At 43.9% G+C, this 72089-nt stretch overlaps 1 protein-coding gene and 1 pseudogene across 1 annotated transcript; both read right to left on the bottom strand.

Annotated features, from left to right (window-relative positions):
• Positions 1-56614: 56614 nt before the first annotated feature.
• LOC125537101 (ethylene-response factor C3 pseudogene) lies at positions 56615-57977 on the bottom strand (annotated as a pseudogene).
• A 1561-nt stretch (positions 57978-59538) lies between these two features.
• On the bottom strand, positions 59539-68267 carry LOC125524176 (coilin). Its single transcript, XM_048689252.2, has 13 exons — positions 67978-68267; positions 67726-67790; positions 66823-67095; positions 66395-66574; positions 65664-65730; positions 64986-65054; positions 63684-63885; positions 62250-62284; positions 60977-61282; positions 60798-60869; positions 60461-60616; positions 60096-60375; positions 59539-60007 (listed from the first exon to the last, which is right to left on the bottom strand). Exons 1-13 carry the CDS (start codon positions 68182-68184, stop codon positions 59745-59747), a joined length of 2175 nt encoding a protein of 724 aa, XP_048545209.1. The 5' UTR covers positions 68185-68267; the 3' UTR covers positions 59539-59744.
• Between the last annotated feature and the right edge of the window lie 3822 nt (positions 68268-72089).

The following is a 72089-nucleotide window of genomic DNA, read 5'->3' as shown; positions in this document are numbered from 1 at the left end:
ATGAGAGAGGGAATAATATGACTTTCCCAAAATTGAGGAAAAATGAAGATTTAATAAATAGATAAATTTCCGTTTGCCGGAGTTTATTTGCATTTTATTTGGATAGGGAAAAATGCGCGTTTTCGAAAATTGCATTTTAGGTCCGGAGTAAAGTTCATTTTGTTCGGCTCATTTTTAGGAGTCGAGGAAAATTTACTTTAGATTTTTCGGAGTTCGTTTAGATCTTTTTTTTGTTTTTTTTCTGTGCGCTGAACCGTTTTCTTTTAAAAAAACAAAAAAAGGGAGCAGGCCAGCCGGGCCAAAGGCCCGGCCAGCCGGCCGGCCGCCCAGCCCCCAGCCGCACGCAGCGCCAGGCAAGGCAGGAGGCCGCCGCCTCGCCTCTTGCTTCTACCGAATCCTAGTAGGATTCTTAGCCTTTTTCCTTTATTCCGTTTTTCTTTTTCATCTAGGATTCCTATTCCTAGTCTAATTCCTTGTCCCCTATCCCAAGTAAACCCCCCCTCCCCAATATAAATACCCAAGCACCCCTCACCTCTAAACACATCAAATCAAAGCCGCAGCAAGCAGCAGCGCGCAGCCCCACCCCGCGCCCCACACGCACCGCGCCACCCCACACCCGCCGCCGCCGCACCTTGCCCACGTCGCCGCCGCCCTACGCCGCCGTCGCCGGAGCCCCTCACCGGAGACCTCGCCGGAGGTTGCCCCGCGTCTCTTTTTCTCGGATCGTTTTCTTCTAATCGTTCCGATTCTTTTCTTCTCTAAACCGTTCCGGTTTTCTAGATCGGTTTTTCGTTCAGTTTTCTTCTCCGAAACCCTAGATCGGTTTCGTTTTCTTCTCCGATTTAGTTGCCTTTGGACCGTTCGCCGGACCGTTCATCCTAATGAACATGATCACCGGATTCTTCTAGGTTAACGACGTCCGTTCGTTTAACCGTTCTTCTTTTTCTTTTCGTCGGATTTATTCCGCGTCTTTTCCGCGATCGTGATCTCAGATCCGATCTTCTTTCTAGTCTTTCTTCTCGCCCGTTTATCGGAATCAGGTGATTCAAGCGCCTGGAGTTTCGTCTTGAAACCGCCGTTCCGTCTAATCAACTTGAACAAGCTTTTGCTACAGTAAAATTTGACCTAGTTTCAACTTGCTAGAATCGAGTTGTTTTCTTTTGCCGTTTGTTTTCTTCCGTCGTTTTCTGTCATTTGTTCGGTTCGTTCTTTCTTTGCAACCGGAGTTCTTAAGTTGAACTCTCTGGTTCGTTCTCTTGTTCGAGTTTTACCTGTGCATTAGATGAGTACTTATTGTGTGCTTGTTGTTTGTATGCGTTAGATCACCCGGATTGCGCCGCTTGTTACTTCGAAACCCTAGGACTCGCGGATCATCAGCAAGGCAAGTAACACTTTGATCATACCTTTTCTACAACCCATGTTTTATTGCATTAGATCAATCCTCTCACATTGCATGATTAGGATCTAATTAAATTGTGGGATGGGAAGTAGATGAGGTAGTACCTATTACCTGTTTATTATGAAACCTTTGGGAGTTACTTCTACGTTTGCTATTTATGCCATGCTATGCTAGTAGACGTGGATTGGGTGAGTGATATCCATGACAGATGTGAGATTTATAATTTAATGGTTTATCTAAGGTGGCAACTTAAACACACATCTGGGTGGATTGAGGCACCTGATGTCTATCAGGACTTGCCTGTTTTTTTGGACCGCCACCCAGGCTCAAAGGGATCATAAGATAATTCATGCTAGAAACTTCCGTGTGCAGCCACATGCTACTATGGGCTCTGGCATAGTTGACTAAGTCATGCGAACTCTTACGGGGTGGACTAGCAGATGTAGGGGATGTAGGTGTACCGGTCTACCCCACATGTAAGGTGCTAGTGCTTCTGAAAGACTATGTCTCGGTCATCCGTTTCTCAAACACCATGTAGTGCGAGAAAACAAACGGAGGCGATCGAGTCATGTGGGGAAAAGTGCGCAAACCTCTGCAGAGTGTACAAACTAATCATGATTAGTCGTGTCCCCGGTTATGGACAACTTGAGTATCTAGTACTTGAATATCATGTGAATCTCGACATGTTACCTCTAATTAATGTTGTTGGGTTTTAATTATTTTTTTAATTGGGATTGAGAATGTTGTCAACCATTCTCGATGTTTCACAACCACCAAGATAGTTAAATAAATTTATTCCTTTGCAGTAGGGAAAAACTGGCTTTACGCAAAAACAGTAACCATAGAGCTTTCCACCAGCCATATATGCATATAGTATAGTTGTTTCATTCCATTACTCTCTATGTGTTACTTTGCCAGCATATTCCATGTGCTGACCCGTTTTCGGGCTGCAACGTTAATGTTGCAGACTTTTTAGACGACGATTGAGGTGCTTTTAGGTCGTGGTTCTATACTCAGTGATGCCGTTGGAGTTGATGGACCCATTTATCTTCCAAGTCTTCCGCTGTTATCGACACTAGATGGCCTTAAGCCATATTTATTGTAATAAGCTCTCTTTTGAGACAGCGATGTAATAAGTGTGTGATTGCCACTCTGCTATAAATCCTTCGATGTACTGTGTGGTGTCAGCATTACTGATCCAGGGATGACACCTGAGCATAGAGCGCTTGATCCATTCGGATCGGGTCGCGACAGAGATGGTATCAGAGCACACGCTGACTGTAGGACACGACCACTAAGTTAAAGCCATAGATCACCATTCTCTTCTCATTTTCTAACTCCTCATCTTTTCTACTCTTTTAGGATGACGCACGCGAAGATTAAGTACGCTCAACCGGATGAAGGCACATCATTTGGATTTCACCTGAAGGAAGTCACCAAGTACCTGAACATTGGATTACCAAGCTTCACGGGAACCTTCAACGCCACTCTGCCTGAAGAGGAGCGCTGGAAGATTCAAGCTCACGTTCCGGGAAGGACATTCGCGCCAATCACGAAGTCTATAGATAGTGTTTTCAATGCACCAACCTGGAGTCTGGGAAAGAGCATGGCCGCTCATATCACCATAGGACGCATTGGAGAAGTTTATCAAGAAGACCTCAAGGACACTATCTACCAGATTTGCGGACGCCGAGATGAACAATGGGAGTTAGTCAGCACTAAGAAGGATAGATCCATTGCATCTTTCATCCAGGAGTTAAACCAGCACATTCGATGCCACGAGAACCAGATGTGCAATGATATGATAGAGCTTAAGAATGCGAAGGCAAGGATCATCGAGCTAGAAGGAGAACTGAAGTCTACACGCAAGGACTACATGGACGAGATCGTAGCTCTAGCAAGGCACAATTGCGATCTTAAGCAGGAGATTGAAGAACTCAAGAGGAAGTTAGCATCCCAGGAGGAAGACGAGTACGTCGCATGTCCAGACAACTACATCATCATCGACGACACCGATTCAGATCCAAGTGAACCTGACTTTGAAGATGAAGCTGGAGCAGATATCATGGAGTCTTCCACCGGTTCAAATTTCTAGATGACCACCAGATAGTAGTAGTATTTCCCCATGTAAACATTATAGTCGAGCACTTTTGCGATAGTTTTAGACCGTTTGTAAGCCCTTGTTTGATTGATTGAAGTGATTTTGTGTGCATTTGCTCATGTGCATTTGGGTAGTGTTTTCCCTTTAGACCTCTCTCTATTCTTAGTTCTCGTCATTTCTAAACCCTCAGATGCCTCCGAGACGTGACAATGGATTTCCACCGGAGCTCACTCAGTTGATCCAGCAGCAAAATCAATTGATGCAGATATTAGTCCAGAACCAGCAGAACAACAACAACAACCCACCACCACCACCACCTGTTGACCACTTAGCCCGTTTTCTTAAGCTGAACCCGCCGGTGTTTTCCAGTAGCACCGAGCCAATAGTAGCAGACGATTGGCTCCGCAAGATAGGAAGGGAGTTGACCACTGCAGGATGCACGGATGGTGAGAAAGTGAAGTTTGCCGCACATCAGCTAGACGGACCCGCGGCAGCATGGTGGGAGAATTTCACAGCCACTTACCCAGTTGACACTGTCACATGGGATCAGTTTCAGCAAGCTTTCCGCACTGCCCATGTTTTAGCAGGAGCTATGGCCCTGAAGAAGCGTGAGTTTCGCAACTTACGCCAAGGCGGAAGGACTGTTGGCCAGTATGTGGAGGAGTTTAGTAAGCTAGCACGTTATGCCCCAGATGACGTTGCTACGGATGCAGCTAAGCAGGAGAAGTTTCTGGAAGGACTGAATGATGAACTAAGCATGAAGTTGATGGTAGCGAGTTTCAACAACTACCAGGAGTTGGTAGATCGTGCCATCATGATAGAAGGGAAGCAACAGCAGATTGAGAACCGTAAGAGGAAGTATGGACAGGGGAAGTATAACTCTGGAGCCCAGCAGAAGCCCCGTTTTACCCCTAAACCGGGATTTCAGTTTCAGCACACCCATGGAGGAGGTAGCTCGCACAACCATAATGGCCACAAGAATGGTAATGGGAATGGAGGAAGCAACGGCCAGAACCGGACCACCCCATCGACCCCAACCAAGAGGGACCTGAGTCAAGTCACCTGTTTCAAGTGTTCGAAGACCGGACATTATGCCAATGAATGTCCCGAAGGCCAGAATGGGAATGACAATGGAAACTCTGGGAAGAAGCCAAACCCTTTCAACAGGGGACAGGTGAACCACGTTAATGTGGAGGAGATTGAAGATCAGCCCGATGCAGTAATAGGTAAGTTTTTGGTTAAGTCATTTACTACACTCGTTCTTTTTGATACTGGTGCATCGCATTCATACATATCAAGGGGATTTGTGGAAAAGTATAGCCTGCCCACTAGGATTCTTAAAACACCTATGCTAGTAAGCTCGCCAGGAGCAGAGTACATGGCCAGACAAGGATGTTTTCAAGTGCCATTAAGTATAGGAAGGCATGTTTTCCCAACGGATTTAATTATTCTAGAATCCCAAGGGTTGGATGTGATTCTTGGTATGGATTGGCTGTCGATGTATGGAGGAAACATCGATTGCGCTAGTAAGACAATTTTGCTTACCACACAGAAGGAAGAAGGATCAAGTATGTATCCCGGCATGTGCCACACAGGACACAAGTGAATTGCCTAACAGGAGTTGTGCAGGAGGAAGTACCAGTGGTAAAGGATTTTCCTGATGTATTTCCTGAGGAATTGCCAGGCATGCCACCGGATAGGGACATTGAGTTTTTGATTGAGTTATTGCCAGGTACAGGCCCAATATCAAAGCGACCGTACCGGATGCCAGCAAAGGATTTGGTAGAAATTAAGAATCAGATTAAGGAGTTACTGGAGAAAGGTTACATTCGCCCAAGTTCTTCGCCTTGGGGATCACCTGTACTTCTAGTGGAAAAGAAGGATGGATCATTAAGGATGGTTGTAGATTATCGGGGATTGAATGAAGTAACCATCAAGAACAAGTACCCACTGCCAATGATTAATGATCTGTTTGATCGTTTGCAAGGAGCTAAAGTGTTTTCCAAGATCGATTTGCGATCAGGGTACCATCAGTTGAAGATTCGAGAGCAGGACATACCTAAGACAGCATTCACCACGAGATATGGACTGTATGAGTATACCGTTATGTCATTTGGATTGACTAACGCACCTACCTATTTTATGAACCTGATGAACAAAGTGTTTATGGAGTTTTTGGATAAGTTCGCCGTAGTGTTCATTGATGACATCCTGGTTTATTCAAAAAATGAAGAGGAGCATAAGGAACATTTGCGTTTGGTTTTGGAGAAGCTAAGGGAACATCAGTTATACGCCAAATTCAGCAAATGCGAGTTTTGGTTGAAGGAAGTTGGATTCCTCGGACACATTATATCCGGAGAAGGTATAGCAGTTGACCCTACAAAGTTTGAGACCGTAACCGAATGGGAAGCACCAACAACAGTTGGAGAGATCCGGAGTTTTCTTGGACTCGCAGGATACTACCGGAGATTCATTGAGAACTTTTCAAAGATTGCAAAGCCTATGACTGAATTGTTGAAGAAGGATACTAAGTTCAAATGGACTGAGGAGTGTGAGGCTAGTTTTCAGGAGTTGAAGAAACGTTTGGTCACCTCACCAGTATTGATTTTGCCAGATCAGACCAAGGATTATGAGGTGTATTGCGACGCTTCACGTCGAGGACTTGGAGCAGTGCTTATGCAGGAAGGAAGAGTTGTTTCATATGCTTCACGGCAACTGAAGCCTCATGAGTTGAATTATGCCACGCATGATTTGGAATTAGCAGCCATAGTGCATGCATTGAAGACGTGGAGACATTTCCTCATTGGAAATCATTGTGAGGTGTACACGGATCATAAGAGTTTGAAGTACATTTTCACGCAGAAGGAGTTGAACCTCAGACAAAGGAGATGGTTGGAGCTCATCAAGGATTATGACATGAGATTGCATTACCATCCCGGAAAAGCTAATGTAGTAGCTGACGCATTGAGCCGTAAGAGCCATGTCAATATGGTAATGACGGGAGGAGTGCCCAAGGAGTTAGCAGAAAACCTTCGTGAGCTATGTTTGGAAATAGTTCCGAGAGGCTATGTAGCAGCCTTGGAGATTCAGTCAACATTGATGGATAGAATCAGAGAAGCTCAGAAATCTGACAAGGAGATTGCTGCTATAAAAGAGAAAATGAGTAAAGGAAAAGCAAAGGGATTTCGTGAGGATGAGCACGATACCCTATGGTTTGAAGACCGTGTTTATGTGCCAAATGACCCGGAGTTCAGGAAGTTGATTTTGCAAGAGGCACATGACTCACCGTATTCGATTCACCCAGGGAATACCAAGATGTATTTGGATTTAAAGGAAACATTCTGGTGGACCGGAATGAAGAAGGATATTGCAGCATATGTAGCAGTTTGTGACATATGCCAGAGAGTAAAGGCAGAACATCAGAAGCCAGCAGGATTGTTACAACCATTGCCGATACCCAAATGGAAGTGGGATAAGATAGGCATGGATTTTATCACAGGACTACCCAGGACAAAAGCAGGCTATGACTCGATATGGGTAGTAGTTGATCGTTTGACGAAGGTAGCACATTTTATTCCAGTTAAGACCACTTACACCAGTGCTAAGTTGGCGAAGATATACATGACTAGGATTATTTGTTTGCATGGAGTTCCGAGGAGTATCGTATCAGATAGAGGAACCCAGGTTACCTCAAAGTTTTGGAATCAGTTGCATGAAACTTTAGGAACCAGACTAGAGTTCAGCATAGCTTTTCACCCGCAGACAGATGGACAGACCGAGAGAGTCAATCAGATTTTGGAAGATATGCTGAGAGCTTGTGCACTAGATTATGGATCTAGCTGGGACGATAACTTGCCGTATGCGGAGTTTTCTTATAACAACAGTTACCAAACCAGTTTGAAGATGGCACCTTTCGAAGCTTTATACGGAAGGAGGTGCAGGACACCGTTGTCATGGGATGAAGTTGGAGATCGTCAGTTCTTTGGACCAGATTTGATTAAGGAGTCTGAACGGAAGGTTAAGTTGATTCGCGATAGGCTCAAGGTAGCCCAGTCCAGGCAGAAGAGCTACGCAGATTCTAAACGCAAGGAGACAGTTTACGAAACCGGAGACAGAGTTTATCTCCGAGTATCCCCACTTCGAGGAGTTAAGCACTTTGGAGTTAAGGGAAAGTTAGCACCGCGTTTCGTTGGACCATATAAGATTTTGCAACGTATGGGAGAAGTCGCTTATAAGTTGGAATTACCAGAGGGACTGTCAGGAGTTCACGATGTATTCCATGTTTCTCAGCTGAAGAAATGTCACGCCGAGATGGTGGATATACCGCTAAGAGATACCGTGCCACTCGAAGCGATTCAGTTAAAGGATGACCTAACGTATGAAGAGAAGCCAGTCAAACTTCTCGATTATGCTAGCAGAGTTACCCGCAGCAAGGTTATCAAGTTTTGCAAAGTTCAGTGGAACCACCACTCAGAGGATGAAGCCACCTGGGAAAGAGAAGAAGATTTGCTCAACGACCACCCTCACCTATTTTCTAGCCAACCCGAATCTCGAGGGCGAGATTCATCTTAAGGGGGGTAGGTTTGTAACATCCCAAATTTTCAATTTGGAATGTTATACACTAGATCATCATGCATATCATATTTTCTTGCATCTTGCCCGATCCTAGAAATTTCACGCAACTCAAGGACCTTCGGAGAGAGTTGGAGATTTCGTTATTTTCATATTTGAGAGTTTCTCAAATTTTGAAAAGGGGATCATTTGATTTATTTATTTTATCTTCAATAAATTTTCCGGTGTCAAAATATGAGAGAGGGAATAATATGACTTTCCCAAAATTGAGGAAAAATGAAGATTTAATAAATAGATAAATTTCCGTTTGCTGGAGTTTATTTGCATTTTATTTGGATAGGGAAAATGCGCATTTTCGAAAATTGCATTTTAGGTCCGGAGTAAAGTTCATTTTGTTCGGCTCATTTTTAGGAGTCGAGGAAAATTTACTTTAGATTTTTCGGAGTTCGTTTAGATCTTTTTTTGTTTTTTTTCTGCGTGCTGAACCGTTTTCTTTTAAAAAACAAAAAAAGGGAGCAGGCCAGCCGGGCCAAAGGCCCAGCCAGCCGGCCGGCCGCCCAGCCCCCAGCCGCGCGCAGCGCCAGGCAAGGCAGGAGGCCGCCGCCTCGCCTCTTGCTTCTACCGAATCCTAGTAGGATTCTTAGCCTTTTTCCTTTATTCCGTTTTTCTTTTTCATCTAGGATTCCTATTCCTAGTCTAATTCCTTGTCCCCTATCCCAAGTAAACCCCCCCTCCCCAATATAAATACCCAAGCACCCCCCCTCTAAACACATCAAATCAAAGCCGCAGCAAGCAGCAGCGCGCAGCCCCACCCCGCGCCCCACACGCGCCGCGCCACCCCACACCCGTCGCCGCCGCACCTTGCCCACGTCGCCGCCGCCCTACGCCGCCGTCGCCGGAGCCCCTCACCGGAGACCTCGCCGGAGGTTGCCCCGCGTCTCTTTTTCTTGGATCGTTTTCTTCTAATCGTTCCAATTCTTTTCTTCTCTAAGCCGTTCCGGTTTTCTAGATCGGTTTTTCGTTCGGTTTTCTTCTCCGAAACCCTAGATCGGATTCGTTTTCTTCTCCAATTTAGTTGCCTTTGGACCGTTCGCCGGACCGTTCGTCCTAACGAACATGATCACCGGATTCTTCTAGGTTAACGACGTCCGTTCGTTTAAACGTTCTTCTTTTTCTTTTCGTCGGATTTATTCCGCGTCTTTTCCGCGATCGTGATCTCAGATCCGATCTTCTTTCTAGTCTTTCTTCTCGCCCGTTTATCGGAATTAGGTGATTCAAGCGCCTGGAGTTTCGTCTCGAAACCGCCGTTCCGTCTAATCAACTTGAACAAGCTTTTGCTATAGTAAAATTTGACCTAGTTTCAACTTGCTAGAACCGAGTTGTTTTCTTTTGCCGTTTGTTTTCTTCCGTCATTTTCTGTCATTTGTTCGGTTCGTTCTTTCTTTGCAACCGGAGTTCTTAAGTTGAACTCTCTGGTTCGTTATCTTGTTCGAGTTTTACCTGTGCATTAGATGAGTACTTATTGTGTGCTTGTTGTTTGTCTGCGTTAGATCACCCGGATTGCGCCGCTTGTTACTTCGAAACCCTAGGACTCGCGGATCATCAGCAAGGCAAGTAACACTTTGATCATACCTTTTCTACAACCCATGTTTTATTGCATTAGATCAATCCTCTCACATTGCATGATTAGGATCTAATTAAATTGTGGGATGGGAAGTAGATGAGGTAGTACCTATTACCTGTTTATTATGAAACCTTTGGGAGTTACTTCTACGTTTGCTATTTATGCCATGATATGCTAGTAGACGTGGATTGGGTGAGTGATATCCATGACAGATGTGAGATTTATAATTTAATGGTTTATCTAAGGTGGCAACTTAAACACACATCCAGGCTCAAAGGGATCATAAGATAATTCATGCTAGAAACTTCCGTGTGCAGCCACATGCTACTATGGGCTCTGGCATAGTTGACTAAGTCGTGCGAACTCTTACGGGGTGGACTAGCAGTTGTAGGGGATGTAGGTGTACCGGTCTACCCCACATGTAAGGTGCTAGTGCTTCTGAAAGACTATGTCTCGGTCATCCGTTTCTCAAACACCATGTAGTGCGAGAAAACAAACGGAGGCGATCGAGTCATGTGGGGAAAAGTGCGCAAACCTCTGCAGAGTGTACAAACTAATCATGATTAGCCGTGTCCCCGGTTATGGACAACTTGAGTATCTAGTACTTGAATATCATGTGAATCTCGACATGTTACCTCTAATTAATGTTGTTGGGTTTTAATTATTTTTTTAATTGGGATTCAGAATGCTGTCAACCATTCTCGATGTTTCACAACCACCAAGATAGTTAAATAAATGTATTCCTTTGCAGTAGGGAAAAACTGGCTTTACGCAAAAACAGTAACCATAGAGCTTTCCACCAGCCATATATGCATACAGTATAGCTGTTTCATTCCATTACTCTCTATGTGTTACTTTGCCAGCATATTCCATGTGCTGACCCGTTTTCGGGATGCAACGTTAATGTTGCAGACTTTTCAGACGATGATTGAGGTGCTTTTAGGTCTTGGTTCTATACTCAGTGATGCCATTGGAGTTGATGGACCCATTTATCTTCCAAGTCTTCCGCTGTTATCGACACTAGATGGCCTTAAGCCATATTTATTGTAATAAGCTCTCTTTTGAGACAGCGATGTAATAAGTGTGTGATTGCCACTCTGCTATAAATCCTTCGATGTACTGTGTGGTGTCAGCATTACTAATCCAGGGATGACACCTGAGCACAGAGCGCTTGATCCATTCGGATCGGGTCGCGACACATCCCCTCTTTCGTCTACTTCCATCGGTAATTTACTTGGAGCTATATTTTTATTCACCAAGATGATATGTGTTTTGCTTGGAGCGTCTTGTATTATTTGTGTCTTTGTGTCTTAGTATGCCACAATCATCCTTGCTGTACACACCTTTTGAGAGATCCATACATGAATTAAAATTTGATACAATACTCTATGTGCTTCACGTATATCTTTTGAGCTAGTTAATTTTGCTCTATGTGCTTCACTTATATCTTTTGAGCTAGTTAATTTTGCTCTATGTGCTTCACTTAGAACTTTTAGAGCAAGGTGGTGGATTTGTTTTAAAGAAACTATTGATCTCTCATGCTTCACTTAAATTATTTTGAGAGTCTCTTAATAGCATGGTAATTTTCTTAATAATAATATGCTTGGTATTCAAGATTTGTGAAACTTTCTTTTGAGTGTGTTGAATACTAAGAAAAGATTGAAGCATGATAATTGTTTTGAGATATGGAGGTGATAATATTAAAGTCATGCTAGTTGAGTAGTTGTGAATTTAAAGAATACTTGTGTTAAAGTTTGTGATTCCCGTAGCATGCATGTATGGTGAACCGTTATGTGACGAAGTCGGAGCATGATTTATTTATTGATTGTCTTCCTTATGAGTGGCGGTCGGGGACGAGCGATGGTCTTTGCCTACCAATCTATCCCCCTAGGAGCATGCGCGTAATACTTTGCTTTGATAACTTCTAGATTTTTGCAATAAGTATATGAGTTCTTTATGACTAATGCTGAGTCCATGGATTATACGCACTCTCACCCTTCCACCTTTGCTAGCCTCTCTAATACCGCGCACCTTTTGCCGGTATCATACACCTACCATATACCTTCCTCAAAACAGCCACCATACCTACCTATTATGGCATTTCCATAGCCATTCCGAGATATATTTCCATGCAACTTTCCATCATCTAGTTCATCATGACACATTCATCATTGTCATATTGCTTAGCATGATCATGTAGTTGACATAGTATTTGTGGCAAAGCCACCGTTCATAATTTCTTCATACTTGTCACTCTTGATTCATTGCATATCCCGGTACACCGCCGGAGGCATCCATATAGAGTCATACTTTGTTTTAGAATCGAGTTGTAATCATTGAGTTGTAAATAAATAAAAGTGTGATGATCATCATTCAATAGAGCATTGTCCCAAATAAAAAAAAAGGCCAAAGAAAAAAAAGAAGGCCCCAAAAAAGAAAATAAATAAAAAGGGGCAATGCTACTATCCTTTTTTCCACACTTGTGCGTCAAAGTAGCACCATGATATAGCGAGTCTCATATATTGTGCTTCAAAGTAGCACCATGTTCTTCATATAGAGAGTCTCATATGTTGTCACTTTCATATACTAGTGGGAATTTTACATTATAGAACTTGGCTTGTATATTCCAATGATGGGCTTCCTCAAAATTACCCTAGGTCTTCGTGAGCAAGCAAGTTGGATGCACACCCACTAGTTTCTTTTGTTGAGCTTTCATACATTTATAGCTCTAGTGCATCCGTTGCATGGCAATCCCTACTCACTCACATTGATATCTATTGATGGGCATCTCCATAGCCCATTGATACGCCTAGTTGATGTGAGACTATCTTCCCCTCCTTTTTGTCTTCTCCACAACCACCCTTCTATTCCACCTATAGTGCTATATCCATGGCTCACGCTCATGTATTGCGTGAAGATTGAAAAAGTTAGAGTATGAAACAATTTCTTGGCTTGTCATCGGGGTTGTGCATGATTTAAATACTTAGTGTGGTGAAGATGGAGCATAGCCAGACTATATGATTTTGTAGGGATAACTTTCTTTGGCCATGTTATTTTGAGAAGACATAATTGCTTTGTTACTATGCTTGAAGTATTATTATTTTTATGTCAATATAAACTTTTGTCTTGAATCTTTCTAATCTGAATATTCATACCACAATTAAGAAGATTTGCATTGAAATTATGCCAAGTAGCACTCCGCATCAAAAATTCTCTTTTTATCATTTACCTACTCGAGGACGAGCAGGAATTAAGCTTGGGGATGCCTGAGACGTCTCCAACGTATCTATAATTTTTGATTGCTCCATGCTATATTATCTACTGTTTTGGACTATATTGGGCTTTATTTTCCACTTTTATATTATTTTTGGGACTAACCTATTAACCGGAGGCCCAGCCCAGAATTGCTGTTTTTTGCCTATTTCAGTGTTTCGGAGAAACAGAATATCAAACGGAGTCCAAACGGAATAAAATCTTCGGGAACGTGATTTTCTCACCGAACATGATCCAGGAGACTTGGACCCTACTCCAGGGAGTCAAAGAGGAGGTCACGAGGGTGGGGGCGCCCCCCCCCCTAGGGCGCGCCCCCTGCCTCGTGGGCCCCTCGGTGCTCCACCGACGTACTCCTTCCTCCTATATATACCTACGTACCCCCAAACGAACAGATACAGAGCCAAAAACCTAATTCCACCGCCGCAACTTTCTGTATCCACGAGATCCCATCTTGGGGCCTGTTCCGGAGCTCCGCCAGAGAGGGCCGTTATAACGGAGGGCTTCTACATCATCATAGCCTCTCCGATGAAGTGTGAGTAGTTTACCTCAGACCTTCGGGTCCATAGTTAGTATCTAGATGGCTTCTTCTCTCTTATTGGATCTCAATACAAAGTTCTCTCCCTCTCTCGTGGAGATCTATTCGATGTAATCTTCTTCTTTTTGCGGTGTGTTTGTTGAGACCGATGAATTTTGGGTTTATGATCAAGTCTATCTATGAATAATATTTGAATCTTCTCTGAATTCTTTTATGTATGATAGGTTATCTTTGCAAGTCTCTTCGAATTATCCGTTTGGTTTGGCCAACTAGATTGGTAGTTCTTGCCATGGGAGAAGTGCTTAGCTTTGGGTTCGATCTTGCGATGTCCTTTCCCAGTGACAGAAGGGGCAGCAAGGCACGTATTGCATCGTTGCCATCGAGGATAACAAGATGGGGTTTATTTCATATTGCATGAATTTATCTCTCTAGATCATGTCATCTTGCTTAAAGCGTTACTCTGTTTTTAACTTAATACTCTAGATGCATGCTGGATAGCGGTCGATGAGTGGAGTAATAGTAGTAGATGCAGAATCGTTTCGGTCTACTTGTCACGGACGTGATGCCTATATACATGATCATGCCTAGATATTCTCACAACTATGCTCAATTCTGTCAATTGCTCAACAGTAATTTGTTCACCCATCGTAGAATACTTATGCTCTTGAGAGAAGCCACTAGTGAAACCTATGGCCCCCGGGTCTATTCTCATCATATTAATCTCCATCACTTTAATCTTGCTTTGCTCTTTACTTTGCCTTTTAGTTTTCACTTTACATCTCTATACCAAAAATACCAAAAATATTATATCTATCAGATCTCACTCTCGTAAGTGACCGTGAAGGGATTAACAACCCCTAATCGCTTTGGTTGCGAGTAGCTATCGTTTTGTGCAGGTACAAGGGACTTGAGCGTGGCCTCCTACTGGATTGATACCTTGGTTCTCAAAAACTGAGGGAAATACTTACGCTACTCTGCTGCATCATCCCTTCCTCTTCGGGGAAATCCAACGCAAGCTCAAGAGGTAGCAAGAAGGATTTCTGGCGCTGTTGCCGGGGAGTCTACGCAAAAAGTTGTAACATCCCAAATTTCCAATTTGGAATGTTATACATTAGATCATCATTGCATACCATATTTTATTTTTCTTTTGGTTGATCCTAGAAATTCTACGCAACTCAAGGACCCACGGAGAGAGTTGGGGATTTCGTTATTTTCATATTTGAGTTTTCTCAAATTTTGAGAATAGGATCATTTGATTTTATTTATTTTATCATCAATTATTTCTATTACAAAAATATGAGAGAGGGAATAAAATGACTTTCCCAAAATAAAGAAATATTGAGGATCAAATAATAAAATCAAATAAGTTTTTATTTCGGAGTTTTTCGGTGTTTTGTTTGAATTTAGGAAAAATGTGCGTTTTTCAAAATTGCATTTAGGTCCCAAGTAAATGTGCACCTTGTGAGGCTTGATTTTAGAAGCCCGTGAAAATTTATTTCGGAATTTTTGGAGTCCGTTTAGTATTTCTTTTTATTTTTCTTCTGCGCGTAAAAAAACGAACCGACCTACGGGCCGTGTCCGACTTGGACTCCGGCCCGCCAGGAGCCAGGGCAGCCCACCCGAGGCAAACCCTAGCCCGCCGCCGCCTCAGCCCCGCACCCGCGCGCCGCCGCCGCCGCCCGCCGCCTCAGCCCCGCACCCGCGCGCCGCCGCCGACGCCGCCCGCCGCCGCACGCCGCCGCCTCGCCCGCACGCCACCCGAGGTTTGCCTCACCTCGTAATTTGCGCCGTTGGTTTTTTTAAAAAAATCGTTCGGTTTTTCCGCTGGTTATTTTCTAGTTTCGGTTTTTTTAAATAGATTGGTTTTTCCGGTTTATTTAATTTAGCGAGCATTCGTCGTTTTTCTTTTTCTCGGATTAAATCCGCGATTTTTCTGATCGCGATTCCTGCTCCGATTTTCGTCTTAGTATAACTTTTTGCTCGTTTATCGGAATCAGGCGATTCAAGCGCCTGGAGTTTCGTGTGCAGCCACAAGCTATTATGGGCTCTAGCATAGTTGACTAAGTCGTGCGAACTCTTACAGTGGTAGACTAGTAGATGTAGGGGATGTACGTGGTACGATCTACCCGATCGTAAGGTGCTAGCGCTTCTGGAAGACTATGTCTCAGTCATCCATCTTCTCAAACACCCTGTAGTGCGAGAAACCCAACGGAGGCGATCGAGTCTTGTGGGGAAAAGTGCGCAAACCTCTGCAGAGTGTAATAAACTAATCATGATTAGCCGTGTCCCCGGTTATTGACATCTTGAGTATCTAGTACCTGGATTATCATGTGAATCTCAACTTGTTACTCTAAACTAATTTTGTTGGGTTATGTTTAATGATGATGTTTAATTGGGATTGAGAATGCGGTCAACCATTCTCAATGTTTAACAACTACCATGATAGTTAAATAAATTTATTCCTTTGAAGTAGGGAAAAATTGGCTTTACGCAAAACTGTAACCATAGAGCTTTCCACCAGCCAAATATGCATATAGTATAGCTGTTTCATTCCATTGCTCTCTATGTGTTATCTTGCCAGCATATTCCATGTGCTGACCCGTTTTCGGGCTGCAACGTTAATGTTGCAGACTTTTCAGACGATGATTAAGGAGTTTTAGGTCATGGTTCTATACTCAGTGATGCCGTTGGAGTTGATGGACTCACTTATCTTCCAAGCCTTCCGCTGTTATCGTTATTAGATGGCCTTAAGCCATATTTATTGTAATAATTTCTCTTATGAGACACTCGATGTAATAAGTGTGTGATTGCTACTCTGCTATAAATCCTCTGAGTACTGTGTGGTGTCAGCATTACTGATCCAGGGATGACACCGGAGCACAGAGATCAGACTGTTTGAGGTCTGGTCGCTACAGAGATGGTATCAGAGCACACGCTGACTGTAGAACACGACCACTAAGCTAAAAGACCTAGATCACTTTTCACTCTCTTCTCTTCTGACTTCTCATCTTTTCTACTCTTTAGAATGGCGGATGCAAGGAATAAGTTCACGCAACCGGATGAAGATACACCCTTTGGACGTCACTTGAAGGAAGTCACTAGATACCTGAATATAGGAGTACCAAGCTTCACCGGAACCTACAACGCCACTTTACCTGAAGAAGAGCGCTGGATGATTCAAGTTCAAGTTCCAGGAAGGACGTTCATGCCAGTCACTGAGCCCATAGAGTTTTCTTTTGATGCACCAACTTAGAGTCTAGGAAAGAGCATGGCAGCTCACATCGCCATGGGAAGCATTGGAGAAGTCTACCACAAGGACCTCAAGGATACTATCTACCAGATTTGTGGGCGCCGAGATGAACACTGGGAGATGATCAGCACTAGGAAGGATAGATCAATCGTAGCTTTTATCCAGGAGTTAAACCAGCACATTCGACGACAGGAGAACCAGATGTGCGCCGACATGATAGATCTGAAGAAGGCAAGGACAAGAATCAAGGCATTGGAGGAAGAACTCAAGGCTACACGTGAAGATTATGAAGAGGAAATTGAAGTATTGGTGGAGAAGAATGGCGACCTGATCAAGAAGATTGGAATATTTATGGGAGGCCCTACGCCAGTAGATGACAACGAAGAACCCAAGGAGATAAGCCCGGAAGACTACATCATCACCGACGACACCAACTCGGATCCAGATAGTAGCGATGATGACTATGTTGATGAAGCTGGAGTAGATATCATGGAGTCTGCAACCGAAGAATATTTCTAGTAGACCACCTCATCAGTAGTAGTAGTCCACCATGTAAATATAGTAGTCCGAGCACTTTTGCGATAGTTAGACCAATTGTATGCCCTTGTTTGATTGAATGAAGTGAATTGTTTGCTTTTGCCTCATGTGCATATGGGTAGTGTTTTCTCTTTAGACCCCCTCTATTCTTACATCTCATCTTTTCTAAAAAAACCTCAGATGCCTCCGAGACGTGACCCCGGATTTGCCTTTCCACCGGAGCTCACCCAGTTGATCCAGCAGTAGAACACATTGATGCAGTTGCTAGTCCAGAATCAGAACCAGGGGAACAACAACAACCCACCACCACCACCACTTAGCCCGTTCTCTTAGGCTAAATCCGCCGGTGTTTTCCAGTAGCACCAAGCCGATAGTAGCAGATGATTGGCTCCGCAAGACAGCTAGGGAATTGACCACAGTAGGATGCACAGATGCGGAGAAGGTGAAGTTTGCCGCACATCAGCTAGAAGGACCCGCAGCATCATGGTGGGAGAATTTCACAGCCACTTTCCCAGTCGACACTGTCACATGGGACCAGTTTCAGCAGGCTTTTCGTACTGCACATGTTTCAGCAGGAGCTATGTCCATGAAGAAGCGTGAGTTTCGCAACTTGCGCCAAGGAGGACGGACAGTTGGCCAGTATGTGGAGGACTTTAGTAAGTTAGCACGTTATGCCCCAGATGACGTCGCTACGGATGCAGCTAAGCAGGAGAAGTTTCTGGAAGGACTGAATGATGAGTTGAGCATGCAGTTGATGGTAGCCACCTTCAACAACTACCAGGAGTTGGTAGATCATGCTCTTATGATTGAAGGGAAGCAGCAGCAAATTGAGAATCGCAAGAGGAAGTATGGACAAGGAAAGTACAATTCAGGAGCTCAGCAGAAGCCATGTTTTACCCCTAGACCGGGAGGACATTTTCAGCATACCCATGGAGGAGGTAGCTCGCACAACCACAATCGCACCAAGAATGGTAATGGCAATGGAGGAAGCAATGGCCAGAATTGCACCAACCCCTCAACCCCAACCAAGAAGGACTTGAGCCAAGTCACTTGCTTTAAGTGTCAGAAGACCGGACATTATGCCAATGAATGTACTGAAGGCCAAAATGGCAATAGAAGTTCTGGGAAGAAGCCGAACCCTTTCAACAGGGGACAGGTGAACCACGTTAGCGTGGAGGAGGTTGAATCTCAGCCTGATGCAGTAATAGGTAAGTTTTTGGTTAAGTCATTTACTGCACTCGTTCTTTTTTATATTGGTGCATCGCATTCATACATCTCAAGGGGATTTTTGGATAAGTATAACCTATCAACCCAAGCCCTTAGGTCACCCATGTTAGTAACCTCGCCTGGAGCAGAGTATGTGGCTAGTCTATGGTGTGATCGGTTACCATTAAGGATTTGGTAACTATGTTTTCCCTCAGACCTAATAGTATTGGAATCCCAAGGATTGGATGTGATATTAGGCATGGATTGGTTATCAAAGTATGAAGGGAATATTGAATGTGCTAGTAAGTCAATTTTTCTTACCACCCCAGAAGGGAGAAGGATCAAGTATGTATCCCGACATGTGCCAAAGAGGACTCAAATAAATTGCCTAACAGGAGTTGTGCAGGAGGAAGTACCAGTGGTAAGGGATTTCCCTGAAGTATTTCCAGAGGAGTTCCCAGGCATGCCACCGGATAGAGATATTGAGTTTTTGATTGAGCTATTGCCAGGCACAGGGCCAATATCAAAGAGACCATATAGGATGCCAGCAAAGGATTTGGTGGAAATTAAGAAGCAGATTAAGGAGTTACTGGATAAGGGATATATCCGCCCAAGTTCTTCGCCTTGGGGATCGCCAGTACTTCTAGTGGAGAAGAAGGATGGATCATTAAGGATGGTTGTTGATTATCGAGGATTGAATGAAGTAACAATCAAGAACAAGTACCCACTACCAATGATTAATGATCTGTTTGATCGATTGCAAGGAGCTAAGGTATTTTCCAAGATCGATCTGCGATCAGGATACCACCAGTTGAAGATTCGAGAACAGGATATACCTAAGACAGCTTTTACCACCAGGTACGGGCTGTACGAGTATACCGTTATGTCATTTGGTCTGACTAACGCACCCGCATATTTTATGAACATGATGAACAAAGTATTTATGGAATTTTTGGATAAGTTCGTCGTAGTGTTCATTGATGATATCTTGGTTTATTCGAAGAATGAAGAGGAGCATAAGGAGCATTTGCGTTTGGTACTTGGAAAGCTTAGAGAACATCAATTATATGCCAAGTTCAGCAAATGTGAGTTTTGGTTGAAGGAAGTAGGATTCCTCGGACACGTTATATCTGGAGAAGGTATAGCAGTTGATCCCACTAAAGTTGATACCGTGACCAAGTGGGAAGCCCCAACAACAGTTGGAGAGATCCGGAGTTTTCTTGGACTCGCAGGATACTACCATAGATTTATTGAGAATTTCTCAAAGATTGCGAAGCCTATGACTGAGTTGTTAAAGAAAGATACCAAGTTCATATGGACGGAGGAATGTGAGGCTAGTTTCTAGGAGTTGAAGAAACGTTTGGTTACCTCACCTGTGTTGATTTTGCCAGACCAGACCAAAGATTATGAGGTGTATTGCGACGCTTCACGTCGAGGACTTGGAGCAGTGCTCATGCAGGAAGGGAGAGTTGTTTCATATGCCTCAAGACAGCTGAAACCTCATGAGTTGAATTATGCCACGCATGATTTGGAATTAGCAGCCGTAGTGCATGCTTTGAAAACATGGAGGCATTTCCTCATTGGAAATCATTGTGAGGTGTACACGGATCATAAGAGTTTGAAGTACATTTTCACACAGAAGGAGTTGAATCTCAGAAAAAGGAGATGGTTGGAGCTCATCAAGGATTATGATAGGAGATTGCATTATCACCCCGGAAAAGCTAATGTAGTAGCTGACGCATTAAGCCGTAAGAGCCATGTCAATACATTAATGACAGGAGAAATACCAAGTGAGTTAGCAGTAAATATTCGTGAACTATGTTTGGAAATAGTTCCGAGAGGCTATGTAGCAGCATTGGAGATTCAGTCAACCTTGATGGATAGAATCAGGGAAGCTCAAAAGACCGACAAAGAGATTGCCGCTATAAAGGAGAAACTTAGCAAAGGAAAAGCTAAGGGATTTCGTGAGGATGAGCACGATACCCTATGGTTTGAAGACCGTGTTTATGTGCCCAATGACCCGGAGATCAGGAAGTTGATTCTGCAAGAGGCACACGATTCACCATATTCGATTCACCCAGGAAATACCAAGATGTATTTGGATTTGAAAGATATTTTCTGGTGGACCAGAATGAAGAAGGATATTGTGGAGTATGTAGCAATTTGTGATGTATGTCAGAGAGTAAAGGCAGAGCATCAGAAGGCAGCAGGATTGTTACAACCATTGCCGATACCCGAATGGAAGTGGGATAAGTTAGGCATGGATTTTATCACGGGATTGCCCAGGACTCGTTCAGGCTATGACTCGATTTGGGTTGTAGTTGATCGATTGACGAAAGTAGCTCATTTCATCCCAGTAAAGACCACGTACACCAGTGCTAAGTTGGCAAAGATATACATGACCAGGATCATATGTTTGCATGGAGTTCCAAGGAGTATCGTATCAGATAGAGGAACCCAGTTTACCTCAAAGTTCTGGAAGCAGTTGCACGAAACTTTGGGTACCAGGCTAGAATTCAGTACAGCTTTTCATCCACAGACAGATGGACAGACCGAGAGAGTCAATCGGATTTTGGAGGATATGCTGAGAGCTTGTGCGCTAGATTACGGATCTAGTTGGGACGACAATTTGCCATATGCAGAGTTCTCTTACAACAACAGTTACCAAACCAGTTTAAAGATGGCCCCTTTCGAAGCCTTGTACGGAAGGAGGTGCAGGACACCGTTGTCGTGGGACGAAGTTGGAGACCGCCAGTTGTTTGGACCTGACTTGATTAAAGAGTCTGAACAGAAGGTGAAGTTGATTCGCGATAGGCTCAAGGTAGCCCGGTCCAAACAGAAAAGTTATGCAGATTCTAAACGCAAGGAGACAGTTTACGAAGTCGGAGATAGAGCTTATCTTCGAGTATCTCCACTTCGGGGAACAAAGCGTTTTGGAGTTAAAGGGAAGTTAGCGCCACGATTTGTAGGACCATATCGAGTTTTGGAGCGTATGGGAGAAGTGGCCTACAAGTTGGAATTGCCCGAAGGATTGTCAGGAGTTCATGATGTGTTCCACGTTTCTCAGTTAAAGAAGTGCCACGCGGAGATGGCTGGCATACCTTTGAGAGACACAGTGCCATTGGAAACTATTCAGTTGGATAACGATTTGACCTACGAGGAGAAACTAATTAAGATCCTTGAGTTTGCCAGCTGAGTTACTCGCAGCAAGGTTATCAAGTTTTGCAAGGTTCAGTGGAGCCACCACACAGAGGATGAAGCCACCTGGGAACGAGAAGAAGAATTGCTCAAGGACCACCCTCACATATTTCCTAGCCAACCCGAATCTCGAGGGCGAGATTCATCTTAAGGGGGGTAGGTTTGTAACATCCCAAATTTTCAATTTGGAATGTTATACATTAGATCATCATTGCATACCATATTTTATTTTGCTTTTGGTTGATCCTAGAAATTCTACGCAACTCAAGGACCCACGGAGAGAGTTGGGGATTTCGTTATTTTCATATTTGAGTTTTCTCAAATTTTGAGAATAGGATCATTTGATTTTATTTATTTTATCATCAATTATTTCTATTACAAAAATATGAGAGAGGGAATAAAATGACTTTCCCAAAATAAATAAATATTGAGGATCAAATAATAAAATCAAATGAGTTTTTATTTCGGAGTTTTTCGGTGTTTTATTTGAATTTAGGAAAAATGTGCGTTTTTCAAAGTTGCATTTAGGTCCCAAGTAAATGTTCACCTTGTGATGCTTGATTTTAGAAGCCCGTGAAAATTTATTTCGGAATTTTTGGAGTCCGTTTAGTATTTCTTTTTACTTTTCTTCTGCGCGTAAAAAAAAACGAACCGACCTACGGGCCGTGTCCGACTAGGACTCCGGCCCACCAGGGCTTTATAAGCCGGGGCAGCCCACCCGGGGCAAACCCTAGCCCGCCGCCGCCTCAGCCCCGCACCCATGCGCCGCCGCCGCCGCCTCAACCCCGCACCCGCGTGCCGCCGCACGCCGCCCGCCGCCGCGCCGTCGCCGGAGCCGCCGCCGCCTCGCCCGCACGCCGCCCGAGGTTCGCCTCACCTCGTAATCCGCGCCATTGGTTTTTCTTTAAAAAAAATTGTTCGGTTTTTCCGTTGGATTTTCCGCTGGTTTTTTTTCTAGTTTTGGTTTTTTAAAATAGATCGGTTTTTCCGGTTTATTTAATTTAGCGAGCGTTCGTCGTTTTTCTTTTTCTCGGATTAAATCCGCGATTTTTCTGATCGCGATTCCTGATCCGATTTTCGTCTTAGTATAACTTTTGCTCATTTATCGGAATCAGGCGATTCAAGCGCCTGGAGTTTCGTCTCGAAACCCTCTATCCGTTTAACCAACTTAAACAAGATTTTGCTACTATAAAATTTGCCCTAGATCCAGATTAGTAGAACGAAGTTGTTTTCTTTCGTCGTTTGACTTTCCTTGCTTCGTTCGATTTGATTCTTTTTGCCAACCGGAGTTCTTAAGTTGAACCTTCTGGTTAGATCTCTTATTTGAGTTTTACCCGTGCATTAGATGAGTACTTATTGCATGATTGTTTGTTTGTCTACGATAGAATACCCGGAGTGCGCCGCCTGTTACTTCGAATCTCTAGGTTTCGCGGATCATCAGCAAGGCAAGTAACACTTTGATCATATTTTTCCTACTACCCAATTTTATTGCATTAGATCAATCCTCACACATTGCATGATTAGGATCTAATTAAATTGTGGGATGGGAAGTAGTTGAGGTAGTACCTATTACATGTTTATTATCAAACCTTTGGGAGTTACTTCTACGTTTGCTTATTATGCCATGCTATGCTAGTAGACGTGGATTGGGTGAGTGATATCCATGACAATGTGAGTTTGTTAATTAATGGTTTATCTAAGGTGGCAACTTAAACACACATCTGGGTGGATTGAGGCACCTGGGTATTCCAGGACTTGCCTGTTTTCTTTTGGACCGCCACCCAGGCTCAAAGGGATCATGAGACTATTCATACTAGAAACTTCCGTGTGCAGCCACAAGCTATTATGGGCTCTAGCATAGTTGACTAAGTCGTGCGAACTCTTACAGTGGTAGACTAGTAGATGTAGGGGATGTACGTGGTACGATCTACCCGATCATAAGGTGCTAGCGCTTCTGGAAGACTATGTCTCGGTCATCCGTCTTCTCAAACACCCTGTAGTGCGAGAAACCCAACGGAGGCGATCGAGTCTTGTGGGGAAAAGTGCGCAAACCTCTGCAGAGTGTAATAAACTAATCATGATTAGCCGTGTCCCCGGTTATGGACATCTTGAGTATCTAGTACCTGGATTATCATGTGAATCTCAACTTGTTACTCTAAACTAATTTTGTTGGGTTGTGTTTAATGATGATGTTTAATTGGGATTGAGAATGCGGTCAACCATTCTCAATGTTTAACAACTACCATGATAGTTAAATAAATTTATTCCTTTGCAGTAGGGAAAAACTGGCTTTACGCAAAAACAGTAACCATAGAGCTTTCCACCAGCCAAATATGCATATAGTATAGCTGTTTCATTCCATTGCTCTCTATGTGTTATCTTGCCAGCATATTCCATGTGCTAACCCGTTTTCGGGCTGCAACGTTAATGTTGCAGACTTTTCAGACGATGATTAAGGAGTTTTAGGTCGTGGTTCTATACTCGGTGATGCCGTTGGAGTTGATGGACTCACTTATCTTCCAAGCCTTCCGCTGTTATCGTTATTAGATGGCCTTAAGCCATATTTATTGTAATAAGTTCTCTTATGAGACACTCGATGTAATAAGTGTGTGATTGCTACTCTGCTATAAATCCTCCGAGTACTGTGTGGTGTCAGCATTACTGATCCATGGATGACACCGGAGCACAGAGATCAGACTGTTTGAGGTCTAGTCGCTACAAAAGTCAACATACCAAGTACCCATCACAATCCCTATCTCTCGCATTACATTATTTGCCATTTACCTCTCGTTTTCCTCTCCCCCACTTCACCCTTGCCATTTTATTCGCCCTCTCTCTATCCTCCCTCTCTATTTGCCTCTTTTGCCCGTTTACTTTTGTTTGCTCGTGTGTTGGATTGCTTGTTTGTCGCGATGGCTCAAGATACTACCAAATTGTGTGACTTCACCAATACCAATAATAATGATTTCCTTACCACTCTGATTGCTCCTCTTGGCAATACTGAATCTTGTGAAATCAATACTGCTTTGTTGAATCTTGTTATGAAAGATCAATTCGCCGGCCTTCCTAGTGAAGATGCCGCTACTCATCTGAATAGCTTCATTGATTTATGTAATATGCAAAAGAAAAAAGACGTCGATAATGATGTCATTAAATTGAAGCTATTTCCTTTTTCGCTTAGAGATCGTGCTAAAGCTTGGTTTTTGTCTTTTCCTAAAAATAGTATTGATTCTTGGAACAACTGCAAAGATGCTTTTATCTCTAAGTATTTCCCTCCCGCTAAGATCATCTCTCTTAGAAACGATATTATGAACTTTAAGCAACTTGATCATGAACATGTGGCACAATCTTGGGAGAGAATTAAATTAATGATACGTAATTGCCCTACTCATGGTTTGAATTTGTGGATGATTATACAAAAAATTTATGCCGGATTGAATTTTGCTTCTAGAAATCTTTTACATTCGGCCGCGGGAGGCACTTTTATGGAAATCACTTTAGGAGATACTACTAAACTCCTGGATAATATTATGGTTAATTATTCTCAATGGCATACTGAAAGATCTTCTAATAAAAAAGTGCATGCGATAGAAGAAATCAATGTTTTGAGTGGAAAGATGGATGAACTTATGAAATTATTTGCTACTAAGAGTGTTTCTTCTGATCCTAATGATATGCCTTTGTCTACTTTGATTGAGAATAAAAATGAATCTATGGATGTGAATTTTGTTGGTAGGAATAATTTTGGTAACAACGCTTATAGAGGGAATTTTAACCCTAGGCCATATCCTAGTAATCCTTCTAATAATTATGGGAATTCCTACAACAACTCTTACGGAAATTATAATAAGATGCCCTCTGAATTTGAGAATAGTGTTAAAGAGTTTATGAATTCACAAAAGAATTTTAATGCTTTGCTTGAAGAGAAATTGCTTAATGTTGATGATTTGGCTAGGAACTAAGATGCCCTCTGGTTCGTTCTCTTGTTCGAGTTTTACCTGTGCATTAGATGAGTACTTATTGTGTGCTTGTTGTTTGTATGCGTTAGATCACCCGGATTGCGCCGCTTGTTACTTCGAAACCCTAGGACTCGCGGATCATCAGCAAGGCAAGTAACACTTTGATCATACCATTTCTACAACCCATGTTTTATTGCATTAGATCAATCCTCTCACATTGCATGATTAGGATCTAATTAAATTGTGGGATGGGAAGTAGATGAGGTAGTACCTATTACCTGTTTATTATGAAACCTTTGGGAGTTACTTCTACGTTTGCTATTTATGCCATGCTATGCTAGTAGACGTGGATTGGGTGAGTGATATCCATGACAGATGTGAGATTTATAATTTAATGGTTTATCTAAGGTGGCAACTTAAACACACATCTGGGTGGATTGAGGCACCTGATGTCTATCAGGACTTGCCTGTTTTTTTTGGACCGCCACCCAGGCTGAAAGGGATCATAAGATAATTCATGCTAGAAACTTCCGTGTGCAGCCACATGCTACTATGGGCTCTGGCATAGTTGACTAAGTCGTGCGAACTCTTACGGGGTGGACTAGAAGATGTAGGGGATGTAGGTGTACCGGTCTACCCCACATGTAAGGTGCTAGTGCTTCTGAAAGACTATGTCTCGGTCATCCGTTTCTCAAACACCATGTAGTGCGAGAAAACAAACGGAGGCGATCGAGTCATGTGGGGAAAAGTGCGCAAACCTCTGCAGAGTGTACAAACTAATCATGATTAGCCGTGTTCCCGGTTATGGACAACTTGAGTATCTAGTACTTGAATATCATGTGAATCTCGACATGTTACCTCTAATTAATGTTGTTGGGTTTTAATTATTTTTTTAATTGGGATTCAGAATGCTGTCAACCATTCTCGATGTTTCACAACCACCAAGATAGTTAAATAAATTTATTCCTTTGCAGTAGGGAAAAACTGGCTTTACGCAAAAATAGTAACCATAGAGCTTTCCACCAGCCATATATGCATACAGTATAGCTGTTTCATTCCATTACTCTCTATGTGTTACTTTGCCAGCATATTCCATGTGCTGACCCGTTTTCGGGCTGCAACGTTAATGTTGCAGACTTTTCAGACGATGATTGAGGTGCTTTTAGGTCTTGGTTCTATACTCAGTGATGCCATTGGAGTTGATGGACCCATTTATCTTCCAAGTCTTCCGCTGTTATCGACACTAGATGGCCTTAAGCCATATTTATTGTAATAAGCTCTCTTTTGAGACAGCGATGTAATAAGTGTGTGATTGCCACTCTGCTATAAATCCTTCGATGTACTGTGTGGTGTCAGCATTACTAATCCAGGGATGACACCTGAGCACAGAGCGCTTGATCCATTCGGATCAGGTCGCGACACATCCCCTCTTTCGTATACTTCCATCGGTAATTTACTTGGAGCTATATTTTTATTCACCAAGATGATATGTGTTTTTCTTGGAGCGTCCTGTATTATTTGTGTCTTTGTGTCTTAGTATGCCACAATCATCCTTGCTGTACACACCTTTTGAGAGATACATACATGAATTAAAATTTGATAGAATACTCTATGTGCTTCACTTATATCTTTTGAGCTAGTTAATTTTGCTCTATGTGCTTCACTTATATCTTTTGAGCTAGTTAATTTTGCTCTATGTGCTTCACTTAGATCATTTAGAGCAAGGTGGTGGATTTGTTTTAAAGAAACTATTGATCTCTCATGATTCACTTAAATTATTTTGAGAGTCTCTTAATAGCATGGTAATTTGCTTAATAATAATATGCTTGGTATTCAAGATTTGTGAAACTTTCTTTTGAGTGTGTTGAATACTAAGAAAAGATTGAAGCATGATAATTGTTTTGAGATATGGAGGTGATAATATTAAAGTCATGCTAGTTGAGTAGTTGTGAATTTAAAGAATACTTGTGTTAAAGTTTGTGATTCCCGTAGCATGCATGTATGGTGAACCGTTATGTGACGAAGTCGGAGCATGATTTATTTATTGATTGTCTTCCTTATGAGTGGCGGTCGGGGATGAGCGATGGTCTTTTCCTACCAATCTATCCCCCTAGGAGCATGCGCGTAATACTTTGCTTTGATAACTTCTAGATTTTTACAATAAGTATATGAGTTCTTTATGACTAATGTTGAGTCCATGGATTATACGCACTCTCACCCTTCCACCTTTGCTAGCCTCTCTAATACCGCGCACCTTTTGCCGGTATCATACATCTACCATATACCTTCCTCAAAACAGCCACCATACCTACCTATTATGGCATTTCCATAGCCATTCCGAGATATATTTCCATGCAACTTTCCATCATCTAGTTCATCATGACACATTCATCATTGTCATATTGCTTAGCATGATCATGTAGTTGACATAGTATTTGTGGCAAAGCCATCGTTCATATTTCTTCATACTTGTCACTCTTGATTCATTGCATATCCCGGTACACCGCCGGAGGCATCCATATAGAGTCATACTTTGTTTTAGAATCGAGTTGTAATCATTGAGTTGTAAATAAATAAAAGTGTGATGATCATCATTGAATAGAGCATTGTCCCAAATAAAAAAAGAAAGGCTAAAGAAAAAAAAAGGCCCCAAAAAAGAAAATAAATAAAAAGGGGCAATGCTACTATCCTTTTTTCCACACTTGTGCGTCAAAGTAGCACCATGATATAGCGAGTCTCATATATTGTGCTTCAAAGTAGCACCATGTTCTTCATATAGAGAGTCTCATATGTTGTCACTTTCATATACTAGTGGGAATTTTACATTATAGAACTTGGCTTGTATATTCCAATGATGGGCTTCCTCAAAATTACCCTAGGTCTTCGTGAGCAAGCAAGTTGGATGCACACCCACTAGTTTCTTTTGTTGAGCTTTCATACATTTATAGCTCTAGTGCATCCGTTGCATGGCAATCCCTACTCACTCACATTGATATCTAGTGATGGGCATCTCCATAGCCCATTGATACGCCTAGTTGATGTGAGACTATCTTCCCCTCCTTTTTGTCTTCTCCACAACCACCCTTCTATTCCACCTATAGTGCTATATCCATGGCTCACGCTCATGTATTGCGTGAAGATTGAAAAATTTAGAGTATGAAACAATTGCTTGGCTTGTCATCGGGGTTGTGCATGATTTAAATACTTAGTGTGGTGAAGATGGAGCATAGCCAGACTATATGATTTTGTAGGGATAACTTTCTTTGGCCATGTTATTTTGAGAAGACATAATTGCTTTGTTACTATGCTTGAAGTATTATTATTTTTATGTCAATATAAACTTTTGTCTTGAATCTTTCTAATCTGAATATTCATACCACAATTAAGAAGATTTGCATTGAAATTATGCCAAGTAGCACTCCGCATCAAAAATTCTCTTTTTATCATTTACCTACTCGAGGACGAGCAGGAATTAAGCTTGGGGATGCCTGAGACGTCTCCAACGTATCTATAATTTTTGATTGCTCCATGCTATATTATCTACTGTTTTGGACTATATTGGGCTTTATTTTCCACTTTTATATTATTTTTGGGACTAACCTATTAACCGGAGGCCCAGCCCAGAATTGCTGTTTTTTGCCTATTTCAGTGTTTCGGAGAAACAGAATATCAAACGGAGTCCAAACGGAATAAAATCTTCGGGAACGTGATTTTCTCACCGAACATGATCCAGGAGACTTGGACCCTACTCCAGGGAGTCAAAGAGGAGGTCACGAGGGTGGGGGCGCCCCCCCTAGGGCGCGCCCCCTGCCTCGTGGGCCCCTCGGTGCTCCACCGACGTACTCCTTCCTCCTATATATACCTACGTACCCCCAAACGAACAGATACAGAGCCAAAAACCTAATTCCACCGCCGCAACTTTCTGTATCCACGAGATCCCATCTTGGGGCCTGTTTCGGAGCTCCGCCGGAGAGGGCCGTTATAACGGAGGGCTTCTACATCATCATAGCCTCTCCGATGAAGTGTGAGTAGTTTACCTCAGACCTTCGGGTCCATATTTAGTATCTAGATGGCTTCTTCTCTCTTATTGGATCTCAATACAAAGTTCTCTCCCTCTCTCGTGGAGATCTATTCGATGTAATCTTCTTCTTTTTGCGGTGTGTTTGTTGAGACCGATGAATTTTGGGTTTATGATCAAGTCTATCTATGAATAATATTTGAATCTTCTCTGAATTCTTTTATGTATGATAGGTTATCTTTGCAAGTCTCTTCGAATTATCCGTTTGGTTTGGCCAACTAGATTGGTAGTTCTTGCCATGGGAGAAGTGCTTAGCTTTGGGTTCGATCTTGCGGTGTCCTTTCCCAGTGACAGAAGGGGCAGCAAGGCAAGTATTGCATCGTTACCATCGAGGATAACAAGATGGGGTTTATTTCATATTGCATGAATTTATCTCTCTACATCATGTCATCTTGCTTAAAGCGTTACTCTGTTTTTAACTTAATACTCTAGATGCATGCTGGATAGCGGTCGATGAGTGGAGTAATAGTAGTAGATGCAGAATCGTTTCGGTCTACTTGTCACGGACGTGATGCCTATATACATGATCATGCCTAGATATTCTCACAACTATGCTCAATTCTGTCAATTGCTCAACAGTAATTTGTTCACCCACCATAGAATACTTATGCTCTTGAGAGAAGCCACTAGTGAAACCTATGGCCCCCGGGTCTATTCTCATCATATTAATCTCCATCACTTTAATCTTGCTTTGCTCTTTACTTTGCCTTTTAGTTTTCACTTTACATCTCTATACCAAAAATACCAAAAATATTATATCTATCAGATCTCACTCTCGTAAGTGACCGTGAAGGGATTAACAACCCCTAATCGCTTTGGTTGCGAGTAGCTATCGTTTTGTGCAGGTACAAGGGACTTGAGCGTGGCCTCCTACTGGATTGATACCTTGGTTCTCAAAAACTGAGGGAAATACTTACGCTACTCTGTTGCATCATCCCTTCCTCTTCGGGGAAATCCAACGCAAGCTCAAGAGGTAGCAAGAAGGATTTCTGGCACTGTTGCCGGGGAGTCTACGCAAAAAGTTGTAACATCCCAAATTTCCAATTTGGAATGTTATACATTAGATCATCATTGCATACCATATTTTATTTTGCTTTTGGTTGATCCTAGAAATTCTACGCAACTCAAGGACCCACGGAGAGAGTTTCGGATTTCGTTATTTTCATATTTGAGTTTTCTCAAATTTTGAGAATAGGATCATTTGATTTTATTTATTTTATCATCAATTATTTCTATTACAAAAATATGAGAGAGGGAATAAAATGACTTTCCCAAAATAAAGAAATATTGAGGATCAAATAATAAAATCAAATAAGTTTTTATTTCGGAGTTTTTCGGTGTTTTGTTTGAATTTAGGAAAAATGTGCGTTTTTCAAAATTGCATTTAGGTCCCAAGTAAATGTGCACCTTGTGAGGCTTGATTTTAGAAGCCCGTGAAAATTTATTTCGGAATTTTTGGAGTCCATTTAGTATTTCTTTTTATTTTTCTTCTGCGCGTAAAAAAACGAACCGACCTACGGGCCGTGTCCGACTAGGACTCCGGCCCGCCAGGGCTTTATAAGCCGGGGCAGCCCACCCGAGGCAAACCCTAGCCCGCCGCCGCCTCAGCCCCGCACCCGTGCGCTGCCGCCGCCGCCAGCCGCCTCAGCCCCGCACCCGCGCGCCGCCGCCGACGCCGCCCGCCGCCGCACGCCGCCGCCTCGCCCGCACGCCGCCCAAGGTTTGCCTCACCTCGTAATCTGCGCCGTTGGTTTTTTTAAAAAAATCGTTCGGTTTTTCCGCTGGTTTTTTTCTAGTTTCGGTTTTTTTAAATAGATCGGTTTTTCCGGTTTATTTAATTTAGCGAGCATTCGTCGTTTTTCTTTTTCTCGGATTAAATCCGCGATTTTTCTGATCGCGATTCCTGCTCCGATTTTCGTCTTAGTATAACTTTTTGCTCGTTTATCGGAATCAGGCGATTCAAGCGCCTGGAGTTTCGTGTGCAGCCACAAGCTATTATGGGCTCTAGCATAGTTGACTAAGTCGTGCGAACTCTTACAGTGGTAGACTAGTAGATGTAGGGGATGTACGTGGTACGATCTACCCGATCGTAAGGTGCTAGCGCTTCTGGAAGACTATGTCTCAGTCATCCATCTTCTCAAACACCCTGTAGTGCGAGAAACCCAACGGAGGCGATCGAGTCTTGTGGGGAAAAGTGCGCAAACCTCTGCAGAGTGTAATAAACTAATCATGATTAGCCGTGTCCCCGGTTATGGACATCTTGAGTATCTAGTACCTGGATTATCATGTGAATCTCAACTTGTTACTCTAAACTAATTTTGTTGGGTTATGTTTAATGATGATGTTTAATTGGGATTGAGAATGCGGTCAACCATTCTCAATGTTTAACAACTACCATGATAGTTAAATAAATTTATTCCTTTGAAGTAGGGAAAAATTGGCTTTACGCAAAACTGTAACCATAGAGCTTTCCACCAGCCAAATATGCATATAGTATAGCTGTTTCATTCCATTGCTCTCTATGTGTTATCTTGCCAGCATATTCCATGTGCTGACCCGTTTTCGGGCTGCAACGTTAATGTTGCAGACTTTTCAGACGATGATTAAGGAGTTTTAGGTCATGGTTCTATACTCAGTGATGCCGTTGGAGTTGATGGACTCACTTATCTTCCAAGCCTTCCGCTGTTATCGTTATTAGATGGCCTTAAGCCATATTTATTGTAATAATTTCTCTTATGAGACACTCGATGTAATAAGTGTGTGATTGCTACTCTGCTATAAATCCTCTGAGTACTGTGTGGTGTCAGCATTACTGATCCAGGGATGACACCGGAGCACAGAGATCAGACTGTTTGAGGTCTGGTCGCTACAGAGATGGTATCAGAGCACACGCTGACTGTAGAACACGACCACTAAGCTAAAAGACCTAGATCACTTTTCACTCTCTTCTCTTCTGACTTCTCATCTTTTCTACTCTTTAGAATGGCGGATGCAAGGAATAAGTTCACGCAACCGGATGAAGATACACCCTTTGGACGTCACTTGAAGGAAGTCACTAGATACCTGAATATAGGAGTACCAAGCTTCACCGGAACCTACAACGCCACTTTACCTGAAGAAGAGCGCTGGATGATTCAAGTTCAAGTTCCAGGAAGGACGTTCATGCCAGTCACTGAGCCCATAGAGTTTTCTTTTGATGCACCAACTTAGAGTCTAGGAAAGAGCATGGCAGCTCACATCGCCATGGGAAGCATTGGAGAAGTCTACCACAAGGACCTCAAGGATACTATCTACCAGATTTGTGGGCGCCGAGATGAACACTGGGAGATGATCAGCACTAGGAAGGATAGATCAATCGCAGCTTTTATCCAGGAGTTAAACCAGCACATTCGACGACAGGAGAACCAGATGTGCGCCGACATGATAGATCTGAAGAAGGCAAGGACAAGAATCAAGGCATTGGAGGAAGAACTCAAGGCTACACGTGAAGATTATGAAGAGGAAATTGAAGTATTGGTGGAGAAGAATGGCGACCTGATCAAGAAGATTGGAATATTTATGGGAGGCCCTACGCCAGTAGATGACAACGAAGAACCCAAGGAGATTAGCCCGGAAGACTACATCATCACCGACGACACCAACTCGGATCCAGATAGTAGCGATGATGACTATGTTGATGAAGCTGGAGTAGATATCATGGAGTCTGCAACCGAAGAATATTTCTAGTAGACCACCTCATCAGTAGTAGTAGTCCACCATGTAAATATAGTAGTCCGAGCACTTTTGCGATAGTTAGACCAATTGTATGCCCTTGTTTGATTGAATGAAGTGAATTGTTTGCTTTTGCCTCATGTGCATATGGGTAGTGTTTTCTCTTTAGACCCCCTCTATTCTTACATCTCATCTTTTCTAAAAAAAACCTCAGATGCCTCCGAGACGTGACCCCGGATTTGCCTTTCCACCGGAGCTCACCCAGTTGATCCAGCAGTAGAACACATTGATGCAGTTGCTAGTCCAGAATCAGAACCAGGGGAACAACAACAACCCACCACCACCACCTGTTAACCACTTAGCCTATTCTCTTAGGCTAAATCCGTCGGTGTTTTCCAGTAGCACCAAGCCGATAGTAGCAGATGATTGGCTCCGCAAGACAGCTAGGGAATGACCACAGCAGGATGCACAGATGCGGAGAAGGTGAAGTTTGCCGCACATCAGCTAGAAGGACCCGCAGCATCATGGTGGGAGAATTTCACAGCCACTTTCCCAGTCGACACTGTCACATGGGACCAGTTTCAGCAGGCTTTTCGTATTGCACATGTTTCAGCAGGAGCTATGTCCATGAAGAAGCGTGAGTTTCGCAACTTGCGCCAAGGAGGACGGACAGTTGGCCAGTATGTGGAGGACTTTAGTAAGTTAGCACGTTATGCCCCAGATGACGTCGCTACGGATGCAGCTAAGCAGGAGAAGTTTCTGGAAGGACTGAATGATGAGTTGAGCATGCAGTTGATGGTAGCCACCTTCAACAACTACCAGGAGTTGGTAGATCGTGCTCTTATGATTGAAGGGAAGCAGCAGCAAATTGAGAATCGCAAGAGGAAGTATGGACAAGGAAAGTACAATTCAGGAGCTCAGCAGAAGCCATGTTTTACCCCTAGACCGGGAGGACATTTTCAGCATACCCATGGAGGAGGTAGCTCGCACAATCACAATGGCACCAAGAATGGTAATGGCAATGGAGGAAGCAACGTCCAGAATCGCACCAACCCCTCAACCCCAACCAAGAAGGACTTGAGCCAAGTCACTTGCTTTAAGTGTCAGAAGACCGGACATTATGCCAATGAATGTACTGAAGGCCAAAATGGCAATAGAAGTTCTGGGAAGAAGCCGAACCCTTTCAACAGGGGACAGGTGAACCACGTTAGCGTGGAGGAGGTTGAATCTCAGCCTGATGCAGTAATAGGTAAGTTTTTGGTTAAGTCATTTACTGCACTCGTTCTTTTTTATATTGGTGCATCGCATTCATACATCTCAAGGGGATTTTTGGATAAGTATAACCTATCAACCCAAGCCCTTAGGTCACCCATGTTAGTAACCTCGCCTGGAGCAGAGTATGTGGCTAGTCTATGGTGTGATCGGTTACCATTAAGGATTTGGTAACTATGTTTTCCCTCAGACCTAATAGTATTGGAATCCCAAGGATTGGATGTGATATTAGGCATGGATTGGTTATCAAAGTATGAAGGGAATATTGAATGTGCTAGTAAGTCAATTTTGCTTACCACCCTAGAAGGGAGAAGGATCAAGTATGTATCCCGACATGTGCCAAAGAGGACTCAAATAAATTGCCTAACAGGAGTTGTGCAGGAGGAAGTACCAGTGGTAAGGGATTTCCCTGAAGTATTTCCAGAGGAGTTGCCAGGCATGCCACCGGATAGAGATATTGAGTTTTTGATTGAGCTATTGCCAGGCACAGGGCCAATATCAAAGAGACCATATAGGATGCCAGCAAAGGATTTGGTGGAAATTAAGAAGCAGATTAAGGAGTTACTGGATAAGGGATATATCCGCCCAAGTTCTTCGCCTTGGGGATCGCCAGTACTTCTAGTGGAGAAGAAGGATGGATCATTAAGGATGGTTGTTGATTATCGAGGATTGAATGAAGTAACAATCAAGAACAAGTACCCACTACCAATGATTAATGATCTGTTTGATCGATTGCAAGGAGCTAAGGTATTTTCCAAGATCGATCTGCGATCAGGATACCACCAGTTGAAGATTCGAGAACAGGATATACCTAAGACAGATTTTACCACCAGGTACGGGCTGTACGAGTATACCGTTATGTCATTTGGTCTGACTAACGCACCCGCATATTTTATGAACATGATGAACAAAGTATTTATGGAATTTTTGGATAAGTTCGTCGTAGTGTTCATTGATGATATCTTGGTTTATTCGAAGAATGAAGAGGAGCATAAGGAGCATTTGCGTTTGGTACTTGGAAAGCTTAGAGAACATCAATTATATGCCAAGTTCAGCAAATGTGAGTTTTGGTTGAAGGAAGTAGGATTCCTCGGACACGTTATATCTGGAGAAGGTATAGCAGTTGATCCCACTAAAGTTGATACCGTGACCAAGTGGGAAGCCCCAACAACAGTTGGAGAGATCCGGAGTTTTCTTGGACTCGCAGGATACTACCATAGATTTATTGAGAATTTCTCAAAGATTGCGAAGCCTATGACTGAGTTGTTAAAGAAAGATACCAAGTTCATATGGACGGAGGAATGTGAGGCTAGTTTCCAGGAGTTGAAGAAACGTTTGGTTACCTCACCTGTGTTGATTTTGCCAGACCAGACCAAAGATTATGAGGTGTATTGCGACGCTTCACGTCGAGGACTTGGAGCAGTGCTCATGCAGGAAGGGAGAGTTGTTTCATATGCCTCAAGACAGCTGAAACCTCATGAGTTGAATTATGCCACGCATGATTTGGAATTAGCAGCCGTAGTGCATGCTTTGAAAACATGGAGGCATTTCCTCATTGGAAATCATTGTGAGGTGTACACGGATCATAAGAGTTTGAAGTACATTTTCACACAGAAGGAGTTGAATCTCAGAAAAAGGAGATGGTTGGAGCTCATCAAGGATTATGATAGGAGATTGCATTATCACCCCGGAAAAGCTAATGTAGTAGCTGACGCATTAAGCCGTAAGAGCCATGTCAATACATTAATGACAGGAGAAATACCAAGTGAGTTAGCAGTAAATATTCGTGAACTATGTTTGGAAATAGTTCCGAGAGGCTATGTAGCAGCATTGGAGATTCAGTCAACCTTGATGGATAGAATCAGGGAAGCTCAAAAGACCGACAAAGAGATTGCCGCTATAAAGGAGAAACTTAGCAAAGGAAAAGCTAAGGGATTTCGTGAGGATGAGCACGATACCCTATGGTTTGAAGACCGTGTTTATGTGCCCAATGACCCGGAGATCAGGAAGTTGATTCTGCAAGAGGCACACGATTCACCATATTCGATTCACCCAGGAAATACCAAGATGTATTTGGATTTGAAAGATATTTTCTGGTGGACCAGAATGAAGAAGGATATTGTGGAGTATGTAGCAATTTGTGATGTATGTCAGAGAGTAAAGGCAGAGCATCAGAAGGCAGCAGGATTGTTACAACCATTGCCGATACCCGAATGGAAGTGGGATAAGTTAGGCATGGATTTTATCACGGGATTGCCCAGGACTCGTTCAGGCTATGACTCGATTTGGGTTGTAGTTGATCGATTGACGAAAGTAGCTCATTTCATCCCAGTAAAGACCACGTACACCAGTGCTAAGTTGGCAAAGATATACATGACCAGGATCATATGTTTGCATGGAGTTCCAAGGAGTATCGTATCAGATAGAGGAACCCAGTTTACCTCAAAGTTCTGGAAGCAGTTGCACGAAACTTTGGGTACCAGGCTAGAATTCAGTACAGCTTTTCATCCACAGACAGATGGACAGACCGAGAGAGTCAATCGGATTTTGGAGGATATGCTGAGAGCTTGTGCGCTAGATTACGGATCTAGTTGGGACGACAATTTGCCATATGCAGAGTTCTCTTACAACAACAGTTACCAAACCAGTTTAAAGATGGCCCCTTTCGAAGCCTTGTACGGAAGGAGGTGCAGGACACCGTTGTCGTGGGACGAAGTTGGAGACCGCCAGTTGTTTGGACCTGACTTGATTAAAGAGTCTGAACAGAAGGTGAAGTTGATTCGCGATAGGCTCAAGGTAGCCCGGTCCAAACAGAAAAGTTATGCAGATTCTAAACGCAAGGAGACAGTTTACGAAGTCGGAGATAGAGCTTATCTTCGAGTATCTCCACTTCGGGGAACAAAGCGTTTTGGAGTTAAAGGGAAGTTAGCGCCACGATTTGTAGGACCATATCGAGTTTTGGAGCGTATGGGAGAAGTGGCCTACAAGTTGGAATTGCCCGAAGGATTGTCAGGAGTTCATGATGTGTTCCACGTTTCTCAGTTAAAGAAGTGCCACGCGGAGATGGCTGGCATACCTTTGAGAGACACAGTGCCATTGGAAACTATTCAGTTGGATAACGATTTGACCTACGAGGAGAAACTAATTAAGATCCTTGAGTTTGCCAGCTGAGTTACTCGCAGCAAGGTTATCAAGTTTTGCAAGGTTCAGTGGAGCCACCACACAGAGGATGAAGCCACCTGGGAACGAGAAGAAGAATTGCTCAAGGACCACCCTCACATATTTCCTAGCCAACCCGAATCTCGAGGGCGAGATTCATCTTAAGGGGGGTAGGTTTGTAACATCCCAAATTTTCAATTTGGAATGTTATACATTAGATCATCATTGCATACCATATTTTATTTTGCTTTTGGTTGATCCTAGAAATTCTACGCAACTCAAGGACCCACGGAGAGAGTTGGGGATTTCGTTATTTTCATATTTGAGTTTTCTCAAATTTTGAGAATAGGATCATTTGATTTTATTTATTTTATCATCAATTATTTCTATTACAAAAATATGAGAGAGGGAATAAAATGACTTTCCCAAAATAAATAAATATTGAGGATCAAATAATAAAATCAAATGAGTTTTTATTTCGGAGTTTTTCGGTGTTTTATTTGAATTTAGGAAAAATGTGCGTTTTTCAAAGTTGCATTTAGGTCCCAAGTAAATGTTCACCTTGTGATGCTTGATTTTAGAAGCCCGTGAAAATTTATTTCGGAATTTTTGGAGTCCGTTTAGTATTTCTTTTTACTTTTCTTCTGCGCGTAAAAAAAACGAACCGACCTACGGGCCGTGTCCGACTAGGACTCCGGCCCACCAGGGCTTTATAAGCCGGGGCAGCCCACCCGGGGCAAACCCTAGCCCGCCGCCGCCTCAGCCCCGCACCCATGCGCCGCCGCCGCCGCCTCAGCCCCGCACCCGCGTGCCGCCGCCCGCCGCCCGCCGCCGCGCCGCCGCCTCGCCCGCACGCCGCCCGAGGTTCGCCTCACCTCGTAATCCGCGCCGTTGGTTTTTCTTTAAAAAAAATTGTTCGGTTTTTCCGTTGGATTTTCCGCTGGTTTTTTTTCTAGTTTTGGTTTTTTAAAATAGATCGGTTTTTCCGGTTTATTTAATTTAGCGAGCGTTCGTCGTTTTTCTTTTTCTCGGATTAAATCCGCGATTTTTCTGATCGCGATTCCTGATCCGATTTTCGTCTTAGTATAACTTTTGCTCATTTATCGGAATCAGGCGATTCAAGCGCCTGGAGTTTCGTCTCGAAACCCTCTATCCGTTTAACCAACTTAAACAAGATTTTGCTACTATAAAATTTGCCCTAGATCCAGATTAGTAGAACGAAGTTGTTTTCTTTCGTCGTTTGACTTTCGTTGCTTCGTTCGATTTGATTCTTTTTGCCAACCGGAGTTCTTAAGTTGAACCTTCTGGTTAGATCTCTTATTTGAGTTTTACCCGTGCATTAGATGAGTACTTATTGCATGATTGTTTGTTTGTCTACGATAGAATACCCGGAGTGCGCCGCCTGTTACTTCGAATCTCTAGGTTTCGCGGATCATCAGCAAGGCAAGTAACACTTTGATCATATTTTTCCTACTACCCAATTTTATTGCATTAGATCAATCCTCACACATTGCATGATTAGGATCTAATTAAATTGTGGGATGGGAAGTAGTTGAGGTAGTACCTATTACATGTTTATTATCAAACCTTTGGGAGTTACTTCTACGTTTGCTTATTATGCCATGCTATGCTAGTAGACGTGGATTGGGTGAGTGATATCCATGACAAATGTGAGTTTGTTAATTAATGGTTTATCTAAGGTGGCAACTTAAACACACATCTGGGTGGATTGAGGCACCTAGGTATTCCAGGACTTGCCTGTTTTCTTTTGGACCGCCACCCAGGCTCAAAGGGATCATGAGACTATTCATACTAGAAACTTCCGTGTGCAGCCACAAGCTATTATGGGCTCTAGCATAGTTGACTAAGTCGTGCGAACTCTTACAGTGGTAGACTAGTAGATGTAGGGGATGTACGTGGTACGATCTACCCGATCATAAGGTGCTAGCGCTTCTGGAAGACTATGTCTCGGTCATCCGTCTTCTCAAACACCCTGTAGTGCGAGAAACCCAACGGAGGCGATCGAGTCTTGTGGGGAAAAGTGCGCAAACCTCTGCAGAGTGTAATAAACTAATCATGATTAGCCGTGTCCCCGGTTATGGACATCTTGAGTATCTAGTACCTGGATTATCATGTGAATCTCAACTTGTTACTCTAAACTAATTTTGTTGGGTTGTGTTTAATGATGATGTTTAATTGGGATTGAGAATGCGGTCAACCATTCTCAATGTTTAACAACTACCATGATAGTTAAATAAATTTATTCCTTTGCAGTAGGGAAAAACTGGCTTTACGCAAAAACAGTAACCATAGAGCTTTCCACCAGCCAAATATGCATATAGTATAGCTGTTTCATTCCATTGCTCTCTATGTGTTATCTTGCCAGCATATTCCATGTGCTAACCCGTTTTCGGGCTGCAACGTTAATGTTGCAGACTTTTCAGACGATGATTAAGGAGTTTTAGGTCGTGGTTCTATACTCGGTGATGCCGTTGGAGTTGATGGACTCACTTATCTTCCAAGCCTTCCGCTGTTATCGTTATTAGATGGCCTTAAGCCATATTTATTGTAATAAGTTCTCTTATGAGACACTCGATGTAATAAGTGTGTGATTGCTACTCTGCTATAAATCCTCCGAGTACTGTGTGGTGTCAGCATTACTGATCCATGGATGACACCGGAGCACAGAGATCAGACTGTTTGAGGTCTAGTCGCTACAAAAGTCAACATACCAAGTACCCATCACAATCCCTATCTCTCGCATTACATTATTTGCCATTTACCTCTCGTTTTCCTCTCCCCCACTTCACCCTTGCCATTTTATTCGCCCTCTCTCTATCCTCCCTCTCTATTTGCCTCTTTTGCCCGTTTGCTTTTGTTTGCTCGTGTGTTGGATTGCTTGTTTGTCGCGATGGCTCAAGATACTACCAAATTGTGTGACTTCACCAATACCAATAATAATGATTTCCTTACCACTCTGATTGCTCCTCTTGGCAATACTGAATCTTGTGAAATCAATACTGCTTTGTTGAATCTTGTTATGAAAGATCAATTCGCCGGCCTTCCTAGTGAAGATGCCGCTACTCATCTGAATAGCTTCATTGATTTATGTAATATGCAAAAGCAAAAAGACGTCGATAATGATGTCATTAAATTGAAGCTATTTCCTTTTTCGCTTAGAGATCGTGCTAAAGCTTGGTTTTTGTCTTTTCCTAAAAATAGTATTGATTCTTGGAACAACTGCAAAGATGCTTTTATCTCTAAGTATTTCCCTCCCGCTAAGATCATCTCTCTTAGAAACGATATTATGAACTTTAAGCAACTTGATCATGAACATGTGGCACAATCTTGGGAGAGAATTAAATTAATGATACGTAATTGCCCTACTCATGGTTTGAATTTGTGGATGATTATACAAAAAATTTATGCCGGATTGAATTTTGCTTCTAGAAATATTTTACATTCGGCTGCGGGAGGCACTTTTATGGAAATCACTTTAGGAGATACTACTAAACTCCTGGATAATATTATGGTTAATTATTCTCAATGGCATACTGAAAGATCTTCGAATAAAAAAGTGCATGTGATAGAAGAAATCAATGTTTTGAGTGGAAAGATGGATGAACTTATGAAATTATTTGCTACTAAGAGTGTTTCTTCTGATCCTAATGATATGCCTTTGTCTACTTTGATTGAGAATAACAATGAATCTATGGATGTGAATTTTGTTTGTAGGAATAATTTTGGTAACAACGCTTATAGAGGGAATTTTAATCCTAGGACATATCCTAGTAATCCTTCTAATAATTATGGGAATTCCTACAACAACTCTTACGGAAATTATAATAAGATGCCCTCTGAATTTGAGAATAGTGTTAAATAGTTTATGAATTCACAAAAGAATTTTAATGCTTTGCTTGAAGATAAATTGCTTAATGTTGATGATTTGGCTAGGAACGTTGATAGAATTTCTCTTGAGGTTGATTCTTTAAAGCTTAGATCTATTCCTCCTAAGCATGATATCAATGAGTCTCTCAAAGCCATGAGAATTTCCATTAATGAGTGCAAGGAAAGAACCGCTAGGATGCGTGCTTCCAAAGATGCCTTTATTAAAGCATGTTCTTCCTATGAAAATCAAGATGAAGATCTAAAAGTTATTGATGTATCTCCTATTAAATCTTTGTTTTGCAATATGAATCTTGATGAAACTGAATATGATCTTCCTTTACCTAGAAGGCGTTCTAAAAATTCGGAGTATTTAGATCTTTATGATGAAATTGATGAAAGTGGGATTGAAAGAAATAAAAATCTAGATGTTGCTAAACCCACTATATTGGATTTCAAGGAATTTGATTATGAAAGTTGCTATTTAATTGATTGTATTTCCTTGTTGCAATCCGTGCTAAATTCTCCACGTGCTTATAGTCAAAAGAAAGCCTTCACCAAACATATTGTTGATGCCTTGATGCAATCTTATGAAGAAAAACTTGAGTTGAAAGTTTCTAGCCCTAGAAAACTCTATGATGAGTGGGAACCAACTATTAAAATTAAAATTAGAGATCATGAGTTTTATGCTTTTTGTGATTTGGGTGCTAGTGTTTCCACTATCCCCAAAACTTTGTGTGATTTGCTAGATTTCCGCGATTTTGATGATTGCTCTCTAAACTTGCATCTTGCGGATTCTACTATTAAGAAACCTATGGTAAGGATAAATGATGTTCTTATTGTTACAAATAGAAATTATGTGCCCGTAGATTTCATTGTTCTTGATATAGATTGCAATCCTTCTTGCCCTATTATTCTTGGTAGACCTTTCCTTAGAACGGTTGGTGCGATTATTGATATGAAGGAAGGGAATATTAGATTTCAATTTCCATCAAAAAAGGTCATGGAACACTTTCCAAGAAAGAAAATAAAATTTCCATATGAAACTATCATGAGATCCACTTATGGATTGCCTACCAAAGATGGCAATACCTAGATCTATCCTCGCTTTTATGCCTAGCTAGGGGCGTTAAACGATAGCGCTTGTTGGGAGGCAACCCAATTTTATTTTTATTCCTTGCTTTTTGCTCCTGTTTAGTAATAAATAAATTATTTAGCCTCTGTTATGGTTGTGTTTTTTTGTGTTTAATTAGTGTTTGTGCCAAGTAGAACCGTTGGGAAGACTTGGGGAAAGTCTTGTTGAACTTGCTGTAAAAAACAGAAACTTTAGCGCTCACGAGAACTGCTGTCATTTTTATTTGGAGAGTGCTATTTAGTTAATTCTTTTTGAAGATGATTAATAGATAAATTCCTCACTTCCAGCAAGTTATTTTAGAATTTTTGTGGTTCCAGATCTTGCGCTAGCTACAGATTACTACAGACTGTTCTGTTTTTGACAGATTCTGTTTTTCGTGTGTTGTTTGCTTATTTTGATGAATGTATGGTTAGTAAAATAGTTTATAATCCATAGAGAAGTTGGAATACAGTTGGTTTAACACCAATATAAATAAATAATGAGTTCATTATAGTACCTTGAAGTGGTCTTTTGTTTTCTTTCGCTAACGGAGCTCACGAGTTTTCTACTTTAAGTTTTGTGTTGTGAAGTTTTCAAGTTTTGGGTGAATTCTTGTGATGGATTATGGAACAAGGAGTGGAAAGATCCTAAGCTTGGGGATGCCCATGGCACCCCCAAGATAATCCAAGGACACCAAAAAGTCAGAGCTTGGGGATGCCCCGGAAGGCATCCCCTCTTTCGTCCACTTCCATCGGTAATTTACTTGGAGCTATATTTTTATTCACCAACATGATATGTGTTTTGCTTGGAGCGTCTTGTATTATTTGTGTCTTTGTGTTTTAGTGTGCCACAATCATCCTTGCTGTACACACCTTTTGAGAGAGCCATACATGAATTAGAATTTGATATAATACTCTATGTGCTTCACTTATATCTTTTGAGCTATGTAGTTTTGCTCTATGTGCTTCACTTATATCTTTTGAGCATTATATTTTTGCTCTATGTGCTTAACTTATATCTTTTGAGCATTATAATTTTTCTCTGTGTGCTTCACTTATATCTTTTGAGCTATGTAATTTTTCTCTATGTGCTTCACTTATATCTTTTAGTGTTATAATTTTGCTCTATGTGCTTCACTTAGATCTTTTAGAGCACGGTGGTGGATTTGTTTTAAAGAAACTATTGATCTCTCATGCTTCACTTAAATTATTTTGAGAGTCTTAATAGCATGGTAACTTGCTTAATAATAATATGCTTGGTATTCAAGATTTGTGAAACTTTCTTTTGAGTGTGTTGAATACTAAGAAAAGATTGAAACATGATAATTGTTTTGAGATATGGAGGTGATAATATTAAAGTCATGCTAGTTGAGTAGTTGTGAATTTATAGAATACTTGTGTTAAAGTTTGTGATTCCCGTAGCATGCACGTATGGTGAACCGTTATGTGATGAAGTCGGAGCATGATTTATTTATGGATTGTCTTCCTTATGAGTGGCGGTCGGGGACGAGCGATGGTCTTTTCCTACCAATCTATCCCCCTAGGAGCATGCGCGTAATACTTTGCTTTGATAACTTCTAGATTTTTGCAATAAGTATATGAGTTCTTTATGACTAATGTTGAGTCCATGGATTATATGCACTTTTTCCCATCCTTCCACCTTTGCTAGCCTCTCTAATACCGCGCACCCTTCGCCGGTATCATACACCTACCATATACCTTCCTCAAAACAGCCACCATACCTACCTATTATGGCATTTCCATAGCCATTCCGAGATATATTTCCATGCAACTTTCCACCGTTCCATTTATTGTGACACACTCCATCATTGTCATATTGCATATCCCGGTACACCGCCGGAGGCATTCATATAGAGTCATATTTTGTTCTAAGTATCGAGTTGTAATTGTTGAGTTGTAAGAAAAATAAAAGTGTGATGATCATCATTATTAGAGCATTGTCCCAGTGAAGAAAGGATGATGGGGACTATGATTCCCCCACAAGTCGGGATGAGACTCCGGATGAAAAATAAATAAAAGAGGCCAAAGAAGCCCCCAAAAAAAGGAGAAAGAAAAGAGGCCATAAAAAAGGCCCAAATAAAAAAATGAGAGAAAAAGAGAGAAGGGACAATGTTACTATCCTTTTACCACACTTGTGCTTCAAAGTAGCACCATGATCTTCATAGTAGAGAGTCTCTCATGTTATCACTTTCATATACTAGTGGGAATTTTACATTATAGAACTTGGCTTGTATATTCCAATGATGGGCTTCCTTAAAATGCCCTAGGTCTTCGTGAGCAAGCAAGTTGGATGCACACCCACTTAGTTTCTTTTGATGAGCTTTCATATACTTATAGCTCTAGTGCATCCGTTGCATGGCAATCCCTACTCACTCACATTGATATCTATTGATGGGCATCTCCATAGCCTGTTGATACGCCTAGTTGATGTGAGACTATCTTCCCCTCTTTTTGTCTTCTCCACAACCACCATTCTATTCCACCTATAGTGCTATATCCATGGCTCATGCTCATGTACTGCGTGAAGATTGAAAAAGTTAGAGTATGAAACAATTTCTTGGCTTGTCATCGGGGTTGTGCATGATTTAAATACTTTGTGTGGTGAAGATAGAGCATAGTCAGACTATATGATTTTGTAGGGATAACTTTCTTTAGCCATGTTATTTTGAGAAGACATAATTGCTTTGTTAGTATGCTTGAAGTATTATTTTTTTATGTCAATATAAACCTTTGTATTGAATCTTTCGAATCTGAATATTTATATCACAATTAAGAAGATTTGCATTGAAATTATGCCAAGTAGCACTCCGCATCAAAAATTCTCTTTTTATCATTTACCTACTCGAGGACGAGCAGGAATTAAGCTTGGGGATGCCTGATACGTCTCCAACGTATCTATAATTTTTGATTGCTCCATGCTATATTATCTACTGTTTTGGACTATATTGGGCTTTATTTTCCACTTTTTTGGGACTAACCTATTAACCGGAGGCCCAGCCCAGAATTGTCGTTTTTGCCTATTTCAGTATTTCGGAGAAACAGAATATCAAACGGAGTCCAAATGGGATAAAACCTTTGGGAACGTGATTTTCTCACCGAACGTGATCCAGGAGACTTGGACCCTACTCCAAGGAGTCAAAGAGGGCGCGCCCCCCTATCTCGTGGGCCCCTCGGTGCTCCACCGACGTACTCCTTCCTCCTATATATACCTACGTACCCCCAAACGAACAGATACAGAGCCAAAAACCTAATTCCACCGCCGCAACTTTCTGTATCCACGAGATCCCATCTTGGGGCCTGTTCCGGAGCTCCGCCAGAGAGGGCCATTATCACGGAGGGCTTCTACATCATCATAGCTTCTCCGATGAAGTGTGAGTAGTTTACCTCAGACCTTCGGGTCCATAGTTAGTAGCTAGATGGCTTCTTCTCTCTTTTTGGATCTCAATACAAAGTTATCTCCCTCTCTCGTGGAGATCTATTCGATGTAATCTTCTTCTTTTTGCGGTGTGTTTGTTGAGATCGATGAATTGTGGGTTTATGATCAAGTCTATCTATGAATAATATTTGAATCTTCTCTGAATTCTTTTATGTATGATTGGTTATCTTTGCAAGTCTCTTCGAATTATCCGTTTGGTTTGGCCAACTAGATTGGTAGTTCTTGCCATGGGAGAAGTGCTTAGCTTTGGGTTTGATCTTGCGGTGTCCTTTCCCAGTAACAGAAGGGGCAGTAAGGCACGTATTGCATCATTGCCATCGAGGATAACAAGATGGAGTTTATTTCATATTGCATGAATTTATCTCTCTACATCATGTCATCTTGCTTAAAGTGTTACTCTGTTTTTAACTTAATACTCTAGATGCATGATGGATAGCGGTCGATGAGTGGAGTAATAGTAGTAGATGCAGAATTGTTTCGGTCTACTTGTCACTGACGTGATGCCTATATACATGATCATGCCTAGATATTTTCATAACTATGCTCAATTCTGTCAATTGCTCAACAGTAATTTGTTCACCCACCGTAGAATACTTATGCTCTTGAGAGAAGCCACTAGTGAAACCTATGGCCCCCGGGTCTATTCTCATCATATTAATCTCCATCACTTTAATCTTGCTTTCCTCTTTACTTTGCCTTCTACTTTTCACTTTACATCTCTATACCAAAAATACCAAAAATATTATATCTATCAGATCTCACTCTCGTAAGTGACCGTGAAGGGATTGACAACCCCTAATCGCGTTGGTTCCGAGTAGCTATCGTTTTGTGCAGGTACAAGGGACTTGAGTGTGGCCTCCTACTGGATTGATACCTTGGTTCTCAAAAACTGAGGGAAATACTTACGCTACTCTGATGCATCATCCCTTCCTCTTCGGGGAAATCCAACGCAAGCTCAAGAGGTAGCACTATCCCCTAGAGCACAAGGGGTATCGGTGTTTTGACCTTGCGACTCGACGTGTTGTCGTATCATGTCACGTTATTTTTTATGAGTCCATCTTTCCATACACACCACCCACACCGTGGCCACACACCACCCACACCACGGCCACACACCACCACGTCCACATCCGATCCCATGCAGCCGATCCTGCCCATCTCCGATCACTTGGATCGCCCGCCCCGCCCGTCGCTGTCGCCTCCACACCCTTCGTCCGGACCCCACCTCCCCATTACGCCGACCGATTCCACGCGTACCTCCCCCAACGGCTCGCCCACCTCCAGCCCCGTATCCTCCTCGACTGCAGCGCCCACTTCCACCGGCTCCCCCCAATCCAGCTCGCTCCCACGCCCTACGCTAACAACCTTGGACCCACCTGCCGTTGCATCCACCTCGTGAGCCGTCCATGTCGGCTCTGCCTCTCCCACAGCCCGGTCCACCGAATCCACCTCGCAGTCCGAGCCATCCACTCCCAGTCCGCCACGTCTACCTCGCCATGCACTACCGATCGAGCCCCCATGTAACTCTCACAAAATGTCCACTCGCGCCAAAAGTGGCTGCTGTATGCCTTGCCGTTTATTTCTCGCCACCACTACACCTCCTCTCTCCCCTATTCTGGCCACCTGCAAATCTGCACTCAAGGACCCTAATTGGCAACAGGCGATGCGTGATGAATATTTTGCTTTAATGAATAACTCCACTTGGTCTTTGGTGCCTAAGCCTGCAGGTGTGAACGTGGTGACTGGCAAATGGATTTATCGCCATAATTTCAATGTGGATGACTCTCTTGCTCGGTACAAGGCACGTTATGTGGTCTGTGGCTTCACTCAACAAGAAGGTGTCGACTATAATGAGACATTCAGCCAAGTGGTCAAGCCATCTACGATCCGTGTTGTTCTCAGTCTTGCCACGTCTCAGTCATGGCCCATCCACCAACTTGATGTGAAGAATGCATTCCTCCATGATGAGCTCAATGAAACCGTGTATTGTGCCCAGCCCGCTGGCTTCGTCGACCCGGCCCGTCCGGATCATGTATGCTTGCTCCACAAGTCTCTCTACGGCCTTAAACAGGCCCCACGCCAGTGGTTTCTCCGGTTCAAGCAGTACCTGCTCTCCCTCGGCTTCTCTGCCTCCCGGAGTTATTCTTCCCTCTACATTCTCCATCGAGGTACATCCATTACCTATCTCCTTGTGTATGTTGACGATATTATTCTTACCGCCAACTCCCCCCACACACTCAACACCATCATCGCTTCCCTTAACTCTGAATTCTCCATGAGTGACTTGGGTGACCTTCATCATTTCTTGGGCATAAATGTCACCTCCAACACATCCGGCCTCTTTCTTTGCCAACAACAATATGCTCTGGAGATTCTTGACCGCGCTAAGATGCTCAACTGCAAGCCCGTTTCCACACCTATTGACACTTGCTCAAAACTCTCCTCCACAGACGGCCACCCTCTCTCTAATCCCACACACTACCGGAGTCTTGTTGGTGCGCTCCAATATCTTACCCTAACTCGGCCCGACATCTCCTACGCCGTTCAGCAGGTATGCTTGTTCATGCATGAGCCCCGGGACAGCCACATGCAGTTGATCAAGCACATACTTCGGTACTTGAAGGGTACTGACGGTGTCCTGGACTAGGGGTACTCACCACGTCATCTCCCGATCTGTTAGATTGGGCCGAGGACCCCCATGGCCGTATACTCATGGGTCAGTTCGGACAGCTGTCGCATACAAGGAAGATTCCACAAGACTTGACGATCAAGACAAGGACTTCTCCCCACCGGCATATTCGGCTAGGACTCTTGTTATCCTAGGCCTCTGGTGTATTATATAAATCGAGGCCAGGCTAGTCGATAGATCATATACAACAACAATCATACCATAGGCTGGCTTCTAGGGTTTAGCCTCTACGATCTCGTAGTAGATCAACTCTTGTAATACTCATATCATCAATATCAATCAAGCAGGACGTAGGGTTTTACCTTCATCAAGAGGGCCCGAACCTAGGTAAAACATCATGTCCCTTGCCTCTTGTTACCATCCGCCTTAGACGCACAGTTCGGGACCCCCTACCCGAGATCCACCGGTTTTGACACCAACATTGGTGTTTTCATTGAGAGTTCCGCTGTGTGTTCGGCAAAAGGTTGATGGCTCGTCTACAGATCAACTGCGACTTCAGCATCTTCGTCACCAGCTCGACTGGTCACCTTGGTTTGACCAAGGACTGCGCCCTACCTCCGATCGTCATGTTTGGATGAGGGCATTTATAAATATCAACTCCGATCTCTATCAAGATCATGGAGGAATCATCCAGGGAGCCCGGGGGCTCAACGTCAACATTGCCCTCGGGCGACCGTGCTGTTTTTCTGGACAGCAAACTTGTGTCCGCCGCCACCGCCTCCTCAAGTGTCTTTTTGACGATCGCTTTGGTGTAATTGTGTGAAATTGAGTCTACAACAACCCTGAAAAATTTCGTCGAGTTCCGATGAAGGAATCTCTGGAAATCCACGATATACCGGAGCCCTGTCAAGTATGGATGAGTTTAGGGCGTGGTGTCCAGCTTCTAGCTCGGACGTCCTTTGGAAGATCCAACCATTGATCGACTGTGGAATTCCTATATCTACCACCTCTCAAAATTTCAGCTTGATCCGACCGTCCAAACTCCGGGAACCTTCCGATTAGTGCATCACTTTTCGGATCTGTTTTCTGCGCGAAAACGAATCCGAGCCAAGTTCGTCTTTTTTATGAACGGGATTTCGGACATCCCTTTTGAAGGAAGTTTTGTATGGGGTATTGTGTTTTGTTCCCGAACACATCCCACTAGCTTTAAGATCGTTGGAACAATGATCTTCAACATCATGCTGGTGTCAAACCAGTCCGGCAATATTGCTCCACGGCTGCCGACCTACGCTAGACACGTCGTCACTTTGTTGAGCCGAGCTCAGCTTCTTCGGATCATCATCTCGGCAAGCCGAACAAGAGTCCGGCATCGCGAAGGATAAATCATCACCAACGTCGCCGCCCCACGGATTACACGGAGCGGGCATACCGGCATCGCCGCACGGTCACTTCATCAAGCCGGCATCGACCACGTCACGACCTGCATCAGCAGGGCCGCACTGTTGCTTTTTCAAACTGGTGTCCATGATGCCGACCTACTTCGACTCATCGGCTGACATCGAGGCTTCAACATCTCGGTTGGACCAGGGGCTTCGTCATCCCTTCATCAACCTACTCCGGAGACTTCGGCGTCACTAGGCGACCAGCTCCGTCACGTTAGCTGGACCGAGGGCTTTGCCTCGGCGAGCCAACCTTTGCCAGCATCGCCCTGTCGTCGCTTTATCGCCCATCAGGCAATGGGTGTGCGGATCGAGTCCCAATTTTGGGAATCACCTTTCTTCGGATCGCTACAATAAATAAACCAGCTGCTATTAATCCTAGTATTTTTTTTGTTTGGGTTCATTCTTCCCAAGAAATTATTACTCTGGTTTGTCCACCATATGTACACAGGTCTATCAAATGGTGGCCGCATTAACGACAGTCGCATGGTGGTTCGGTCAGTTTCCATACATGGTCCGGCCAACGCCGCATCCGGAACTCGGACCGACTTGTGAATTCAGGCTTTGCCGCGCCTTTACCGCATCACGCCGACGCCCTGCATCAACATGGACTTCGGCGCCAGGCCATATTTCTTTTGTTACTCACTTTGCATAAATTATTTATTATGCAACGATTTTTTTATTATCATTATTACTATTATCTCCGGTTTGCACTATTTTTGTGCACAGGAAAATGATCCGAGGACTTCGGCGTCACTCTGTCGGTCTGCATTGACCGTGCTATGTCACCACTTCGGCGTGTCGAGCTCTCTGCTCCGCCACCTTGGGGCCGGCTTGGGGGATGGAACCTTGTCCCGCATCAAGCTCGGACCGCGTCATCAATACCGAACACATTAACCAGCTAAGTTGCTTTCATGCTCAAAGCTTTAATTTCTAACTAGTGTTCGGTTCGACCAAGCATTATACTTTTTTGGAAAAAAAGTTGCTTGTAAAAAATTTCCTTGTCCAAACTTTGTTTGTGACGCATAAATTCAAATACCCAATTCATTTGGGGGCTTCCTTCATGAAGCTTTTCCTCTTGCATATGATTATACTTGTACGGCTTTGTTCCTTGTTCGTGTATTACGCCACAATATGTACCATATTGACTTAAGCGATTTGCAAGCTGGGTTGCCTCGTTCCTGTGTTTACCCCTACGTTCCTGATTGTTCGGCTAGGGAGTAAAGGGAGCACCTCTGCGATTGTCACGATCGGGTCATCCGAGCCAGACCTCAGACTGGGTGAAGCCGAAAGCTAGCACTCTTATAGTTTTCAATGATGGTCGGCACACAACGAAACTCATGAGTACAAAAAATCTATTGCACAAGTCTCATAATAACAATGAGCACCGAAGAAAGGTATTGGTGGGGGTACTATTTTCTTCGAAGATGCTTCTTACACTTCACGGTAATATAGCATAACTTCCCTGAGCGCGCTTTGTCTATTACAGCCTTATGGTCTGATTGCCTGGTTATTGGAAACATCGTCGATATTCTCGACAGATGGAGTACGTAACACTTTTCGGTCCTTGAACGAAGAGGGAGAAGCCGACGGTCGGTTAAGACGCGTTTAAAGTTCGGTTGAACATAGATATGATATAAGTACTTCGGTACATGCAATCATTCTTTTACCCAAGTCACTTGGGGGCTCTTAAATTTATATGAGCCATTCTTATTCTTAGTCGTTGCAAAGTTTTATTATTATTATTATTATCTATCACTCCTTTTTTCGACACGAGCGTGTGGTCACTAGCCGGGGAGCCTACTTTCTCTCTCAAAGCCGCTATAGTTTAGTTTGCTAAACTGGCCTAATGAGAAGTACTCCGCCCTCGGGATAGGAGGTTGAAGCCGTAGGCTGACCCGCTTGAAGTCTTGAGATAAGATGTATCATGTTAAAGCACGACAGAAGCACTTCTTTTTCTAAGGCCAATTTTCGGATTGGCACCGAACACTTGATCTTGTTCGGACGTCAAGTTTTTACTGACGTTTTTTGGTTTTCCAAGCTTATGGCACTTTTAAACTATTTGTGTGTTTTCAGCACAAGTCTCGCAGTGCAACGCCGGACACCTTTAGAGATTCGGCAAAAACATTCTCGGATATTGCTATATATGCATCGGTTTCGAATTGTGTCTTCGGTCAATAGTTGGGTTGGCCAGCTCCTGCGCTTGCCTCCTACGTTCCGCTTTGTTCGGCTAGGTGTGCAAAGGGAGAACCACTGCAATTGTGCTTCCAGCTCACGTGGTTAAGCACCTCAGTGGAGAAAGCCGAAAACTGACTGTCACAACAAGCGTAAACTGGTCAGCGATCCGATGACGGTGTTAAATGACGGGCCATTCATAACAATGGCCGAAGTGTTTACGGCTTGACCTCAACTGTCGCCGAACACTACCGGGGGCTATTAACTGGCCTCCCAAACTAAATCCTCGATATTTTGCTCTTACATTGGAGCTGAGGTTTCATGATCATGCTTAGCATGACAACCCAAAGAAAGGAACCGATAGCGGGACTATTTTCTTTGGAAGACATTTCTTCTGTTAAACAGTAATATAACATATTTATCTGCGTACCTTTGTTTATTAAACCGTATGGCCAGATTGCCTTGTTTGTCTTAAATCTTTGCCCTCATAAAGGCTTTATAAAGTAAGACAAACACTCCTCGGCTATTGGCCGAGGAGGTGGAAGCCGATGGTCGGTCAACAAAGTTTTGTACAATGCGGATCCGAGCATTAAATGACGTAAAGTACTTGGATACATAGAGTCATTACACATAATTTGTGATTTTACTATGGATATCAATCCTTAATTCGGCCACACGTGCCCGCATTAAGGCTCGGGGGCTACTGGGCTTCGGGCTTATTATTTACAAATATTAAAGGGGCACATCGATCCCCTGATCTGGTGTTGCCACCCGACCAGTGTCTCGGGGGCTACTACATTGCCTGTCCAATGCAGAAAATTTTATGTGCAATATAGTTTCCGAGGAGATTTTGATCCTCGGGTTGGTCGGCCGCACCCAACCTGAGTCTCGAGGACTGAGCACGCCGCTTTTCGTGTCCCGAAGTATTCTGCCGAGCTAGGACTTGATCCTCAGGCCGATTTTGCAAATCAACCTGAGTCTCAGCGGCTACTGGGATCAGCGGTCTTACGTCATCCTTCAGGTGCATCTCAGGTTTTAGATTAATACCCACCTTGAGGGCTACTGGCTATATATCTCGGCAGAGAATAAATTGCACCAATAAAAAATATTGACAAAAATCGGCCCACATTCGGGGTGGTGCACCACCTCGGAAGCAGTCCGGCATAAAGCCCGGGCGCTAGTGGTTGGCTCCATAGAGGGCATTTCCGGCATTAAGCTCGGCTAAACTCCTTCAAACTTCTTTGAACCAAGGTGATTTACGACACCTCGGATACAGTCCGGCGTTGGAGCTCGGATACATAGTCCGGCATTGGAGCTCGGATACATTCCGGCGTTAGAGCTCAGAAGCGGTCCGACGTTGGTGCTCGGCTACAAAAGATACCTCGAATGCAGTCCGGCGTTGGAGCTCGGACGCAAGAGGACGCTGCCGCCCGGGAACAATTTCAAACCCGAGGTGTGGCATAAAAATAACAAGGCATTGATAAAGGCCGGAAACTTACAGGGGCTCCTCGGATACCCGACATGTAAACTCGTCGAATGCATTTCGGCGATCCTCAAGATCGAAGATGAGAAGATTTGTTGAACCAGTTTTCAAGACCGACAACCGAAGATGAAGAACAGTTCGGAAGAATCGAAGAGCGTCTCTAACTTGAAGACCGGTTCAGGGGGCTACTGACGGTGTCCTGGACTAGGGGGTACTCACCACGTCATCTCCCGATCTGTTAGATTGGGCCGAGGACCCCCATGGTCGTATACTCATGGGCCAGTTCGGACAGCTACCGCATACAAGGAAGATTCCACAAGACTTGGCGATCAAGACAAGGACTTCTCCCCACCGGCATATTCGGCTAGGACTCTTGTTATCCTAGGCCTCTGGTGTATTATATAAACCGAGGTCAGGCTAGTCGATAGATCATATACAACAACAATCATACCATAGGCTAGCTTCTAGGGTTTAGCCTCTACGATCTTGTGGTAGATCAACTCTTGTAATACTCATATCATCAATATCAATCAAGCAGGACGTAGGGTTTTACCTCCATCAAGAGGGCCCGAACCTGGGTAAAACATCGTGTCCCCTGCCTCTTGTTATCATCCGCCTTAGACGCACAGTTCGGGACCCCCTACCCGAGATCCGCCGGTTTTGACACCGACAGGTACCTCTCACTACGGGCTTCAGTTCTACAGATCCACTTCTCGTGATCTTGTGGCTTACACCGACGCAGATTGGGCTGGCTGCCCGGATACCCGCAAGTCCACGTCAGGGTTTTGTGTCTTCCTCGGCTCGAATTTGGTGTCATGGTCCTCCAAACGACAACCAACTGCTAGCCGTTCGAGCGCCAAAGCTGAATACCGCGGAGTTGCAAATTGTGTTACTGAGTCCTGCTGGCTCCGGCAACTTCTCCACGAGCTCAAGTGTCCTCCACGGCATGCCACTGTGGTATATTGCGACAATGTCAGTGCTTCATACCTCGCCAGCAATCCTGTTCAGCATCAGCGCACGAAGCACATTGAGATAGATCTGCACTTCGTCCGTGATCGTGTCGCTCTTGGTGACGCTCGCGTGTTGCATATACCATCCAGTTCTCAGTTTGCCGACCTCTTCACAAAGGGGCTGCCATCACAAGTGTATCATGAATTCAGATCCAGTCTGAACGTTCATCCAAATAGAGTTCCGGCTGAGGGAGAGTGTTAGACTAATTCTATGTATAGCAATGTACACCTGTGTATACCCTAGTTTGTAGGATCTGCAACAGCACGCCCTGGCCTGCGTGCCGATTCTTATGGGCTCTCTCTTGTATATGTTGTAACCTATAACCGATGCTAATCAGTCAATCAATCGAGAGTTAATCACTCCAACTTCCGAGGTCCAAATACTCTTCTCCAACAGATGAAGTAGATCACAAAAAAATACATATCTCCACCTCTAGGAGATGTAAAATACAATACCTGTCCACCTCCAGGAGATGTAAAACTGACGGCTGCGCGTCAACTGTCCAACCACTTTCATTTTTCTTCCACCGCACGCTGCCTACCGACCATCACCCGAGCCATGGCCGACTCCGACAAACCCGCCGCAGCCGCCGCTGGTCTGGCCCACCCCGCGGCGCCGCCGTAGCTGCTGATTTGAGTCCGTCCCGCAGCACTTCCGCCGACGCGCCACTCGCCCACCGCACCACGCCGCTGCCGCCCCGTTGCCAGATCCAGCCGCTCCACCACCCCTGCCGCCAGTTCCACCGTTGCTCTGCTGCCACCCGCCTTCAAATCGTCCGAATTGGCCGCTTCTTCACCGCCGCATGATTTGAGCCCCCCCCCCCTCCCCCGCCGTCGGTTCCGTTGTTGCTCTACCGCCGCCTGCCTCCAAATCGTCTGAATTAGCCACTTCTCCGCCCCCGAATCGCCGCCGCATGATTTGAGCTCCCCGACCGCCCTGCCGCCGTCAGATTCGAGCCGCACACCTACCTCCACACCGTCCTTGCTTTCCGCCGCCAGACCCGACCTTCTCGCGCCGCACGGTCGTCGCCCCGCCCCGCCGCGACCAATTCGCCGCTCGATTCGCGGCCGTGCCGCTGGCCATTCGAGCTCCCCCCGCCGCATTCGACCTCCCGGCTCTCGTCGCTCGGCCGCCGCTCGGTCCACCGGTGCTCCTCCCGTCTTTCGATGCTCGGCCACCGGCGCTCATGCAGACTAGTTGTACACATCCGTACGGCGGGCGGCCGGTTTTACATCTCCACTTTGCATCATCTGTTGGACTTGCTCTTTTACATCTCCAATATATACATCATCTACTCGAATTGCTCTTTTACATCTCCAATATATACATCATCTGCTCGAGTTGCCTTTATATCTTCTGTTTTATATCTTCAAATTTGCATCTTTTATTGGATGCTCTTATTGTGTTTATCTTGTACGCATATACTCGCACGTGACTGCCTACCAACACACACCAACATCAACTTGCAGGCATGTTTGAACTTTGACTTGACCTGGTCGATCAGGACATGCATGTTTCTTTTTTCCAGTCCACTTTACCCGCCAACGATAAAAACTAACCACAATCCCGTGTACCTTTTCTGATTCTTTTTGAAAAGAAAAAACAGCGACCCAAGCCACACAAAATTTGAACTTGGCGCCTATGAACATCTACAAACATGCACCCATTTTGACTGGATTCGAACCCAAACATTTGACACTTCACATCTTTCACGGCCATCTAAGTTCAGACCTAAACATGCCGTCGGTCTCACAAACCGTTTCTCAATCCTACAGAGGCTATCTAAATTCTGGAACGAGACCCGACCACGGCCAGCAACAGCAACAGGGAAGAGAAGAAAGAACTACACAAATGGTGATCAATCCATCGTTGCCACTTGCCAACTCTCTTGTTGCATCAGATGGAATGATGACTCGAGCACCATGAATCGGAAGCCGAGGCCGTCATGTCGTCGGCGGCGCCGAGCAGCTCCTCGAGGTACTCCGCGCCAAGGTCCTCCAGCTCCATCACCACGCCCTCCGGCCGCCCACGGGCGGCCTTGGCTATTTTGCGGCACGGCGACGACGCCGTGGCCTTTCGGCTCCGCATGGAGTGCCGCCGCTTGAGCGCCAGCACGGGCGACACCCCGTGGGCGCGGCCGCGCACGTCTTCCCCCGCGCCCTCCAGCGAGCGGCGGACCTGGTCCGCGGGGAAGTTGAGGACGGCGGCGGCGCCGCGCATGGCGAAGGCCGCCTGGTCGTAGGCGAGCGCCGCCGCCTCCGGGCTCTCGAACGTGCCCAGCCACACCCTCACGCCGTTCCGCGTCGAGTCCCGGATCTCCGCCGCGTACTTGCCCCAAGGCCGCTTCCGCACGCCGCGGAACGCGCGCCCGGCGTCCACCCCGGCGTCGGTGGGCTCCTGCTTCAGCGGCGCCGCCGCTGTCCCGTGTGCGGAGCCGTCCTGGTGCTGGGAGAGCATGTTGCGCGGGAGCCTCTCGTCGGCGTCGTTAGTGTCGAACGGCGGCGGGGGCGGCGTGGCCGGGGCGTGGTGGCGGCAGCTGCTCCACGGCACGGAGTCGGCGGAGCCGGTGGAGGAGCCCGGCGAGTGGAGGGGAAATGCTGCTGCCGCCGCTGCTGCTCGGTGGTGCGTGGTCATGGCACGGCGCGCCAAGAAGTTGACGACGCCGGCGCTGAGCCGCGGCGACGTGGAAGAAGAAGGAGGAGAAGCCGCGCACGTGCCGCTTGGATCAGCCATGGAATGTTCTTTTGATGTCGAGTGGAAGCGCGCCTCCATGGTTTTATACCGGTGGCACCGTGGCAGGAGTTGGTTGGGAAGAGAACGAAGCAGGGGAACGTGCTCTGCTTACAGGTTTCCCGACTGTTTCCGGATGCCGTCCCTTTGGCTACTTGCCGTGCTTTTGCCGGGGCTCCACAAAATGCAGGAATCCTACACTGCAGCAATTGTGAAAGAAGATGGTAGCAGCCAAGGTTCTTCATTTCAGAAACGAAAAACTTTTGGGCGTCGCCGAAATACGTGAAATTTCGGAAATCCTTTCAGATTTTGCGTTTTCAAAACTCAGTAAAATTTAACCTAAGTAAAATTTTAGATTGAATCTGGCTCGAAATTTCAGGGTTACAAGTATTTCGGACCCCACCGAAATATGCGAATCTGTGATCATGAAAAATCATGGTGGTAATGTTAATCGTTGTAGCTGAGCTAGCCAGCTTAAGTAATGATCAAGTGGGAGCAGCTAGAGGGTGGTAGTGGTAGTGGTAGTGGTATACACTCCACTGCACCCAAATGGCGAGCGAGCGAGCTTAGTCGCACGTGAGTCAATGCTGAGGTCCATTGCACCTGACCTTGTCATATTCGCTCTGGATTAGGCAGCGGCTACCATCTGGCATATTATTACCACCATTCGTCGTCCGGCATCTATCCGAAGTTTCCAAGCATGCATAATACACTCCACACCACCGGCTACAATTTAGCTGCTGGGTGGTGAGTGAGACGATTGATTATGTTACTGCAAATGGTGGAGTACATGATGAGGCCGCACGTGAGTCAATATTTGCACCTCGCCATCGCGCCATTTTTAATTTGTTGGAAATTTCCACGCAAGCATGGCCGGTAATTAGGCGGGACGTGCATGCATGCATGCATGGATGCATTGCACCTCGATGGCCCCAGCAGCGCTGCCCCTTCGCCGGTTCCATACGAATCTTCCTTCTCTCCTTCTTTCGCCTGCTGCTTCCTCCTTCTTTCTTGGTTCCATCATTTAGAGTTTTATTTTAGATCGCCACGTGTTAATTAGCTGCGTTATGTACGACCGAGTCACTCACTTTGATTGCCTTCAATCCATTCATTAGAATGTTATAAGAGACAGTTTTATATAGTGACCCCACACATGGAAAATACATTGTATCTACCGAAAACGGCTTTCGTCGTGCTTTATATATATATTTAAAAAAGCGACGACAACCGTATAAACAACCGCATACAGCTCAAAACAAACGACAAGTGGACAAATTGAGCGTCGCTTGGAGTCAGACAGATTATTCACGAATGAGACAAGGTCACACCTCTCCCTCGACCTAGTGAAAACGAAAGGCGAGTGACTCATTCACAGTGTGCGTGTTAGCGAGGGAACGCTCGCAGAGGACAACGCCACTGTCAGCATCGCAATTCGTGCTAGTATTGATTTGACAGTGGATCGCTCAAAATCGCAAATTATCTGACATCACTTCTTTATGATTTAGGATGTTTATTTCACTGTTCCATAGAACCGGAACTACAGTGCTATTTTCTTCCCGTTGATCTGATTCTGCTGCACTTCCGTTTACTGTAAAACTCTGGAAATTCTGATGCAATAGTGCTCATATTAATCCGGTTGCAGAACTTAAATTATGAAGGCTGGTTTTGAAATGCTTGCAGAAATACGGCCAGATCCTGATGTGTTCACTTGTTTTCGCTACGTGGTGGTTTTTGAGCCTCACTTATTTCCCCCAACACACACGATGATCACTTGCATTTACGCGGTCGCGGTCTTTTAAACTCCGAACCGACAGTTAAACAGACATTATCTTGTTTTCTCCGAAATGGTTTGACAACTGCTAACAGACACCATCTTCGTTCGGCCAAGCATCGCATACAAAATGAATCAGCAACTCCCGAATGCCGAACGCGCCGTGCTAACACATCATCACTTGCCGTACTTCCGGTTGTTGGGTTTGCCTCCCCTGCCGCCTCCCCTACCGCCTCCCCTGCCACCTCCTCTGCCATTGTTGCCTCTCAGAAGCGCGAGGGTCGGACCAAGGGCGGTGCTTCTCTGCGCTCTATACGACCACGCCGACGTGCTAGCGTTCTGTTTCCAAGCTCCCCACCCATTGTTCCCCTCGGCTTCATCATCAGGCTTGCCGTTTGGGGCCTCGCTGCTTGCCTCCCAGGCCTTATCATGCGTGTTTTCTGCGCAAAACAAACCGGTGTTTCTAAATCAGCGTACAATAGCAAGACATGCTAGGTGTAGAGGAAGAGATTAGCTATAGGTCTATACCTGGCGGCACTTCTGGACCTCGTGGCGTTTCTGGGCCTTTACTGCTATCAGGCACCGAGGTTCCATTCTGGCTATGAACTTTGCCCTTGTTTTCGTCCAAGGCTGGCACCGGGGTTCCATTCTGGCTATGAACTTTGCCCTTGTTTTCGTCCAAGGTGACTGGTTCTCCGACCGGTGATTTGCCTTCCTTCCCTGTTTCTCTAGTGGGAGCGCTAAGGTCTGCGGATACTGGCTTGCTGCCCTTCACTAGTCTTACATCGAGAAGGTTGGAGTACTCGATCTGCATGCAGTAGACGTCGAGGGTGATGTTTACCGGGTTTGCGCACGTGGTCAAGATTGGAAATTGAACACGAGCGAGTGATTACCTCCAAGGAGCCATCTTCCTTGTAGGGTGACGTATCCACCATCATAGTATCTGACTCGTCCTCGCATGTAATTTCCTCCGTGATGATTGGATGCTCCGGAACAGGTAGCAGAATGATGCGCGATGATATCAGATCATACACAAGAACTTTACCAACCTGAAACAGTGTGTAAAATGATGAAACATAGGTTGCCCAAATTTAAGAACAGAGACGATGGCTCGAACATTTAAGATGTGTTTTGTTTTCATGGTTGCCCTCGCATGTTTGAAGCAACAAATGACCCATGCAGAAGTGCTTCCATAAGAAATTGAAACTTCTAGTGGAAATTGTGTCATACCCGATACGAAGATATCTCCGGACACCACGAGGAAGACAGCGTAACCAATCGATAAGCAATCAGATCTCCCTCCTGTAACAGAAAAAAAAAGGGTAAGCTCACAAAGAGAATCAAACTAGACAATAAAATACAGCTTAAGAATAAGCAACTTCTGCAAAGCAACTAACGGAAACCAATACCACTGGAAGACGTGTTAGGGGGTACAGAGCTTCAAAGTCCAAAGGTTCGCTGGTAGACTTCCCTTCCTCAGCAACAGATTTTTCCTTTGCTAACACATCAGGATTGATCTCGTTGACTTTTTGATTACTGGCCCCAGAAAAAACATTTTGCTCATCCCTACTATCTACCACAAGGTGGTTAACTTCAGTATTGCTTCCAACTATTTTCCCAAGATTGCCGGTATCAGCGCTTTTCTTATTTGAGTTGTTCATTCCCCACTTCTGTCCCTTCTTTTTGCTCATGGTTCCACCCCATGTGAAATTTGCCTGCAACCAGAAGAACAACATCAATGGAAAGGGAAGTAGATACTGATTTTACTCAACTTAAACAATATTTTCTATTTCCTATTTTCATGTACATAAAATGGTAATCTTGATAACGCATAATTCAAATCTACATCTAACTTAGATTTTACCAATCTGCATTATATATTTCTTCACATACATGCACTGGATACCCCATGAAACTTGGGCTAAATATAAGATGGAAAATGGAAAAGAACCTATCATTAACACCCCAAGCACGCGTGAAGGCTTTAAAAAGATCTGTTAAAGAACATATGGGGAAGGGATGAGATTCTGCAAACTATTAACATTTCAGAATAAAACTCAGTCCACATTGGAAGATATGGAAAGGAAAGTTCACTCCATTTCGCTGCTTGTCGACTTCATACTCTCCTCCTAGCTGTAGCTTTTTAGGGGAATTTTTTTTTAATGTTTTATCTGTTGTTCCCACAAAGTTTTGACATAGTGGCTATTTCTTCTTGAATGTTGGTACCCCATCGAGATGAAATAAGCCTCGCATCTAAGTTTCTTATAAAGGAATAGGCTATCTGGAGTACTAATTTTGAGTCTAAAGCTAATGAAATAAAAAATATAGCATGTAGGACAGAGTTAGAAGTTAATCCACAAGTCAACATTTAGGCCTTGGCATCTGTTGTCTGTTTAAAAATATTTGAGCAGAACAACGCATCCAATTGAACTGAGGGATAAGCAACATGTTTCAGTAACTACTCCCTCCGTTCCGAATTACTTGTCTTGGATTTGTCTAGATACGGATGTATCTAGACTCATTTTAGTGCTAGATACCTCCGTATCTAGACAAATCCAAGACAAGTAATTCGGAACGGAGGGAGTACATAGATAGGCCCCAAATTTTAGTTGTTGCAGAAAGATTGAACATTATAGGCATTCCATGATGAATAACAGAAAGGACAAAGAGAAGTAAGTAAACCTGTGCTTCCTTCGCTGATGACGTATTTGGTTCACCTAGAAACACAAATAATTCTGTGTTAAACAAAATAAATGATTATTCAGGTAGGGATTGAAGTTTGTACAATGATGTCTATAACACAAGAATGATGATTCCTATAGAACTGTTAGAAAAGTTAAAAAAAATACAAGTCATGAAGGGAAAATGGAACTGCAATATAGTTGATTCACACAGAAAAAATATATAGCTCCATAGCCACTTAGACAACTGACTTTCGGGCCAGTTCTTTTGGGGCTTATGGGTGGCTGCCAAAATAAGCTGCCCCCTGCCAAAATAAGCTGCCAAAATTCTGGCAGCCCAACCTAAACTTTTATTTTAGAAGCCTAGTAGTTGACCCTTAATTAGTCTCATTGTGATACAAATCTTGGTTCATCGGGGTACCTACTATGTAGTAGAGGGCAAATGACATTGCTTGAAGGGGATAAAGGTTTTCAGAGGAAAAGGTTGGGTATAATCTGAGATACAGAGATGTTGAGAGAGAAAACTAATTCATTGTTCTTGCCTGAAAAGCAAAGATGCAATGCAGTCCCTTCTATGACCTAATAGGACAGATCTCCAATGCCAAGTGAACTTATCTCTAATACACCCAATCTATAAAAATAAATAAACTCGACTAAGTAACTAAAAAGCAAACCAACTATATTAATATTTCCAACTAATGGTGACTATGTACACAGTGAATCCAAGTAATGATGACTGTGGACATAGTGAATAACACAATCTACCAGCAGTGCCACTTGGCAACGGTAAGACTATCCTCCTTGGATATTTTCTCTCAGAAGATCATTTCAGGAACAAAATTCATAGGCTTGGGAGCAGCACTGTTTTATATTTCCTAACTTAGCACAGTGATCTGCCTTGAGGATCCACCCCTTTCAGGTATAAATAAGCAGACTAATTGGTCCACGATGCAAATTATAGGTATTTTTCCAAAAAAACACAACATAAATCGTTTGCCTCTTTTATGAGTGTCAAATTGAACTGAATGACTACAATAACTCTACCACAAAAACTATGGAAGTAATTTCGTAATAATTTCACTATATTTTGAGCTTCAAGTATGACTCAAGAGTCAAGAGGCAGGACACAAGCAGGCAAGCAGCTCATACAAAAATAATAATAGAAACTTGAATAATAGCAAATTATTATCAAGATGTCAAAAAACGTTTTGCAGTTGACCATACAGAGCATAGAATGTGTCCATGCTTGGACATGCATAATGGCATGTGTGCTCGCATGCAGTGTAGTCAGGGGCACTACAATTCGTACAAGCTTTCTTTCACAATGGGGATGATAAACAGATACACTATCAGTGAAGTGCCAATCGACAAATCAACTGTTGCAATGCAGAAAATCGTATTAGCAGGAATTAGCTCTTCACGGGCTCAGGAATACCTGCTGGCTCAAAGCGAATGTGACCAGGACGAACCACAACTGGAACAATATCTTCTGATGCATCAGATTCTTCCTCCTCTGCTTCATGGCTTGAAAATGGCAAGTGAGGGCCATTCTCATTGCTTGACGGGCAAGGAAGATCATCGTGATTGCTTGAGGATGGACAGTCAGCAGCAGCGGGTGATTCCTGGCAGTCCACATTCTACAAATATACATTGCGGATTAATATGTTTGGCTAACACCATTTATGTTTTATGCCTACAATAGATATGAGACCATATCAGGTACGACAATTGTGCTAATCGCATGGGAGATCTAGAGCCACTGGAGTAGGGTACCAATTGAAATACATTAAGGTTCTCTTTCAACCCCACGTGCAAGTTTAGAACAGACCTTCTTGTTTTGCAACAACAACCAACATCATTCCTCCTACCGCCTCTGCTGCAGCACCGGAGCCCTCCCCGTGGAGGCCCATTTCACAGCCGCCACGATTGCCGCGATTCCTCCTGTTGCCTTCGTCTCGGCTGCCACCAGCCGTCCCCATGGGTGAGGTCTCCGTGGCTCGGCTGCATGGCGCAATTTAGGATCGGGATGGGTGAGAGAGGATGATCTCGAAGAGCAGCGCCACTGGGAGAAGGTGGGTCTCGCATGGGAGAGCGGAGCTGGATAGGCTAGCGAGCTGTGTCCAGGAGAGACTGGAATCTGGGTGATAAAGTGGGGATGAGAGGGGAGAGAAGCCATCACCAGATGATTGGGTTCAGAGGATGAATGAAGCATTCGGAAGTAACATGAGTTACAGAATGCTCGTAAAGTAGTACTCCCTCCGTTCGGAATTACTTATCTTGAAAATGGATGTATCTAGAACCAAAATACGTCTAGATACATCCATTTCTGCGACAAGTAATTCCGAACGGAGGGAGTACAACCGTAAATCAATAATGAACCCTACTACGGATTCTTAGATAACGATTGCCTTACCAATCTACAGGTTCAAACTCTTGTGAGACTCTAATATCAACTCACCGACAGTCTTCTTGAGTCTTGGGAAAAGGTAGAATTTAAGGAAAGAGCATGGCTTGATTTGAAAAGGTCCACATGTGGATGTGATTAGTGAGATTATTTAAACATCTACTTAAACAACTTATGTCTTTGGCTGCCACTGATCCAACAAAGATTGTCAGTGGCAGTGATTCACAAATCTGCAGTGTTATCCGAATTCCTACCTAACATGCCCTAGTAATAAGGATATAAAAGATACCATGTGAAGCCGAAAGAGAACACAAAAAATCGTTAACAAAATACCTCTTTCAGCTTTTCTTTCTCTTGCTTCCTAAGTTGCCTTTTGATTTTCTTACGACGAGCACTTCGACTCTGACAGGACAAAACAAAGACAAAAATACATGTGATAATTAACCAAAATGCAGAGGCAGAAAAACTGTGACATCATAGCTTCTGTTTCAAAATTTTAGTAATGCCCGTTATTAGCATATCAAAGAGGAGCTAAAGGAGCATGATCCAGTCCTATCTATTGTCTTATCAAAGTCGAAAGATTAAATCAAATTAAGAGAAGGAAATACAACTCCATCTAAATCTCTAGGCAATTTAAATATCTTATCTTACAAGTAGCATCTGCTGTACATATTTATTTTATAAATGAAAAATGCAGTAGAATATATAGGAAAAAATTGAGTAGGTCTATTTTGGCCAAGAACAGATACTTACTATTACTACGTTTAGCGATGCAATGCCCAACCTAGCCATAAGATTATTATTATTATTTACAATGATCCGTCATTGCGGCATCTTTAGATCAGTTTTGAGAACTTTGGGTCTCATAACGTACTATAGATACATGACAATGTTTACCAACTATAAGAAACATGAAAGTTGATGAGGAAAATATTTACAGCCCAAATAAACTAACAGAGATAGAGCCAATCACTGGATTTCTCTAAAGGCAGAAATGCAGATTACACAAACCGTTTTAGGAATTTGAGTTGTCTGCCCAGCCACCTCAGTTTCGCAACTCAACTCGGTCTTATTGCACCTGAAAATGTTCCAAGATTAGTTTTTTGCAAAGATCTAACAGAAAAAGAATGACACTAATTCTAAGATACTCCAGCGTGAACAATATGAAAAGACTGCAAAAGAGTCCATAAGTCTTTTTGTATCATGATAATACCTATTTTTTTTACCAGAATCACTGTTAATATATGTAGATACCACCTATTAAAAATGAACTAGGACGTACTTTGTATTAATGCTCACATTCTGTTGTACATATATAACCAGAAACAAAAATAAAAATAACTGCCATTACAAAAAGGCAAAAACAGTCTTTAAAATGGTGTAACAGAGATAAATGCTGAATCATTAGAAAATGCCATGTTCAAAAAGCTTCTTGCAGTTTATGCAAATATAATGACATGTCATCACTATCTCTTGGTGACATAAACATAAGGGACAATGGAACTCCGTACACCTTTAATGCACAAAAGATTATAGCATATCGAGTATATCCAAAATATGTTGTGATGATATACTCAATATGCTATAAGCATGTAATTTAAACCAATTTAGCACCATTTACTAGTGGTGATTTTATTGCCTGGATTGGTACTTTGCTGTCCATGATCCTTGGTAGTACCACTACCAGGAAGAAGAGAACTTGTTTATCGGATGGGGTGGAAAGAAGAAACTTAATATATTACCTGTCAGGTTTTTGCTTTCCATCCAACTCAACAGTACATTCAGTTTGAATATCAGCTTTCTTTTCTTCAATACCAATAGTGAACGGCTTCGACTCTTTGGAACCATGAGAACTCTGATCTTGGCAAATGTCATCTACCTTGCTGCACCCGATGTGTTTTACCTTCTTCAGTTTCTTTCTCCTGCATCACCAGATGGGTAGCAGAATCACTTGAACAGAACAGAACGCAACACGAGATAGGAGAAGCAAGCAGCCATGAAACCAGATGTGATCTAAATGGTTGTGTAATCATCGATTTAGGGGGGGGGGGGGGGGGGGGGGGGGGATACATAGCCTTTTACTGTTATGACTTATGAAAATACAGACTAAGTGGTAATCCTTAGTTGGCAAACGGGACAAAAAAAATATGGTAACAAACAAGGAGGATACCTTGAGCTCTCAGGTATTTTTGCATCTTCATCTTTCCGTTTCCTCTTGGAGCTTGTATGCCCATTTTCTAGATTGTGGTTGGATGTTACCTTTTCTTCAGGTTGATGATCACAATGCACCTCTTCTTCTTGGTGCTTACTAGAGTCAATTTGATACTCAATTGCAAGGATTTTATCATCAGTCGGAAGCGGACGCACTTCTACTTTCTCGGGATCTTCAATACAGTGTACATCGTCATGGTGTACCATTCTCTTGCAAGCTTTCTGTTGAACCCTGCAATCCAAGGAGATGGGAGGGTAGCATTGTTGTAAATAACATCATTTCCACAATTTACACGAATGGTTGTATTGAAACTGGAATGCTAGATGGAAAAGTTTTTTTCCTAGCCAAGTAAAGGTGTACACGGAAATTGTTCACCACAAATTTCCTCACCATCCCCATATAAGTATACAACTCAACATGCCAGTGGAAAACGACATGCTACATCCAAAAACACAGGAGAGTTTTCCTACAGAATACCATCATTATGTGAAACTCTAGCTCTTCAAAGGAAACATAATTTACTTATATCATGACGAACACTTCAAGCATCGGTTATATGCAGATAACTGACATGCAGGTGTCTCGTATGTTCACAGCCCACTCAATCATGGACATATGAGATTTGACTCGGGATTGATAATCCGTCTGGGTTTCATTTTTCCAGAGGAAAATGGCAGATACACACTACAATGAAACATAGAATGCGCACCCAGTGAATCTGACATGGGTGCTCTGCATAGCCACAAGCCAACAACCCATCGATTCCACCAAAAAGGGAACCCAGAGATCCAAACGCCACAATGTTACATCAGATACCACATTAGATTCAACAATAAATAAAAGCAATTCTCGACCGAGTACCTTATGATATCCTTGTCCCTGAAGATACAGGTGGACTCGAAAGGCGGCAGGGCAAATCCATCCATCTGCGCAGAGAGACAACCCATCAATCCCTAGCACAGAAGCTAAGATTCGACAAAAATAGATGGATAAAATCCACAAGAATCTAAGAAGTGCCCGGAAACCCTCGGGCATTCGTGTACGGGGAGTCCCCGACTGAGAGCCCCATGCGTCACACAAATGTAGAAAGGTGAGGAGGGGAGGGCGTCCCACCGTCAAGACGACGCCGCCGGGGCAGGAGCGGTGGAGGCGGAAGCGGGCGGCCACGTGGGCGGCGAGGTCGGCGACGGTGGCGAGCTCGGGCCGGAGGAGGAGCCAGCAGCGCCGGAGGTCCCTCTGCGCCCGCCGGAGGAGGCGGGCCTTGTCGAACACGAGCCGGAGCCTGACCGGCGACGGCGACGGCGCCGGCGGCGTCGCCATTGGCGGTGCGGGAGGGAGGGGGATTTGGGGGTTTCGCTGGGTGGAGAGACTGGTGGAGGCCGTAAAACCCTGGCTCGGTCCGCAGGACGCACCGTGGCGGTATTTTAGGGCCGCTCTTTTTTTAGATGTTCCATTAGGCCATTTGCAAATATTTGAATATTTGAAAAGTATAAATAGAAAAAACACATGGTTGATATGTTTATGTACCATGTTGTAAAAAAAAGTCATGTATCATTAAATCCTATAGGATTTGAAAACTCAGGAATCTTGTACTACCCGTTCTTCATGATGATTATTTTGAGAAACCAGCGAGAGATGGAACGGATGTGTATTGATTTTCTTAATGAAAACATGAAGTGATATTCGAGCTTATGTCCAAATTCTTGTGGACTGGGGATGTAGAAATGGATTCCGTAGAAATCCAGTAGTCGAACCCTCTGATTTGGAAAATATTCTATAAGAATCAAATCTTATGGAATCCAGTTTTAAAATTATATCATCTAAAGAGAGCTTTAAATAGAAAATCTAGCAAGATAATTGGTGATAGTAAATAAGCACAAAATCTAGGAATTTAAAGAACCATTTACTGGATTCCCCTTCACCATGTATTCACCATGGTCTGATAGTACATGAGCCACATTATTACACGCGTTTGTGTTATTGCAATTCTGGAGGCTCTGGGGGTGACCAATAACATCTTGATATCTTCATCGGCAGGTCAGCCCAAGTACCATGATCTACGCGCCACTTCACAACGTCTAGCTACGCCAGGGTGTATGCCTTTGCGACGATGGGGGTGTTGGTGAAGGCGGCCCAGGGTGCCCTTTTGTTTCTCGTTTGTTTGACATGCGTTGTGTTGCCATGAAGACCTTTTTGCTCATGTATCAAACCTTTGTTATATGTTCACATATTTACTTTTTCATATTTTAGAACTCTTGTAAACCATAAATGTCTTATTCTTAAGGTCAGGCAGTCGCCTTCGTTCTAAAAAACATATTGATTTTTAGTAAAGGAGAACGAAGCATACTGTTTAGTCTTGGTCAATTTGATTTAAAGATTTTTCATAGGAATCCATTCTTCCTAAAATAGTTGATCCCCACTAAATCTAATATATTTAATATGTGACCTTTCACCTTATCAAAGCGTGTCATGTCAGCATCCAGGGCCGTTAATTGAGGGGGCCAAAGTGGGCGATCGCACAGGGCCCTTAAATATTTGAGGCCCCCAAATCACCACGTACTAGTTTGTTATATGTGTAGGTTTAATTAGGAAAAAAACTCAACAACCCAAATCACCGTATTAGTTCAGCCTAGGAAAGCCAGCCCATTAGGTCGTAGTCAATTGATCGTTTTTCCCGCCTGAGGGCCGAGGCCCCAACAACGCCTATAAGTTCCGTTCTCAGTTCTGTCGATCGGCCACCAGGCATCGATGCTAGTTCGTCTATACGGCCAGTCAACTACGAGCGCAATCACATCTGGTCCTTCATTATCAGATAAAGAATTTATTTGTTTTGATTAGATTGGGTGGGAAAGGGCCGAACGAGTCTATGATTACGATAAAGTTAAGTTTGCCCTTGGTAGTTCTTGATTTTTCTTTGGGGGAAGCTTTATAAAATCATCATGTATGTGTTGTGTGGTGATTTAATTGACCTTGTGGTAGAAATTTATGAGTTTTTCCCCGGGGCTCATGAGGGAGTCCTAGATTAGGGGGTGTCCGGATAGCCGGACTATACCTCCGGCCGGTCTCCTGGACTATAAAGATACAAGATTGAAGACTTCGTCCCGTGTCCGGAAGGGATTTTCCTTGGCGTGGAAGGCAAGCTTGGCGATACGGATATGTAGATCTCCTACCATTATAACCGACTCTGTGTAACCCTAGCCCTCTTCGGTGTCTATATAAACCGGAGGGTTTTAGTCCGTAGGACGAACAACAATCATACCATAGGCTAGCTTCTAGGGTTTAGCCTCTCTGATCTCGCGGTAGATCTACTCTTGTACTACCCATATCATCAATATTAATCAAGCAGGACGTAGGGTTTTACCTCCATCAAGAGGGCCCGAACCTGGGTAAAACATTGTGTCCCCTGCCTCCTGTTAACATCCGCCTAGACGCACAGTTCGGGACCCCCTACCAAGATCCGCCGGTTTTGACACCGACATTGGTGCTTTCATTGAGAGTTCCTCTGTGTCGTTACTTTTAGGCCCGATGGCTTCTTCGATCATCAACAGCGATGCAATCCAGGGTGAGACCCCCGGACAGATCTTCGTTTTTGGCGGCTTTGCACTGCGGGCCAATTCGCTTGGCCATCTGGAGCAAATCAAAAGCTACGCCCCTGACCATCAGGTCAGATTTGGAAGTTTGAGCTACACCGCCGACCTCCGCGGAGACTTGATCTTCGACGGATTCGAGCCGCGGCCGAGCGCGCCGCACTATCACGATGGGCATGATTTAGCTCTGCCGCCGAACAGTGCCCTGGAGGCCGCACCCGCATCAGCCCCGACCCTTAATTCGAAGCCAACTATGCCAATCGAGGATGGGTGGTTGGACACCGCCTCAGGGGCTGCAATCTCTACGGCATCGAGCCGAACACCAGCCCTATTCTCTGCGAAGCCCATGACTCCAAGGAGTCGGACTCCTCTCCAGACTCCGAGCCCTTCGCGCCCCTACCGATCGAACCCGATTGGGCGCCGATCATGGAGTTCACCGTCGCGGACATCTTTCAGCACTCGCCCTTCGGCGATATTCTGAATTCACTAAAGTCTCTCTCTTTATCAGGAGAGCCCTGGCCGGACTATGGTCAGCGAGGTTGGGATGCGGATGATGAAGAAATTCAAAGCCCACCCACCACCCACTTCGTAGTCACTGTCGATGATTTAACCGACATGCTCGACTTCGACTCCGAAGACATCGACGGTATGGACGCCAATGCAGGAGACAATCAAGAACCCGTCTATATGGCACTAGAAAGCCACCTCGTCGTATGATATATACATGGTGGACACCCCAAAAGAAGGCAATGGCGATGGAACAGCGGAGGATGACCCCTCCAAGAAGCAGCCTAAGCGCCGACGTCAGCGGCGCCGCTCTAAATCCCGCCAAAGCAAAAACGGTGATTCTGGCACGGGAGATAATAACACCCCGGACAGTGCCGAAGACAACCACCTCCAGTAAGATTCAACATAGGAGGATGGAGAAGCCAGCCCTCATGAAAGAGCGGCAGACAGAGAGGTCGAGGACGAGAATTATATGCCTCCCTCCGAAGACAAGGCAAGCCTCGACGACGACGAATTTGTCGTGCCAGAGGATCCCGTTGAACAAGAGCGTTTCAAACGCAGGCTTATGGCCACGGCGAGCAGCCTCAAGAAAAAATAGCAACAGCTTAGAGCTGATCAAGATTTACTAGCCGACAGATGGACTGAAGTCCTTGTGGCCGAAGAGTATGAACTCGAACGCCCCTCCAAGAGCTACCCAAAGCACAGGTTGCTACCCCGACTAGAGGAGGAAGCACCTAAACCTACATCACCAGCGCATGATGCGACCGATCGGCCACCCCGTGGCCGCGACAGAGAAGCCTCTCGGCCCTCCACTCAAGCCGCACCCCGGTGCCGCTCAAAAAATACCAAGGCACGGGAAAATGCGCCAGACCTGCGAGATATATTGGAGGACAAGACAAGGCAAACAAGATCGATCTACGGATCACGTGGGCGCCCCACGGCACGAGACGGTAATCCTGTTGGAAATATGCCCTAGAGGCAATAATAAAAGGATTATTATTATATTTCCTTGTTCATGATAATTGTCTTTTATTCATGCTATAATTGTGTTATCCGGAAATCGTAATACACGTTTGAATACATAGACACCAACATGTCCCTAGTAAGCCTCTAGTTGACTAGCTCGTTGAT

Source organism: Triticum urartu, chromosome 1A, assembly GCF_056163025.1.
Source record: "Triticum urartu cultivar PI428250 chromosome 1A, HENAU_Tu73, whole genome shotgun sequence".
Taxonomy (NCBI): domain Eukaryota; kingdom Viridiplantae; phylum Streptophyta; class Magnoliopsida; order Poales; family Poaceae; genus Triticum; species Triticum urartu.
The sequence above is the reverse complement of the archived record's forward strand: the minus strand, read 5'-3'. Positions and strand labels throughout refer to the sequence as shown.

What these genes read in the sequence shown, in the direction of transcription:
- LOC125524176 (XM_048689252.2), bottom strand. Translation starts at nt 68,184, where the DNA reads ATGGCGACGCCGCCGGCGCCGTCGCCGTCGCCGGTCAGGCTCCGGCTC. An exon ending in AGGGACAAGGATATCATAAG is followed by an intron (nt 67,096 to 67,725) that starts GTACTCGGTCGA and finishes CTTGGATTGCAG; the next exon opens with GGTTCAACAGAAAGCTTGCA. An exon ending in AGGAAGATGGCTCCTTGGAG is followed by an intron (nt 60,376 to 60,460) that starts GTAATCACTCGC and finishes TACTGCATGCAG; the next exon opens with ATCGAGTACTCCAACCTTCT.